Source organism: Equus caballus, chromosome 20, assembly GCF_041296265.1.
Source record: "Equus caballus isolate H_3958 breed thoroughbred chromosome 20, TB-T2T, whole genome shotgun sequence".
Lineage (NCBI taxonomy): Eukaryota > Metazoa > Chordata > Mammalia > Perissodactyla > Equidae > Equus > Equus caballus.
This window is the reverse complement of record NC_091703.1, coordinates 53,782,372-53,849,123: the sequence shown is the minus strand read 5'-3', so window position 1 is coordinate 53,849,123 and position 66,752 is coordinate 53,782,372. Positions and strand designations below refer to the sequence as shown.

Sequence of the window (66,752 nt, the reverse complement as noted above, 5' to 3'; positions counted from 1 at the left end):
GCACTGAGACCTATTGCCAACAGCCAGAGCAGAACTGAGGTCTCTGCCAACAGCCAAGTGAGTGAGCCGTCCTGGAGGTGGACCCCATGACCAGTCGAGCTTTGAGATGACTGCAGCCCCTGCTGATGGCTCGACTGCAACCCTCTGACAGATCCTGACCCAGAACCACCCAGTTCAGTTGCTCCTAGATGCCTGACTCTCAGAAACTGCATAAGCTGAAAGATGTTGGAGGCAAGATGAATCAAATTCAGCACCAATTAAAGTTGTGCTGACTCCTGGCTGCTTCGTCCAAGCAGCTGTGGTTGGCAGAATGTTTCTAATAAGTATCTGCTCTTCAAGAGCATTTTGGATAATTGACAAGTAATGGCTCAAATCGTGACCCAATTCCCGTAGTTCAGAGGAATTAATATCTACGTTCAATTCAGTTTTAGATACATGTGCAAATCTCTCTACGAAAATGGTGGATGGTGTAAGGATTCAATACCAAATGAAAATAATTTTGTCACAAGACATTTATGTGGTTATGTCACAGATTACCCAGGAGCAATATTAAAAGTATATAACCCCTGGTATAGCAAATATAAATTAACACATAAATCAGTACATATATCGACAATTAAAAAGATATTTGCCTTTGTTTTCTAACTCAACTATGTGCAGCATAAAAAGGGATAAAGCTGTAATGCAAACCAGTCATGATTCATTGTGACAGTTTCCAGTCATTTGTGATTTTTATAAACTGTCGTGTGTTCTGGGCTGTTTGGGTTGGCCGTGGGTACCTTCTTGTATGAAGGCCATCAGCTCTGTTGGGGTGGCCCTTTCCTACACCTACGACTCTCAGAACATTCCTTGGTCCCTCTACTGCTCCCTGCTCTTGTCCCATTGAGAGTCAGGAGCTAGAGGGCTCCCACGGTGGCTCGCCCCAGGGTGCTTCCCCATGTTCTGGGTGCCTCAACCCTATCCCCAGCTTTGCACACAGGCATTTCCTTACACTCTCCTCACCACGCTTTCTGAGTTAAGGCGAAGTCATCCTCTTCTTGTATTCACAGCCCGAGGCACAATGAGGGAAATCTTACAAAACTCACTTCACAATAATAAAAGGGGATCATGAATATATGTTATAAACTGGGATGAGGTTAAGAACTTCCGTTCCAGAGCAGGGATATGAGAGTACATTGTTGGAGGGATGTATAAAAATGGTGTGCCCTCCTCATCCATCCCTTGAGGAGTGTAGAACTGGAGAGAGAGCAGGTAAACGCATACAGGGAACTGGGAACATCCTGGGAGGACATCTCGGCACATCTTGGTTGGGCTGAGTTGACGCAACACTGCATAGACATAAAGGACACAAACCATGTGTCCCACGTGTCCGTCTGCCCCACTCCACCCAGCTGTGGGGATGTTCAAGCTATGAAAATGGGCAGTCAGGACTAGGACCCTGGGCTCAGTCTCATAGATTCTGGATTTCCTGGTGGAGCCCCAATTATGGGCTCAGTATGTGGCTGCAGCTAGAAATGACTCTCTCCCAGGCGCTCCTGCACATTGACACGCCAGGGAGAAATGAATAGATATCTCAGGCTGCAGTTTAGATCGCAGGCCTGAGTGACAGGGGGGAGGGAGCCCTCCTTTTCCATCTCTCTGCCGCTACAGGGCATGAGAATGCTGCTGTGTAAGTGGACTAATGGTGGCCAGGCTTTCCACCGAATCTGCCCAGGTCGGAAGATCGATGGGACACAGGAGCTCCAGGTGGCAGAAAGGGCAGCACAGACCAGGGACAGCAGCAGAAGACCAGGGATTTTCCATCGGTCTCAGGGCTATGTGACCCCTTGAATGGAGTCAGCCCCTGGTTGTTGGATTTAACACGGGAAGGAGACTCCTGGGAGGAGAATGTTCTTGCTGCTTTGAGATGGATGCTTGAGTGACTTAAAATGAATATTTAAAGGATGTGATTTTATCCTATTGTATATCAGGCTGGTAAGCAGGTGTATGGCTACACTTCAGTGGCTTCCTATTTTCCTTAGGACAGAATCCACAACCCTTGCCATGGTCTTCAAAGTCCTGAGCACTCTGGGCCCTGTTCTCGGACCTCACCTCCTTGGTGCTCCTCCCAGCCTTATGGCTTAATGCTCCACTCAGACCGAGTGACTCCTCTTTCCTTAAACATACCATGTTCAGTCTCTCTCAAGGCCATCAACCCTGCTGACCTCCTGCTTGGATTCCATCCCTGCTGCCCGACCAAGGTTCCACCCACTTCCCTACCTGCCACTTGTCTCTCCTTCAGGGTTTACAGCAGCCCTGACTCCCGTCCTTGAGAAACTGTGACTGAACCACAGATTCCAGCAAAGGCATCCTGGTTAGGGTTATGCCTAGCACTATCTCATCCCCTTGCATGGTGCTGTAGATTATCTTGCGTCTCCTAAGAAGAAGATATGCTGAAGTCCTGACCCTGGGTACCGATGACTGTGACTTTATTTGCAAATAGGGTCTTTGCAGATGTCGTCAAGGTAAGATAAGGTCATACTATACCAGGGTGGGCCCAAAACCAATTACCGGTATCTTTATAAGAAGACAGAACTTTGGGTAGAGACACACACGGGAAGCACGCCATGTGACAACGGAGGCAGAGATTGGACTTATGCATCTACAAGCCAAGAAATGCCAAGGCTTGCCAGCAAGGATGAGAAACCAGGAAGAGGTAAGGATGAATCCTTCCCTGAGGCTTCAGAGAGAGCGTGGCCCTGCTCAATCTTGAGTTTGCACGAAGAGTCCCCAGAACAGCGAGAAAATCAATTTCCAGTGTTTTAAGCCACTAAATTTGTGGTCATTTGTTACAGCAACCCTAGGAAATTGATGGACAAGGCACACATGATTTTGGATTAGAATGACGTATTTTTTTCTTTCTCTCACTAGAGTGAACCCCATGAGGACAGAGACTCTATCTGTTTTGCTTATCATCGTTTATCTGCTCCCTGGACACTGTATATCACACATTAGATGTAAAGAAAGATTAGTTCCATAAGTGAACAGGAAAAAAAGTTCATTACCTGGTTTTGTAAAAATAAAAAGGGAGAAAAAAGTTTTTAGGTTGTAGGTCAGAAAGACAGCAAGTACAAAAGGAAAAGACAATTTTTGTGTAACTGAGAATATAGGTGAAAATTTCTGCTTCACTCTTTTTGACCAGGTATTTCATGACTGTTATATGACAATTTTTGATTAGATCAAAGAGTCCATGAAACTTTTTCTCGTTCTATTTATTTTTAAGTCCAGGAGACATCCTAGGAGGAAATAATTTCATGTTTGATCAAAACAAATAGATTGCTTTGTAACCAAATTTGCATAGTGGATTTTTGTTAAATTAGCATTTAAACAACGGATTAGATTCTTAGTGTCACAATACTCAGGGTCTACATGTAAGACAAGCACTTCACAGTTGGAAAACTTCAGAAGATCGGTCCTGCCTGTGCTGGGGGCCAGGCCTGCTTTGTCAAAACTTGAAAATCTTCCTTGATTTTTCTACAGATTTCTCATCCACTGGAGGCTTCCTCGCCCCACCAGGCTGCAGAAACTTCTTCACGGTGGGCAGGTTGCTGATTCTGGCTTTCAGGGCCTGCAAGGCACAAGAGCAGAGCCTCAGAGTGGAGCCAAAGACCAAGCCCATCATTAGCACAAGCCAGGGAATCTGAGACCCTCCTAGACGAGGACCACCTGAGTCTCCTCCATCGGCACCAGTATGAGGCTGGGAACGGACACCAGGTGAGACATGAGGATAACAGCAAGAAAATCCAGCTCAATAGAATTTTCTTCCCAATGTTCTTCCCTACACACTCATCCTGTGGATTCATGGCTTTTGGGCAACACAAGAAAAAGTAATGTGTCTGTCCGATATCAGCACAGATAAAGTCTCCAGTCAGGAAAAGCAAAGATTTAGGAAAAGTGGGCAGGACCTGAAGACAGGAAATATAAAAGGTAAACCATGAGGCTGGTAAAACCAATTTGCCCACCGAGGGAGAGAGACGAGGAGAGAGGGGAGACTGTGAGGAGAGAAACACATGGGTGGAAGGAGGAGCAGGAGCCGAGGGGAGGACAGCTGCTCACAGACTCGGGTGTGGAAGGAGAAGGACACTCCTGGGTTGAGGGAATCACAGAGAAAAGAGGACAGAATCCGGAATGGAACGGAGGCCTGGGAGAGAGGAGCTGATGCTGGGTCCCTCTCATTGTAAAAGAGAAATTATTCTTTTGGTGGCAGAATCCACTCAGATTTCTTCAGCCAAAGGAGATTTTGTTCATGCCTCACACCAGGGTCTAGAAGCTAAGTTTAGAGACCAGAGGGCAGGAAAGGCCTGCACAATAGTGGGGACCCTAGAGGCCAAATATTACATTCCAAGATGGGAGGTGTGGGCCTTCCGTCCTGAGGGCTGTGAAAGAGATCACCTTCAGCAGAGGGAAGTTGGCCAGAAGGCTGGGGTCAAGCTCTTCAACAAGGTAGAGAAGTTCCACCAGGTGGATGTCAGCCCTGCTCAGCCTGTTGCCAACCAGGTAGTCTTGTCCGTGGCTCTTTAACACCTGGCGAATTGGAGGAATCGGATCATGAACACAGGCACAGGCAGGCTGGGCCCCCTGCTCCTCCAGCTCTCTCCAGCCCGCTCTCCCTCCTCTGCTGCCCACTGGGCGGATGTGGAGCTCCAGACCTTCTCCACCGGCCCTGAATCACTGACACAGCGGGAGGCGTGGGCTCTGCTGTTCTTCCCTCACTCCTCAGTGAAGCCTAGGATACCATTTCCTTTTCTCCTTCCCACATCACTGGGGCTCCCTACCAGCATCTTCCACTGGGTTAAGGGCTTAGCACCTCTGTGCCTTGATTCTTTCAGTCTCACACCCTACACTGTGCAGCCCTGAAACATCAGGACATGGCTCTTCATCTGTATCTCTCAGTCTCTCTCTCTCTCTCCATTTTTCTTTCTGTTTTCTCCCTTGGGCAAAGACTCCACCTTTATGACATCCTTCCTCAGTCCTGAGCAGACTATTTCAGAGTCTACCTTTCTCCACCTGGCTGCTCTCCTCATTTCCTGGTCTGTCTCTCTGGGACCTGAAATAACCCTGGGTTACCTGGAACTCACCGTCCGCTTACAACATTGGCTCTGACTCCTACCTGCCCTGTGTCTGTCAACAACATTGGTGGAATATGTTCTAATTTGCCTGCTGAAGTGTCTGGCCGTGACTGCTCTGATGTCTGTACTTGCTTTAAAATGCAGCAAAAAATAATGTACTTAATTGGAGGAGAGGAGGATGGGGACACATATGATTAAGCAAACATCATAAAAAAAGGCTAATTTTTTCAATATAGGTGATGGCTATATACGAGTTCATTGTATCTGTATTTCAACTGTTATGTATCTTTGAACTTTTCTTAACAAAATATTGAAGAAAAAATGTGATATTTATGAAAAATATGCAGAGATATGGAAATAGACAAAAAAGGGAAAAAACACACATGGCACCACCAACTAAAGATCATAAGAATTTGGCAAAGACCCTTCCAGAATATGTATGCTCATAGAAGTATGGATAAAAGCAAATAATATAATGAAGCATCAAATGCTGTATTGTAATGTGTTTCTTTCAGTTATGTCATCACAGGGCTCTTTGATCTCAGAGGACAAATGTCCTCAAACTGCAGTGACTGAGGAGCTTGTCACCCTGTGAACGTGCTGAACTCTCAGCGCCACAAGGGCCAGGAGAGTGGACTTCATTGTTAGTGCTACACTGTTCCCGGCGCGAACAGGAGCTGACACACTAGCACTGAGTGCACGCTTGTTGAATGAATGAAAGAATGATTTAATGCTCTATAATGATGGGGATGTCAAGATCAATCCTTTTATTTACATGTAAGGCTCCTGTATCTCTTACAATCAAGTTTTGGTTCCTGATTTCTATTTAGCATGATTTCAGGTAGTTGTGGTCTTGAAATGTCCTCCTTGACCTTCAAAGAGAAACATCCACTAGCACAGGTAGTATGCTAATGATGGAACTTTATATCCTTAGTTTGCATGACTTTTCTCAAAAATCTACTAGCCCTGCTCCCAAATTCATAGATTTGTTTCCCTTAACATCCTTTCATCTCTCTCTTCTTCTTTATCCATGTCCCCCATCTCTGTTTCAATACATCTCGTCCATTCCCTGAAATTCCACCACATTCTCCTGATGGACAGCTGGTCTCATGTCTCCCTACACTTGATACCAGAATATTTTCTTCTTGCTGAGGTAGGTTATCCCTGAGTTAACGTCCATGCCAATATTCCTCTGTTTTTTAGTATGTGGGCCACCAGCACAGCATGGCGCTAACAGAGTGGTGTAGGTCCACACCTGAGAACCAAACCCAGGCCCCTGTGGAGTGCCCTGAACTTAAATGCTAGGCCATGGGAGCTGGCCACAGAATATGTTCTGATGTATTGCTTTCATCGTGTTCCTCTTGGAGTTAAGCCCCTCTATGGTGTTCTGCAAGATCTGTTCCAATCTCTAGTGTGGCTCCCAGAGCTTTGCACAGCCCAAGATCTATGACCCCAAATTTCCGTTGAAGAGAGAATTCTAGATTGAGGCCTAGTAAATTGAAATTTTGCTAGCAATTAGAACTTGGCTAGAACTGCTACAATTCTTCCTCACAGTGCATTGTTATAAAATGCCTTGAGAGTCAGGATGCTCCATTAACTAGGATTCAGGAAGGCTGACTGGGAGTGAAGGTCTTTGTCCCAGGAATGCCCAGTTCTCTTCTTTCTCCTCTGATCTCAGTGCCCCAGGATGCTGAACAGCCAACTCACTTTTTCAAACGCAGGCAAATAACGATTTGTTGTTCTGTCTTTGATCAGCGTAATCTTAGCATCTTTTTCAGCAGGTGGGCTTACGGGTAAAAGCAGGATCATTTCATTCAAATCTGCCACACCTTCTATGTACATATCAATCCTGAAAGACAAAAATGACCAAAGTGTCCAACTTCTTCTGCCGTTGGTTTAATAGTTTAAAAATATAAAGGAATGGGGCACCAGGAGGTGGCAGAGGAATCCACCTGCATTTTCGTAGGCCAGTCATCCACCCATGATTTTTTCTTAACTTTCCCCTTTCACTTTACACCAACCTTTCAAGGTAGATGTATGTCTAAAACTTTTGGTATACGCAAGACAAAACGTAAGGATCAGGAGCATCGGTGACCTGCCCCGAGTCACAGGCATGAGAAACATTGGTGGAATCACTGCAGGTGACCACTGAGACCCTAGCTAGGGTTTGCCAGCTCTGCTGAGTTTGTTCTGTGCACAAACTCAGTGTGATTCACACGGCCAAAGACCTGCAACCTAAGTCACCTCCACAGGGAGTCCTGGCATTGCTGTCTCAGCCATGTCCCTCTGCCTTTTATCCTGTTACACCACCCAGGCCCACGCAATGCCCAATGTTAGCAGCTCCTCCAATGATTTCCATAGAACATGGTTCACAGCCCTCTCCAGGTGCTGCTGCCCAATGCTGACCATGTTTGCATTTCTCAAGAACAAACCTAAAGTATCCCCTGAAATGGTGCAATTCTTCATTCACTTCCCACCAGAGCATAAGCCAGGTGATTTGCTTTGTGTGTTCCAAACGAAGCTTCCTGCGAGAGGTTTTTAAAAATAAAAGCTTTGTTCACGTATAATTCACCTACCTTAATGTCATCCTATTCAAGTGCACAATTTTGTGATTTTTAGCAAAGCCGAAGAATTCTGTACCACCACCACACTCTAATTCCAGACTATTTTTATCTCTCCTGAAGGAGCTGCTGTGCTTTCTCAGGCATTCAACACTCTTCCCTCCCTCCAGCCCTAGGAAACCACTCAACTGCTCTCTGTTTCTGTCGATGTGAATGTTCTGGATGTTTCACGCAAAGGAAATCATGGAATATGTGCTGTTTGTGTCTGGTTCCTTTTGTGACAGAATGTTGTCAAGATCCATCCATGTTGTAGCCTGCATCAGGATGTCATTTCTTTTCATGGAAAAATATTACTCCATTGTGTGGATAGACCACTCTTTGTTCATCCGTTCATCACTTAATGGACAATGGTCTGTTTCCACTTTTGAAGATTATGAACAACACCGTGATGAACGTTTTCTACAGGTCTTAGTGTGTATGGCTTTTCGATTCTCTGGGGTACATACCAAGTAGTGGAATTGCTGTGTCATATGGTAACTCTATGTTTAACTTTTGAGTAACTGCTACAGTTCCTTACACTGTTTTAATTTTAATCATGTGTTCCCATCACAACAAGGAAGAGACTGCCCAGATAAGTTTGTATTGAATAAATCTGCTGCTTCATCCCTGTATCAAAATGCTCAATGTAACCCTAGCATCTTGGGCTCAACGTTTCTAATCCTTGTCAAATGGCCCATTCATATAACTGGGTCATAATTTAGGGTCCTGGTCATCATTCTGGTAAATTCTAGGTTTGAGAATAGGCTCCTTCACTCCCCAGGCTAATCCTCTAGACCCTCAGACACTTTGTCCTCCTCTCTAGCTGTGGGCTGGTGTCCAGCTCCTAAAGTCCTGAGCACCTGGAGTCATGACTTCACCATCCTCCTGGCTTCTTAGTTCATCATGGTTTGCAGACCTCTGTCACTGTGCCCTCTCCAGGGGCCGCATCCTCTTCTATCATCCCACTGGCTTGAGTCCACTGCAGGTTTCCTGTCCCTCATCCTCCGAGGTCTCTGCTGGACTGCACCTCAGTCTACACCACCATAGCCACACAGCTGGTGGTCATGATCCCCCTGACACGGTCACGGTCCCCCAGGGAAGGACCTAAATTGTTCCTATTAATTCTTGACAAAACAGCAGGAAAAATACCGTACAGGGCTCTCTCCTTGATGTCTCTCCCATAGAGGTTGTGTTTGGCGGCGATGTAGTTGAGAATGGCTCTGCTCTGCACCAGCTTCATCCCATCAATTTCCACCATTGGCACCTGCTGGAACATCAAACTCCCATCTTTCAAAAGAAGAACAGGAAAAGTAGAGTGAAATGCTTTATGGATCTCATTCTTTGAAGATGAAAAGCTGTTTGTTGAAAGGACTAGCGATGTAAAATGGAACTGAAATTACTGGGTAACACTTTAACAGAAGAGCAGTTGTTGTGTCCCATTGTCCTTCTTTTGTGTTCAAGCCTCCCTTCACTTTTTAACCTGTTATTTCATTTCTGGTTTTATTCCCCATCCAGATACTTGGTAGGTCCCTGTATTTCTTGTGCTCGATTTCTCTTCATGGATATTTGAGGAAGAAGTTGGGAGAAGCTACAACAGGACCACCAACCGTTTGCCATTTCAGGTGGGACGTTCCGAGAACAAGTCTATGGTGCAGCTGGCATTAAGGCCAGTAGTAAGTGAGATTTCTATGGAGGGTGATTTATTCCACCATTGGATAGTGTTGGTGGGGGCCCCTGTTTTCCCCACCCAGTCCTGCTGGCCTCCCTCTTTCTCTCTCTCCTCACTGACTTACCTGGCATTCCAACTATCTCAACAGCATCTTGTGATCTGAGTCTATAATACGGTTAGGACTTCACGTTTTCCAGTCATCAGGGAGAGAATTCTAGGCAACTGCTGTGCCTGTTTCTCCTCTTTCACTCTACTGCATGTGTTTGCTGTCCTTTCTGGGAGGCTGTGGGATCCTGAGCTGATACAGCTCAGTCATGGTGCAGAAGAGCAGAAGAAAGCAAAGAGAGGGATCCACAGGACACCGGAGATGGTCTCGTAGCAAATACTCAGAGAGTTTCAGCCCTTCCTGGTCCCGAGGGAGTTACCAAAGCTGCTCAGGGAGCCCCACCCCATACATTTGAAGCACTTCTCTCTCTCTCTTTGGCCCCCAACTCCCAGCATACACACACATAGGCATTGCCTGGGGTTAAATCTCAACACGTGACTTCGACTAGATCCTCTCATCAGAGGAATTTAGACACTTGGTCTTACCATTTTTTAGCTTTTCAAAGTCTTCTGGAGTGTCTATAAATGTCTCTTCAAACTGGAAAGCAGAAACAGTAAGTGAGCTCCTGTTCTTTCATTCCACAGCATTATAAAAGTTTTAAACTTGAATGTCCGGCACATAATAAGGAGAAGGAAGATTTCTGAGCTTGTCAGAGTACATAGGGGAGTATGATCAGGGTGACTGGAAATTTAGGTTAGAGCCACCAAGGAAAGAGCATGGGTGGCAGCAGGTAACGACTCATTCTTGAGGTTTCAATTCACCTCCACTTTGTTTCCACCTCTGTGGGCGATCCTGGTCATTGCGGGGAAGTCACGGAGGGAAGGGAATGGGAAGTTCACCTAGTTACGGGGTTTTAATATCTCAGGAAAGCCTGCCTCTCCAGGTGAGATCACGACAGGACCTTGTGTGTCCTCCAGTATAGGGTAACCATGGGGCCATGACCATCCCAGAAGCTGTCACCAGTGACTTCTGCTGTCATTGACATCACTCCATCCCACGAGGCCCCACTTAGTATGAAATGAGTCCTGTTTGCTGCACAGTTTTAACTCTAAGATTCAGAATTTCCTCTCCTGGAAAATTGGGACACCCTAGGTTAGATTCCCAACTTAAGAAAGGAAAAAGAGTTCCCAAACTAGTTTAGAAAAATTGATTTTTAATCAAGAAATCTTGGTTTCTGATATGACTGCCTGCATTTGAGCATCATTTCTTACACGTGCTACCTCTTGACGTTGGACATGTCACCAAATCTCCTCGTGTCTCAGTATCCTCATCTATATATGGGTATAGTTATGGCACCTACGTTATAGGTTGGTGGGAAGATCAAATCAGCAAGGTATGCAAAGGCCTTTAAACAGCACCATGTATACATGAGGTGCTCAATAAACAGAAGTTGTCAGGATTTTCAAAGATGGTTGCTTTCATCATGTTATCCCTTTTTTTTTTTTTAATTTAAAGCCACCTCACATTTGTGAACCTATCCTCCGTCCTTGACCTACACTCAGGACGTAGACCTTGGTGTAGATTCTCCTTCTCCTGAGACAAGTCTCTCTGGTTGGAGGGCAGCCGGCAGCAAGGCCGTCATCTGACCAGAAGGTCTGAGTGCTTGTGGGGTTTCAACACAAATATGAAAATCAGTCAGTATATGATCATGCAGTTTACTTAATCGGCAGAATCGACCAAACCAAAGGTCAAAAGAGACCAATGTCAAGAAAATGGATCTCAGTGTTGATGCGATTTGGTTCCAATCTTGGCTCTGCCTCACGGTAGCTGTGTGATCGGGGCACAGTCACTTAGCATCTCCAGGCCTCAGTTTCCTCCTCCATCAAACACAGGGAGGACATTTTCTTAAATGGAATATGTTGTGTTAAAATACAGATTACAGGACCCATGCCACACACACCAAGTATAACTAGGAGTGCTGTTTGCAGTGGCTGCTATGGTTTAAAGGGTTCTTGATGGTGAAAAGCTTGGGAATCTGGGGAATTCTAACTTGTCCAGTGGAAGCATTTATTGTGGATCCACATGGCTCCACAGAGTCAGACTATAGAGATAGTGAGGTGGGGGTGCAGCAACTCCTAAAGCACCCAGTTCCAGACAAACATAAGGGATGGTGGTTGCTCATCTAGGGAGGGGGGCCAAGGTGGGATTGGTTGGCTGGTGAGATGACGTTTGTGAGGCTAATGGAGACGGATGGGATGGTGAGGACGAGCCTTTGGGCACAGGGAACCTAGAAGCTGTGACTGAGAGCCTCTGGTAAGTCCTGCCGCACCCCTCTTGTCAGTCAAGCTGATGGAGAAGAGGAAGCCTGGGATGCGCTCAGCATCTCCTCTACTTCCCCCTCCTGTGCTGAAGTCATCCTGCCAGGGGCTCTGAACACATCCCTGAACCCCACAGCTGACCCTGGAGGCAGCACAGTAGAGGTTCCTGTCACAGGATGCCACCTCACCTGGATCCCTCCTCTTCTGCTCCCACATGAGGTACAAGATCTCCTGAGCTCGTCAGTGACTCCTCCCCAGGAAAACCCTCCCAGACTTGCTGGTCTGTCTGATCTGGACTAAGAAATGTTTTTCACAGTGACACCTCCAGAGGGCAGCACTCAACAGAGTCCAGGAAGACCTACCAGCTTTCCACTGGGACTGTGGCATTTTGGCACTGTAAATGCTTGGGTGTCCTCCTAGATGCTCCCCCCTCCTTTTAATCACCTCCTTACTTGTGTGCAACCTCAATAGAATGTAAGCTGCCTGAGGACAGGGCCCTTGTTCATCTGTTTCTCTGCACCTGGCGCTTGAAGGTGCTGAACAAAATCACTGCTGAGTGAGTGTATTACTCTTTCACAGGTGGTTACTTACAATTCACTCCTCCCATATTTCTGACTCTATCTTAGATTTTATTATGTTTTACTTAATTTTTCTCATTTTATTGTGGAAATTTCTAGCATGTATAAAAATAAACAGGAAAGTATAATGCTGCTCCGTGTACCCTTCATCCAGTACCATAATAACCAACTCAAGCCAGACTCCTGTCATCTGTATGCCCACGACTCTCCCTCTCTTGTAGTAATTTGAAAAATAGAAACATCATATATTTCATTTTTAAACATTTCAATGTACATTTTCAAAATAAAAGAACTACTTAAACAACAAGCACAGTACATTATCACACCTAAAGCACCAACAATAATTCTTTAATATTATCTACTATTTGTTCATGTTCATGTTTCTAATTATTGAACAAATGTCATAAATGATACTTTACACTTTGTTTCTATCCAAATCCAAATAAATTCCACACATTGTGGTGAGCTTCTTAAATTTACTTTAATTGTTTATGCTGTTTGATGACAAGAAATTGTAATTTTATGTTAGGTCAAATCTGTTCATCTCTTAATCGCTGTATTTTTTTTCAATGCACAACTCTTGACAGATAGTTTAGAGAGAATAGTCTCCTAGCTCACAGGAGCAAGGACTTTGATAGTCACTTCTAGATCCAACTGAAGACGACCGAACTCAGAACCGACCTCAACTCCAGCAGCAGCCAGGAGCCACCGGATAGGCTCCATCCGGCCTCGTCCATTGAAGTAGTGAAGCATGGGCTTCGCTGCCATGATGCTGTCTCCTGGGTTCTCTACACCTGAATCAATGAAGGAATGAATGAATGAAACAACAGAAACAAAACTGCACTTTAAGATCCGTGGTTAACAGCACCAACAATGCTGAGGAAGGGTCTGCCTCCTTCCTGGCAGACTTGGAGAGTCCCTGGAATGCCTTCCTCAGCCCAAATTCTCACCCTCAGGAGCCGAGCCCAAGAAACTGCATCAAACCATTCTCCAGTGTCCACTGGGTAAAATCTGGTGGGCTTAGCAGCCTAATAGGTGAGAGTCTGTGGTAAGGATGTGTGCTTGGTTTTAGGGGGAGGGAGAAGGATTAGAGAACCACTATTCATTGAATATCTCCTCTTAACAATCCTGATGGAATGCTAACTCCTTTGGATATATTATATATACATTTTTTTCCTGAGGAAGATTTATCCTGCGCTACATTAGTTGCCAATCTTCCTCTTTTTTTTGGCTTGATGAAGATTACCCCTGTGCTAACATCTATGCCAATCTTCCTCTGTTTTGTATGTGGGTGGCCACCACAGCATGGCCAAGGAGTGGTGCAGGTCTGCACTCAAGATGCGAACCTGCGAATCCAGAATACTAATGCAGAGCGTGCCGAACTTAACTACTATGCCACGGGGCCAGATCCTGGATACATCACATCTTTAATCTCCTAACAACCCCATGAAATAGTTGTTATTTTATCCATTTGATAGTTAACGAGACCACAGCTTAGACATTAAATGACACATCCACAGTCACACTTCAGCTAGTGTTGGATGTGGAAATCCAGCCCAGGAGTAAAGGGAGGGCAGGGCTGGAACCCACACAGAGGCAGGCCCTGGGAGCCTGTGAGGGCCTTGAACCATAGTGCTTCCCTGACAGCGAGGAGGCAGAGGGAGCAGTGTTAAGGCTTCATTTGTTCCAGAGCTGGAATTGGGGCTCAGACTCACTGAACTGTGGCTCAAAAGATCCTAATCCTTTGCACAGATGCAGGATGCTGATTCCTTGCTTTTCATGGAATTCTACTTTCTACCTCTACTTGGTGCATTTTATAATATATAGAAAGGGAAGTTACTGCATTAACTTTTCAGTATATGGAGTGGACATTTGTTCACTGTCTGTCATACAGTGGATGCTCGCTAATTTGCCTTCATTTAATCCTACAAAAATCACCTGAGGTGGAATCTCTTATTACTCTCACTTCACAGCTGGTGAGATGGAGGTTTCTAGAGTAACTTGCCCAATGTAGGTGGTGGTCCTGGGATTCAAACCCACTTCTACGTGAAACCAAAGTCTAGGACTCATTTTCTGTATTGGGATTTTTCAAAATACACATGATCATCCTTCAGTGGATTGTGAAATCCATCAACTTTTAAAACAAAATACAAGACAGTAGACACTATCCAAGTGCACCATATGCAGACAAGGGGAGCATCATTTCAGGAGTTTTGCATTCAGTCATATGTGTGTTGCATGCGTGGATGTGTGCACACTCATTTGGCCAACAGATGGTAAGAGAGACACTGGTTGTGTCCAGTCAGCAAACTCTGAAAGCCCTTGTTCCATCCCAGGCTGCCTGGGTAGTCGACACAGCAGGGGACCAGAGACTGACACCCAGCGGCTCCAACAGTGGACATGGCTGGTTCTCTCATGGGAGTGAATGCACGTGAAACTGGCAAACAGTTAGCCATTGATGATGAAGTAGCTAGGAACTAAAGGTTTTTTCCTTGTTGCAATTACTGACTCTAGCTTTCAGCTGTTTAACCCACCCATTGTTAACTACGCTGCTTAGGCCATATGCTATCTGACTCCCACTAGGCTCCTATAGATACCATCTTCCTGGAGCCTGGGTCACCATGGTGATTGGTATTTGAGCTATTTTTCAGGAATTAGAACCCTTTTTCCACTCCAGGCTAGCTGAAACCACCAACATATCAACTGGGCCTGCACAGATGTCTGATAGGTGACATTTTGAGGTCAAGAGGCTAAAAACTCCACCCGCAGATCATGCTCACACCGCCATTTTGTGAGCATGGGTCCTGTGAAGAGGCGTGGAGTCTGACTACGCCTGCACAGATCATCAATTGCCTCACCTCTCCTCCCCTCCAATCACCTCTCTCCACACTTCAGACCACCTTGCCCCCATCCCATAAACATCCCTGAATCCCTATTTTTGGGGAAGCAGATTTGAGGCTCATGTTTTCGCTTCCTACATGGCTGCCTTGTCATTAAACTCTCTTTCTGCTGCAAATTCGTCATCTCAGTGTTGGGCTTTCCAGGTGGCAGCAACAATGAACCTGGTGCAGCAACAGAAACATGCAAGACTCGTTACAAGCAGCAGTCCCAAAGCCAGGACTTAGGGAGGAACACCTGCATTTCCTCTGCGAATCTCACGCTCTGTTTAGAAAACATTAAGATTCTTCTTGCAAAATTGTATTGTTGTGGAGTTTGGGACAAAAATATACTTCTCTTTACTCAGTGGATATTTCTCTGAGTAAGTGCGTGTGACTTGAATTTTAGATAACACAATGCTTTCAATATCCAGACCTTTAATGAAGGACTCAAAAGCCTAACCTTTAGAAGTAAAATATCCTTTGGAAACATACTTAATCAACTCGTTTGTCTCGCAATTGGACATAGTGGAGTTTGTATTTTCCTATCAAGGGAAATGGAGGTGCTATGAGGAGCAGAATGAACAGAAGACTAAAGCTGACACTATGGTGGGAGGTGTGTTTGCTGTGGCCTAAAGGTCACAGAGCCAAATCACTCACACCTCACACTCAGCTCCCTTCCCTGTGACTGAGGATCAAGTTATGAAGGGAAAGGAATCTTATCTTAGATAATACGATAATATTTTACTGTAATTCTCTTCCTTAAGGCACCTTGTTCACCTTCCACTAAGAGGTTTCCAAGGCCTGGTCAAGACTGGGGCAAAGGTCAGCATATCCTAAAGCTTTTCTGGTTAACAGAAAATGAGAACTAGATTGAGTCGATGAATTGCGAAAGGTCACACACATATGTTCCTGATTGACACTCACTGTCCAGCAAGCGGGTCTGCCCTCAACAACAACCCAGGAAATAGCTTCTAATGTCCCATTTTAAAAATGAGGAAACTGGAGTCACAGACACACAGCAGCTTCCCTGGGCTCAAGCATTGGTCCTTGGATGTCAGGCCAGGTGATTTCAGGTTTGACTTCCCTGGGTGAGACTGAGGCTCTCTCTAGGCTTCTCTCTGAGACTCCTGTTCCATCACCAACTAGTGGTTGAAGGGAGGACGAGAGGGAAACACGGAATTCGTGAGTTCCTCTCTGTCAGCTGATTTTAGGGGCCTGATAAGAAGAAACATTGATAACTGTGTGCCTTGCTTTACTTTGACTTCCTAAAACACTACTGTGAGTAAGCTGAGGACTAAAATAACTACATTAACCTTAATAGGGGAGAGGGCTTATGTTCCTCAAATGCATATGTGCATGATAATTCCAGGGGTAAACTAAAGGAGTGATGCTGGGGGAGGTCCTGATTACAGCGCTTCTTAGCAGAGAGAAGGGAGGCTGGAGCCAAAGCCCAGCTCCTTTCCTCACAAGGAACAGAGACCCGGCAGGGTGTTTCATGTCTGCACCATAATTTTCTCTTCATAAAATAGAGTTCTCTCTACTTTTGAGGGCTGCAGAGAGTTAAATGAGATAACGTACAGAAAAATTCATGATAGGGATCAGCAAATGCAACTTCCCTCCTGCTCCCAGGTCCTGGGAGATGAGTGAGTTGAACACACCGGGGAGCACAGGTGTCTACTTTCTTCTGTCTGTCTGTCAGTCTGTCTGTCTGTCTATCTGTCTATCTATCTATCTATGTATCTATCTCTTGACAGATAGAACTCCCATAGGAATAAGACTTGATATAGTAAAAAATATATATATATGTCCAGACTTTTTCTCAAATGTCATAAAAAGGCTCTTTGTATTTAGCTCGTGGGGAAAGATTAGTGATCTTCACTCATTGCTTAACCTGGATTGCAGGAAGTTTTTGGGGAAGGTTCCGGGTTCTGGCAGGTCATTAAACACAGCCTTGTGTAGCCCCAAATGCAGCAGATCCCTGGTTCTGCCCCAGAACCCTGCACCCCACGTGCCTCTCTCCCCAGGCCAGCCCCGCTGCCTCTCCCTCCCTGATCCGGGCACTATGGACTCTGTCCTGTGCCCAGGCCCCCTGCGCATGGGTTCCAGCCATTGGAATGCGAGACCCACTGCTTGTCTCTCCAGCTGTTCTCAGCGCTCGGGCGGGTCTCCCTGTCTACACTTGATGAACTGATCACGTCTCTCCACGTCCTCTTGCTTACCTGGAAATGCACTCATTCCACTGATCCTTCTCTAACACTTGCTTCTGGTTTACATGTTGAAGTGTTTCATTCTTTTAAAAAGTTTCCTTCAGAGCCAGCCCTGATGGCCTAGCGGTTAAAGTTGGACACTTAGCTCAGGTGGCTTGAATGCTTTCTTGGTGCGGAACCACACCACTCGTATGTCAGTAGCCATGCTATCTCGCAGACTCACATAGAAGAACTGGAAGGACTTACAATTAGAATATAGATTTATGTGCTGGGGGCTTTGGGGAGAGAAAAAAAGAGAGAGAGAGGAAGATTGGCAACAGATGTTAGCTCAGGGTGAAGCTTTCCCACTAAAAATTAAAAATAAAAAATTTCCTTCAAACTCCCTCAGCCAACACTCCCTGAGCAGTTTTGCATGCTGAGAAATGAGGGCTGGTTGGGGACAAGATCGAGCCTGATCTGGTCCCTGACCTAAAGGGCTTTAAGTCTGGTCAGTAAAGCAGGTTTGTGGACAACTGACAGAGCACAAAGGGCCCAGCAGGGACTTCACTTTGGGTGGTTCCAACCAACAGTCATGAGTCTCACAGCCCAGCAAGTCAGAGCAAGGTGAGGAGGCTGCCAGGGGACACAGCTGAGGGGCTGCTGCGTCTGTGCAGGGCGCTCCCTCCTCCTGGGCAGCATCCAGTCCCAGCTCCCTCCTCTCTACCCACTGGGCTGCCTTCCTCCCCTGCACAGGAGGCCCCGCCTCACCCCTGTCACACTTGCTCTCCAGAGCATCTTGCCTGGTGCTTTTCCTTGTTGCCATTGCTGTACCTTCTCCCATAGGTCCTAGAGCTTTCCCCGTGGGTTCTCTCGTGTTCGGACTGCTCCCGGACTTTCACGTTATCTCCAAGAATCTCTCTCTCTCTCCTGTGTGAGACTCTACCTTTTCCCCCCAATATTAATACTTATAACAGAGTGTGGTTGACTCTTTGTTCTGATCTGAATGACTCTTGCGTTCTAGCTAGGAGGATTCCTGTGCTTTTATAAATTCATTCTATGCCCCTGTGATTATCTAGTTTTGCCATCAAGACTTCCTGAGCTGGGAAGTATGAGAGGTCATGTCATCCAGGGACTATTAACAAGGGGTGATTTTGTCCCTCTGGCTCCGGAGGACACTTGGCAATCTCTGGAGACATTTTTGGTTGTCAAAGCCAGGAGGGAGGGTGCCACATCCATGGGGTCGAGAGCAGAGGTGCCTCTGATGTGGAGTGGGGCGATGCCTCGATGTGCATCTGAATGCTTCTTACCCACCCTCGGTCCTTCTGCATGTTACCCAGCTCATTTGTCACCCACCATGTCATCCTAACAGACACACTGATTGGATATTTAGTTGGAACTACCTTGTGGTGGAGTGTGATTGGCTCCTGCAATGTGTCAGCTCCCTAGGATAAAGGTTTTTTGAAAAGTATATTTTCGAACAATAGAATAATTCTTCTCTATCCTTATGTAACTCTCATTGGACTCTCCAGCTGCCACCAGCACTGGGATGGAACTTGACCTTCATACTGTGTTCTTTCTACACGGACAGAGTGAAAGGAAAATAAAAGGTGAGAGTGGGAGTAGTGTTGATGCAATGAAGATTTCCTATAAGTATAAAATAAACCATCGTTGTAGATGTGTTAATGGTGTAAAGTTTGTAAATGAGAAAATATATATGCTAACACTATTCTTAAGTGCATTCCTTAAAACTAATTTAATGTGCACTTCTATAATAAATAATTTTTCTTTTTTTTGAGGAAGATTAGACCTAAGCTAACATCCACCTCCGATACTCCTCTTTTTGTGGAGGGAGATTGGCCCTGAGCTAACATCCTTGCCCATCTTCCTGTATTTTATATGTGGCATGCCTGCCACCGCATGGCTTGAGAGCGGTGCAAGGTGTGCTCCCAGGATCTGAACCAGCGAACCTCAGGCCACCAAAGCATGCAAACCTAACCACTACGCCACTGGACCAGCCCCTATAATAAATACTTTTTAACTAAGAAGAAAAAAAAGGAAATTGAACAGGACAGCTCCCCATGAGAAAGGATTACCCAGCCCAAAATGTCAATATTCCCAAAATTGGGAAACCCTGCTCCAGCCAATTTTAGAATTTGCCATGAATTGGTTGGACCCCAAAGAGAGAATGAGACCTCCCAGCAAGTTAATTCCAGAAGAGACAGAATTAACATGCTGTTGTGCTGACATCGGGACTAATTTGTTCCTATTATAACTAATATTCAGTCTGAATTTCCACAGAGAGTATTACAGTGTCACAGTTCACAACTGTTGTGTGTCAACTACTTCTGTAGAAAAAGTAACTTCCCCCTAAACACCCACACTCTCTCTTGCACGGGTCATATTTTCAGATTGTTAAATGCTATCACTTTGTTTCTCCTCCTGTCTTTAATTTTTTTCATATGTAAGTTCTCGTGCCCTAGTTTTTGAAATTCTTTATTGTTACTTTTCTGTAAAGATGCATCAAACAGTAATTGCATAAACAACCCTTGAACTCACCCCTAAGCACACCAAGAAGGCACGGTGTGAGTCTAAAAGAGGTTGTTCTTGTGCTCAGGGTACATTTTTGTGGTGACCTAGATGTGAGGATGTGAGGCAGGGTGTGAAAATTCATAAAATCAGCACTCACCTTCTTAAAGTCTGTCTCCCACCTGGCTCAGCAACTCAATGCTAACCCTTCAGTTGTTGACAAGCTGGTTTTGTAATGGAGTAACTCCTCCCTCTGACGCAGGGGGAGTCCAGGAAAGGAAAAGCCCCTCCTACAGAGTTCAGGGCCTGAAGCTCCAAGCTAGTTTAGAAGAAAACTGGCAAGTCATCCTCTTATCACAAAATAATTTGTTAAAATGTTCCGTTTCAAGGTTGACAATGGAAGGATGAAACAAACATTTTCAGGATGTTTGGACTCTCTCTGCCTGTCAGTGGGGCATGGCTTTTTGAAGAAACTTACTGTGAGGTTCTCATGAATTGGGTGCAAGGACGGAGGCAGATGAGAAACCTCTGCCATGAGCAGAGCAGGCGCTGACATCAGCAAGGGGCAAGGGGAGTTCTGGAATGCTTTTATATGGGGTCACAGATAAAACACAGGACAACCGATTAAATGTGAATTTCAGACAAATAGTAAATAATTTTTTAGTCCTAAATGTTGTAGGGGAAAAAATCCAATGTATCGATCCCCTGCTTCAGCAATTGCCAACAATTTTTTTCCTCCATACCCGCTAATGGGCGATATGGTGGGCCCCTGAAAAGATAGGTCCATGTTCCCATACGGGGAACCTGTGAGTGTGACCTTGCTTGGAAAAAGAGTCTTTGCAGAGGGAGGAGTGGTGCCCTGTTGTTCCTTACCCCGTCCTCAGCTGAAGCCCAGGCTACCATTTCCTTTTCCCTACCCACATCACTGAGGCTCCCTACTTGCACCTTCCACTGGGCCAAGGGCTTAGCAGCGCTGTGCCGTGTTTCTTTCAGTCTCACACCCTACACTGTGCAGCCCTGAATCTTCAGGACATGGCTCTTCATTTGTGTCTCTCTGTCTCTCTCTCTCTCCATCTTTCTTTCTCCTCTCGTCCTTGGGCAAACACTCCACCTTCATGACATCCTTCCTCAGTCCTCAGCAGACTATTTCAGAGTCTACTTTTCTCCTTCCGTCTGCTCTCCTCATTTCCTGGTCTATCTCTCTGGGACCTGAAATAACCCCGGGTCACCTCAACTCACCATCCCCTTACAACATTGGCTCTGACTCCTACCCGACCTGTGTCTGTCAACAACATTGGTGGAATATGTTCTAATTTGCCTGCTGAAGTGTCTGGGGCTCACTGCACTGATGTCTGCACCTGCTTTCACGTGCAACAAGAAATAACATGCTTGATGGTAGGAGAGAGGTTGGGGACATATATGATTAAGCAAACATCATAATAATATGTTAATTTTTGAATATAGATGATGGGTAATATGAGTTCATTGTGTATGTATTTCAAGGTTTAATAAACTTTGAATCTTTCATAATAAAATATTGCAGGAAATATACGATGTTTATTAAAAATATTGCAGACATATAAAATGACAGAGAAAAACATGGCACCACCAACTAAAGATTATAACATTGTGGCAAATACCCTTTGACACTACGTATGCATATAGAAGTATGGATAAAACATAAAGAATACAATGAAGCATCAAATACCATATTATAATGTGCATCTTTCATTTATGTCATCACAGGGCTCTTTGATCTCAGAGGACAGATGTCCTCCAACTGCAGTGACTGAGGAGCTTGTCACCATGAGAACGTGCTAAACTCTCAGCACCACAATGGCCAGGAGAGTGGATTTTCTGATTACTATTAAATTCCTCACTCCTTGATCAGGATCTGACACAGTAGCAATGAATGCACATTTGTTGAATGAATGAAAGAATGATTTGATGCTTTATTTTTATGTAAGCCTCCTGTATCTCTTACGATCGTTTTTTGGTTCCTGATTTTTATTTAGCATGATACCAGGTAGACTTGGTCTTGAAATGTTCTGCTTTACCTTCAAAGAGAAACATTAACTAAGTTAGGTACGATGTGTCATGACGGAAATTTATTTCCTCAGTTTGCATGACTTTCCTCAAAAATCTAAGAGCCATGGTCCCCAAATTGTAGATTATTTTCCCTTCACATCATTTCATCTGCCACTTCCTCTCCATCCCTCAGCCCCCATCTCTGCATAGATACATCTCATCCATTCATCCATTCCCTGAAACTCTACAACATTCTCCTGATGGACAGCTGGTCCCATGTCACCCTTCATAATTTGCCAGAATACTTTCTGATGTACTGTTTCATTGCGTTCCTCCTGGAGCACAAGCCCCTGTCTGGTGTTAGCAGGATCTGCTCCCGTCTCTAGGGGGCTCCCAGAGCCTTCCACAGCCCCAGCCTCATGACCGTGAAATTCCAGTGAATACAAAATGCTAGATTGGGCCCTAGTAAATTAAAGTTTTGGTGAAAAATTATAACTTGGGTGAAAATGGCACAATTCTTCCTCACATTGGATTTTATAAAATGCCTTGAGTGTCAGGATGCTCCATTAACAAGGATTCAGGAGGGTTGACTGGGAGTGAAGGTCCTTGTCCCAGGAATGCCCAGTTCTCTTCTTTCTCCTCTAATCTCAGTGCCCCTAACACACTAAACAGCCGATCTGCTTTTTCAAATATGGGGAAATAACGATTTGTTGTGCTCTCTTTGATCTGGGTAATCTTGGCACCTTTCTCATGAGGTGTGATTATGGGCAAAAAGATGAACATTTCGTTCAAATCTGCCATACCTTCTATGTACATATCAATCCTGAAAGATAAAAATGACTAAATTGTCAAAGGTCTCTTGCCTTACGTTTTATAGTTGAAAAATGGAAAAGCATGGAGCATCAGGAGGTGGCAAAGGAATTCACCTCCATTGGGTGCATTTTTATAGTCCAGTCATTCACCTATGAGTTCTCCCTGATTTTCACATTTCATTCTACAACAAGCTTTTCAGGTAGATATATGCTAAAATTTTTGTTATACACATGACCAAACATAAGGACTGAGAGCATGGGTGACCTGCCCCGAGTCACAGGCATGAGAGACATTGGTGGAACCACTGCAAGTGACCTCTGAGACTCTAGCTAGGGTTTGTCAGCTCTGCTGGGTTTGCTCTGTGCACAAACTCAGTGTGATTCACACGGCCAAAGACCTGCCACCTAAGTCACCTCCACAGGGAGTCCCCGGCCCAGCCGTCTCAGCCATGTCCCTCTGCCTCTCACCCTGTTACACCACCCAGACCCACTGAATGCCCAATTCAGCATCTTTCAATGATTTTCCATAGAACATGGTTCCACAGCACTCTCCATGTACTCTTGTCCAACACTGACCATATGTGCATTTCTCGAGGCCAAACCTAAAGTAGCCCCTGAAATTGTGTAATTCTTTATATACTTCCCACCAGTGCATATGCTAGGTTTCTTGTGTGTGTTCCAGACTGGGCTTCCTATAACAGTTTTTTAAAAATAAAAGTTTTCTTGACCTATAATTCTGCTATCACAATGTCATCTTTTTCAAGTGTATAATTTTGTGATCTTTTAGTAAATTCAGAGTTTTGTACCATCACCATGATCTAATAAAATATTTTCATCCTTCAAAATGAAGTGCTGTGTGCATCAGCATTCATTCTACATTCTTCCATCCTTCCCTCTGGCCCCAGGCAACCACTCAACTACTTTCTGTTTCTATGGATAGGAATGTTCCAGACATTTTGTAATACGGAATTATACAATAAGTGCCATTCGTGTCTGCTTTCTTTATGTAACCTAATGTTGTCAAAGTTCATCCACATTGTAGCCTGCGTCAGAGCTTCATTCCTTCCCATGGACAGATAACATTCCACCGCATGGCTGTACCACACTCGGCTCATCCAGTCATCACCTGGGGGACATTTATACTGTTTCCATTTTTTGAAGACTATAAACAACACTTACAAACAATTGCGTACAAGTTTTAGTGTTGATATAATTTCAGTTCTCTTGCGTACACACCTCATTGTGGAATCGCTGAGTCATATGGTAACCCTATGTTTAACCTTTGAATAACTGCCCCAGTTCCTTACCCAGTTTTAATTTTAATCATGTGGCACCATCACAACAGAGAAGAGTCCCCCCGTTATGGTCTTATTGAAATAATCTGCTGCTTCAATCTTGTATCAAAGTGCTCGATGCAACCCTGGCATCTTGGGCTCATCATCTGCTAAGCCTTGTCATATGGCCCGTCCATATCCCTGGGTGAAAGTTAGGTTCATGGTCATCATTCTGGTAAATTCTGGAAGATGAGAATCAGCTTCTTTGGGTCCTTCTCTTCCCCAGCCTTATCCTCTAGACCCTCAGACACTTTGTCCTCATCTCTGGCTGTGGCTGGTGTCCAGTTACTAAAGGCCTGAACACCTGGAGTCATGACTCCACCATCCTCCTGGCTTCTAAGAATTCATCAGGGTTTGCAGACCTCTGTCACTGTGCCCTCTCCGTGGGCCGCATCCTCTTCTATCATCCCACTGGCTTGAGTCCACTGCGGGTTTCCTGTCCCTCATCCTCCGAGGTGTCTGCTGGACTGCACCTCAGTCGACACCACCGAGGCTACACTGCTGGTGGCCATGATGCCCCTGACGTGGACTTGGTCCTTCAAGGAAGGCCCTAAATTATTCCTATTAATTGTTGATGAAAGAGCAGGAAAAATACCGCACAGGGCTCTCTCCTTGGTGTCTCTCCCAGAGAGGTTGTGTTTGGTGGCGTTGTAGTTGAGGATGGGTCTGCTCTGCACCAGCTCCATCCCATCAATTTCCACCACTGGCACCTGCGGGAACATCAAACTCCCATCTTTCGAAGGAAGAAAAGGAAAAGTAGAGAGCAATGTTTTGAGATTCACACTTTCAGGATGAAAAACTGTTTGTTGAAATGACTGAATAGACAAAAGGAAACAAAAAATTATTACCTGGGAATATTTGAAGGAAATGGCTTTTGTTTTTAGCTCCCTGTAATCCTTTTTCTTACCAATCTCTCTTTTACTTTTTAACCTATTATTTTATTTATCTTTTATTTCCCTTTGAGACACATGATATTCTGTGTATTTTTTGTGCTCGATTCCTCTCCATGGATATTTGAGGAAGAAGTTGGGAGAGGCTGCTACAGGACCACCAGCCGTTTGCCATTTCAGTTGGGACGTTCCGAGAACAAGTCTATGGGGGACCCAGCAATAGGCCAGGACTTAGTGAGATTTCTAGGGAGGGTGTTTCGTAAGCTCTTCAAATCTCACCAATGGATACTGTGTGCTGGGGAACCCTGTTTTCCCAGCCACTGCTGCCGGCCGTCACTCTTTCTCTCCCTCCTCACAGGCTCACCTGGCATTCCAAATATGCCAGCACCCTCTTGTTATCTTAATCTATACAGTGTTGGGACATCACCTTGTCAAACCATCAGAAAGAAGAATTCCAGGCAACTGCTGGGCCTGTTTCTCCTCTTTCACTCTATTGCACGTGCTTCACGTCCTTGCTGGGAGGCTGTGGGATCCTGGGCTGGTACAACTCAGTCGTGGTGCAGAAGAGCAGGAGAAAGCAAAGAGAGGGGTCCACAGGCACTGGGGATGGTCCTAGAGCAAATGCTCAGAGAGCTTTAGCCCTTCCTGGCCCTGAGGGAGTTACCAAAGCAGCTCACAAAACCCCACTGTGCACATCTGAGCCACTCCTAACCCTCTGCTTATCTCCCGGTTCCCAGCACACACACAGGCAATGCCTGGGGTTAAAACCTCAAGTTCTAGCTTCTCCTAGATCCTCTCATCAGAGGAATTTACATACTCGGTCTTACCATTTCTTGGCTTTTCAAAGTCTTCTAAAGTTTCCATAAATTTCTCTTCAAACTGGAAAGCAGAAACAGTAAATGAGCTTGTTCTTTCATTCCATAGCATTATAGAAGTTTACACTTTAATGACCCCTGTCTGGACATAATAAGCAAAAGGAAGATTTCTGACCTGGCAGGGCATACAGAAGAGTGTGATCAGGGCAACTGGAAAGTTAGGTTAGAGCCATTGAGGAAAGAGCGTGGGGGACAGCAGGTAACAGCTCATTCTTGAGGTTTCAATTCACCTCCACCCTGTTTCCACCTCTGTGGATGATCCTGGTCATTGGGGAGGGGGATGTCACAGAGGGAAGGGACTGGGAAGTGCCTCTAGTTATGCGGTTTTAATATCTCAGGTAACTCGTTTGTCTTACGTCACCCAAATTCTCACCTTCAGGAGCAGAGCCCTGGAAATTGCACCAAACACTCTGCAGTCTGCACTGGGTGAAATCTGGCCATCTTGGAGGTCTAACAAGTGAGAGTCTGTGGAAAGGATTTGTGAGTGGGTGTCCAGGGAGGGGGACAGATTAGAGAAATAATATTTATTGAAAATCTCCTCCTAACGATCCTGACTGAGTGCTGACCCCTTTGGCTACATTATATCTTTAATCACCTAGCAGCCCCATGCAATAGTTGTCATCATCTCCATTGGTCAGCTAATGGAACCGATGTTCAGTGGTTAAACGACACGCCCACAGTCACACTCAGGTAGTGATGGACGTGGAAATCCAGCCCGGGACTAAAGGGAGGGCAGGGCTGGAACCCCACAGACACAGGCACTGGGAGCCTGTGAGGGCCTTGAACCAGAGGACTTCCCTGATGGCGAGGAGGCAGAAGGAGCAAAGTTAAGGCTACATTTGTTCCAGAGCTGGAATTAGGGCTCAGACTCACTTAGCCCTAGCTCAAAAGATCCTAATTCTTTCCACAGAAGCAGGATGCTGATTCCTTCCTTATTCTTCTCTTTTCTTTTTTTTTTGGAATTCTAGATTCTACCTCTACTTGATGCATTATATAATCTAGAAAAATGATGTTACTGCATTCACTTTACAGTACATGGAGTAGAACTAACATTTGCTCAATCTCTGTCATACAATGGACAAGATCCAAAATTTACCTTCATTTAATCCTACAAAAGTCACCTGAGGTGCAGTCTTTTCTTTTTCTTTTGAGGAATACTGGCCCTGAGCTAACATCCATGCCCATCTTCCTCTACTTTATATGTGGGATGGCTACCGCAGCATGGCTTTCCAAACTGTGCCGTGTCTGCACCCGGGACCCGAACCAGCGAGTCCCGGGCTGCCGAAGCAGAGCGTGCAAATTTAACCGCTGTGCCATCCGGCCAGCCCCAGGGTGCAGTCTTTATTACTCTCATTTTACAGTTTGCGGATATTCAGTTTTCTAGAGGAACTTGCACAATGTAGGTGGTGGATCTGCGATTCATATCCACTTCTTTGTGAAACCAGCAGAGTGAGCTGTTCCCTTTATCTCTCCTCCTTCGAACTACAAGTAAATGGGTATTCGTTGATCAATGAAGGATACCCACACAACACAACAGGACCCCTGAGAGACCCACTCAGCTGAGCATCTGAAACTCTGTAATTAGGACCATCCCCAACGTCACTCCTTTACTTTACTCCTGGAATTATCATGCACACATGCATTTGAGGAACATAAGCCCTCTCCCCTATTAAGGTTAAATGTAGTTACGCTGCTCCTGAGCTTACTTACAGTAGAGTTTTGGGAAGGCAAAGTAAAGCAAGGCATGCGTTTATCCATGTTTATTCTTATCAGACCCCTAAAATCAGCTGACAGAGAGGAAGTCACGAATTCCGTGTTTCCCTCTCTCCCTCCCCTCAGCCACTAGTTGGTGATGGATTCCGAATGGGAAAACCAAACAGGAGTCTCAGAGAGAAGCCTAGACACAGCCTGAGTCTCACCTGGGGAGTGAACCCTGAAATCAGGTGGCCTGACATCCGAGGACAAATGCTTTAGCCCAGGGAAGCTGCTGTGTGTCTGTGAACTCCAGTTTCCTCATCTTTAAAATGGGACATTAGAAGCTATTTCCTGGGTTGTTGTCGAGGGTAGACACAGGTGCTGGACAGTGAGTGTGAATCAGGAGCATACGTGTGTGACATTTGGCAATTCATTGAAACTCTCTAGTTCTCATTTTCTGTTGACCAGCAAGGCTTTAGGATATGCTGACCTTTGCCCGAGTCTTGACCAGGCCTTTGGAAACCTCCTAGTGGGGGGTGAGGAAAGTTGCCTTAAGGAAGAGAGTTATCATAAAATATCATCTAACATAAGATTCCTTTCCCTTCATAACTTGATCCTCAGTCACAGGGAAGGGAGCTGAGTGTGAGGTGTGAGTCACTTGGTTCTGGGAAACTTAGGCCACAGCAAACACACCTCCCACCATAGTGCCAGCTTTAGTCTCCTGTTCATTCTGCTCCTCATAGCACCTCCACTTCCCATGATAGGAAAGTACAAACTCCAATATCTCCAATTACGAGACAGACGAGTTCATTAAGTATGTTTCCAAAGGATATTTTACTTCTGAAGGTTAGGCTTTTGAGTCCTTCATTAAAGGTCTGAATATTGAAAATCTAAAATTCAAGTCACACACACTTGCCAGAGAAATATCCACTGAGTAAAGAGAAGTATATTTTTGTCCCAAACTCCACAACAATACAATTTTGCAAGAAGAATCTTAATGTTTTCTAAACAGAGCGTGAGATTTGCAGAGAAAATGCAGGTGTTCCTCCCTAAGTCCTGGCTTTGGGACTGCTGCTTGTAACGAGTCCTGCGTGTTTCTGTTGCCGCACCAGGTTCATTGTTGCTGCCACCTGGAAAGCCCAACACTGAGATGACGAATTTGCAGCAGAAAGAGAGTTCAATGACAAGGCAGCCATGTAGGAAGCGAAAACATGAGCCTCAAATCTGCTTCCCCAAAAATAGGGATTCAGGGATGTTTATGGGATGGGGGCAAGGTGGTCTGAAGTGTGGAGAGAGGTGATTGGAGGGGAGGAGAGGTGAGGCAATGATGATCTGTGCAAGCGTAGTCAGACTCCACGCCTCTTCACAGGACCCATGCTCGCAAAATGGCGGTGTGAGCATGATCTGAGGGTGGAGTTTTTAGCCTCTTGACCTCAAAATGTCACCTATCAGACATCTGTGCAGGCCTGGTTCATAAGTTGGTAGTCTCAACCGGCCTGGAGTGGAAAAAGGGTTCTAAATCCTGAAAAATAGCTCAAATGCCAATCACCATGGTGACCCAGGCTCCAGGAAGATGGTATCTATAGGAGCCTAGTGGGAGTCAGATAGCATAAGGCCTAAGCAGCGTAGTTAACAATGGGTGGGTTAAACAGCTGAAAGCTAGAATCAGCAATTGCGAAAAGGAAAAACCTTTAGTTCCTAGCTACTTCATCATCAATGGCTAACTGTTTGCCAGTTTCACTTGCATTCACTCCCATGAGAGAACCAGCCATGTCTGCTGTTGGAGCCGCTGAGCTTCAGTCTCTGGTCCCCTGCTGTGTCGCCTACCCACGCAGCCTGGGATGGAACAAGGGCTTTCAGAGTTTGCTGACGGGACACAACCTGTGTCTCTCTTACCATCTGTTGGCCAAATGAGTGTGCACACATCCACGCATGCAACACACTTATGACTGGAGCTAACACTCTTGAAATGATGCTCCACTTGTCTCCATATAGTGCACTTGGATAGTGTCTACAGTCTCGTATTTCGTTTTAAGAGTTAGTGAATTTCACGATCCACTGAAGGATGGTCACGCGTATTTTGAAAAATCCCAATACAGAAAATGAGTCCTAGACTTTGGTTTCACGTAGAAGTGGGTTTGAATCCCAGGACCACCACCTACCTTGGGCAAGTTACTCTAGAAACCTCCATCACCCCAGCTGTGAAGTGAGAGTAATAAGAGATTCCACCTCAGGAGATTTTTGTAGGATTAAATGAAGGCAAATTTGTGAGCATCCACTGTATGACAGACAGTGAACAAATGTTGGTTCCATTCCACATATTGAAAAGTTAATGCAGTAACTTCCCTTTTTATAGATTATAAAGTGCACTAGGTAGATGTAGAATGTAGAATTCCATAAAAAGCAAGAAATCAGCATCCTGCGTCTGTGCAAAGGATTAGGATCTTTTGAGCTACAGTTCAGCGACTCTGAGCCCTAATTCCAGCTCTGGAACATATGTTGCATTAACTCTGCTCCCTCTGCCTCCTCGCTGTCAGGGAAGTCCTCTGGTTCAAGGTCCTCACAGGCTCCCGGGGCCTGCGTCTGTGTGGGTTCCAGCCCTGCCCACCCTTTAGTCCTGGGATGGATTTCCACATTCCTCACCTGCTGGAGTGTGACTGTGGATGTGTCATTTAACCTCTGAGCCTTGGTCCCATTAACTGAAAAATGGGGATAATAATAACCATTTCATGGGGCTGTTAGGAGCTTAAAGTTATAATGTAGCCAGGATCTGACCCCATGGCATAGTAGTTAAGTTTGGCAGGCTCTGCTTCAGCAGTCTGGGTTCGCAGGTTTGCACCACTCCTCAGCCATGCTGTGGTGGGCACCCACATACAAAATATCAGAAGATTGGCACAGATGTTTGTGCAGGGGAAATCTTCATCAAGGTTAAAAAAGCCGAGGATTGGCAACAGGTGTAAGCTCATGGTAAATCTTCCTCAGCAAAAAAAAAAATATATATATGTATAATTTATACAAAGGGGTTAGCGTTTGGTCAGGATTGTTAAGAGGAGACGTTCAATAAATATTAGTTCTCTAATCCTTCTCCCTCCCCCTAAAACACGCTCACATATTTACTACAGACACCTATTAGGCTGCTAAGCCCACCAAATTTTACCCAGTGGATACTGGAGAATGGTTTGATGCAGTTTCCTGAACTCGGCTCCTGAGGGTGAGAACTTGGGCCAAGGAAGGCATTCCAGGGACTCTCCAAGTCGGCCAGGAAGGAGGCAGACCCTTCCTCAGCATTGTTGGTGCTGCTAACCACGGATCTTAAAGTGCAGTTTTGTTTCTGTTGTTTCCTTCGTTCATTCAGGTGTAGAGAACCCAGGAGACAGCATCATGGTGGGGAAGCCCAGGCTGCACTACTTCAACGCACGAGGCCGGATGGAGCTGATCATGTGGCTCCTGGCTGCCGCCCGAGTCAAGGTCCCTTCTGAGTTTGGTCATTTTAAGTCGCATCTAAGATTATCAAAGTCCTTTCTCACATGAGCTAGGAGACTATTCTTACTCAGTGATCTGTCAAGAGTTTTCCATTAAAAAAAAATTCTATTCTTCAGAGATGATCATTAATGACCTAATACATCATCAAAATTTCTTATCACCAAAGAGCACAAACAATTAAAATAAAGTTAAGAAACTGACCACAATGTGTGGACCTTATTTGGATTTGGATTTAAACAAAGTGTAAAATATCATTTATGTCATTTATGCAGTAATTAGAAACATGAACATTATGGCATCTTAGACAAAATTAAAGAGTTATTGTTAAAGTTTTAGGTGTGATAGTGTACTGTGGTTATTTTTAAAATAATTCTAATGTTTTAGTGATACACATGACGTATTTAAAGAGGACAAATATGATATTTCTGATTTGTTTCAAATTATTACAGGAGACAGAGTGTGGTGGGCATATGGATGACACAACACTGGCTTGAGTTGATAATTATTGAAGCTGGGTGAATGGTACAAGGAGGAGCTTCGTACTTTTATATTTATTTTGGTACTTGTGGGAAATTTCCATAATAAAAGGACAAAACTATATAATATCGGACTATAATATGATTAAAGTTCAGACATAACCACAAATGTGGGGAGGAGGAGAGGATTGCAAGAAACCTCCTGTGAAAGATGCGATACATTCACTCAGCAGTGAGTTTGTCAAGCACCTTTAAGTGCCAGCTCCTGTGCTAGGTCCTGGGGATATATGGATGAACAAGACAGACACCGGCCCTGTCCTGAGGCAGCTTATATTCTATGAGGTTGCACACAAGTAAGGAGGTGATTAAAAGGAGGAGGAGGGGGTAGCATCTAGGAGGACACTCAAGCATTTACGGTGTTGAAATGCCATAGTCCCAGAGGAAAGGTGGCAGGTTTCTCTGGGACTCTGCTGAGTGCTGCCCTCTAGAGGTGGCACTGAGAACACTCTTCGCAATCCAGGTCAGATGGATCAGCAACTTTGAGAGGGTTTTCCTGGAGAGGAGTCATGGACAGACTCAGGACATCTTGTCCCTCCGGTGAGAGCAGAAGAGAAGGGTTCCAGGTGAGGTCGTGTCCTGTGACAGGAGCTTCTACTGTGCTCCCTTCAGCCTCATAACAACATGTTTACTGAAGCCTTGGGATTATACTTTCTTGATTGCTTCACAGATGCATGGGACTTTAGCTGGTCCTCTCTCGATTTCATAAAGAAAGAAGAAAACAAAACATCCAAATAGATCCAAATAGTGCCCTTTCAGGTCGTTGTCTCTCTATAAATCAATAACCTGTTTTCCCTGTAGCTCAGCATCAGCTGTGGGGTTGAGGGATGTGTTGAGAGCCCCTAGGCAGGATGAGTTCAGCACAGGAGGGTGAAGTAGGGGAGATGCTGAGCGCATCCCAGGCTGCCTCTTCTCCATCAGCTTGACTGAAGAGGGGATGGGGCAGGACTTACCAAAGACTCTTGGTCAGGGCTTCTGGGTTCTCTGTGCCCAAAGGCTGGTCCTCACCATCCCATCCGTCTCCATTAGCCTCACAAACACCATCTCACCAGCCAACCCATCCCACCTCGACCGCCCTCCCTTGATGACCAGCCACCATCCCTTATGTTTGTGTGGAACTGGGTGCTTTAGGAGTTGCTGCGCCCCCACCTCACTATCTCTAGAGTCTGACCCTGTGGAGCCATGTGGATCTACAATAAATGCTTCCACTGGACAAGTTAGAATTCCCCAGATTCCCAAGCTTTTCACCATGAAGAACCCTTTAAACCATAGCAGCCACTGCAAACAGCACTACTAGTTATACTTGGTGTGTGTGGCCCGGGTCCTGTAATCTGTATTTTAACACAACATATTACTTTTAAGAAAATGTCCTCCCTGCATTTGATAGAGGAGGAAACTGAGGCCTGGAGATGCTAAGTGCCTGTGCCCCGATCACACAGCTACCATGAGGCAGACGCAAGACTGGAACCAAATCGCATCAACGCTGAGACCCATTTTCTTGGCGTCGGTCTCTTCTGACTTTAGATTTGATCGATTCTGCCGATTAAGTAAACCGCATGATCATATAGTTACTGATTCTCATATTTGTGTTGAAACCCCACAAGCACTCAGAGCCTCTGGTCAGATGACGGCCTTGCTGCCGGCTGCCCTCCAACCAGAGAGACTTGCCTCAGGAGAAGGAGAATCTACACCAAGGTCTACGTCCTGAATGTAGGTCAAGGATGGAGCATAGGTTCCCCAGTGTAAGGTGGTTTTACATTTGAAAAAAAAGGATGGTAAGTTGAAACAGCAACCATCTTTGAAAATCCTGATAACTTATGTTTGTTGAGCATCTAGTGTATACATGGTGCTGTTTAAACGCCTTTGCATACCTTGCTGATTTAACCTTCACACCAACCTATAACGTAGGCACCATAACTATACTCATTATATAGATGAGGATACTGAGACATGAGGAGATTCAGTGACGTGTCCAACGTCAAGAGGCAGCACATGTAAGAAATGATGTTCAAATCCAGGCAGTCATATCAGAAACCAAGGTTTCTTGATTAAAAAACAATATTTTCAACTAGTTTGGGAACTCTTTCTCCTTTCTTCAATTGGGAATCTAACCTAGGCTGTCCCAGTTTTCCAGGAGAGGAAATTCTGAATCTTAGAGGTAAAGCTGTGCAGCAACCAGGACTCATTTTGTACTAAGCGGAGCCTCCCGGGATGCAGCGATGTCAATGACAGCAGAAGTCACCGGTGGCAGCATCTAAGATAATCACTGTCCCCTGGTGTACCCTATGCTGGGGGACATAAAAGGTCCTGTCCTGATCTCTAGTGCAGAGGGAGTCTTTCCTGAGATACTAAAAGCCCATAACTAGAGGAACTTCCCAGTCCCCTCCCTCCGTGACATCCCTCTCCTCAATGACCAGGATCATCCACAGAGGTGGAAACAGAGTGGAGGAGAATTGAAACTGCAAGAATGAGCCGTTACCTGCTGCCACCCGTGCTCTTTCCTTGGTGGCTCTAATCTAAATTTCCAGTTTCCCTGATCACACTCCCCTGTGTGCCCTGCCGAGCTCAGAAATCTCCTTTCTGCTTATTATGTGCCAGAGAGGGGCCATTCAAGTTTAAAACTTTTATTATGCTGTGGAATGAAAGAACAGGAACTCACTGACTGTTTCTGCTTTCCAGTTTGAAGAGAAATTTATAGACACTCCAGAGGACTTGGAAAAGCTGAAAAATGGTGAGACCAAGTACCTAAGTTCCTCTGATGAGAGGATCTAGTTGAAGTTATGTGTTGAGGATTTAACTGCAGGCAATGCCTATGTGTGTGTACGCTGGGAGCTGGGTGCCAAGAAGAGGGAGAGAAGTGTTTCAAATGTATGGGGTGGGGCTCCCTGAGCAGCTTTGGTAACTCCCTCAGGACCAGGAAGGGATGAAACTCTCTGAGTATTTGCTACAGGGCCATCCCTGGTGTCCTGTGGATCCCTCTCTTTGCTTTCTCCTGCTTTTCTGCACCACGACTGAGCTGTACCAGCTCAGGATCCCACAGCCTCCTAGCAAGGACATCAAACACATTTAAGAGCATGAAAGAGGAGAAACAGGCCCAGTGGTTGCCTTGAGTTATTCTCTCTGACGGGTTGGACACAGTGATGAACTAGCAGTGTTATAAACTCAAATATCAAGATGGTATCAAGATATCAAGATGGTGTTGAGATAGTTGGAACACCAGGTAAGTCAGTGAGAAGGGAGAGAAAGAGCAAGACCAGGAGAACTGGTTGGGGAAAACTGGGCCCCCCACCACACACTATCCAATGGTGGAATTTGAAGAGCATACAAATCACCCTCCGTAGAAATCTCCCTTACTACTGGCCTAATGCCGGCAGCACCGTAGACTTGTTCTCGGAACTTCCCAACTGAAATGGCAAACGGCTGGTGGTCCTGTTGCAGCTTCTCCCAACTTCTTCCTCAAATATCCATGACGAGAATTCAATAAAAAAAAATACAGGGACTTACCATATATCTGGATGGGAAATAAAAAGATAAATGAAATACTAGGTTAAAAAGCAAAAGGCAGAGTTATAAGAAAAAGTTATCACAGGATGCAAAAACAAAATGCTATTTCCTTGGAAATGTTCCCAGGGAATAATTTCTTGTTTCTTTATATATTTTCAGTCATTTGAACAGCTTTTCATCCCAACGTTATGATCCATAAAACATTTTGCTTTACTTTTCCTTTTCTTCTTTCAGGAGATGGCGGTTTGATGTTCCAGCAGGTGCCAGTGGTGGAAATTGATGGGATGGAGCTGGTGCAGAGCAGAGCCATTCTCAACTACATCGCCGCCAAACACAACCTCTATGGGAAAGACATCAAGGAGAGAGCCCTGTGCGGTATTTTCCCTGCTCTTTCATCAACAATTAATAGGAACAATTTAGGCCCTTCCCTGAAGGACCAAGATCATGTCGGGGGATCATGACCACCAGCAGTGTGGCCTCGGTGGTGTAGACTGAGGTGCAGTACAGCGAGACCTCAGAGGATGAGGGACAGGAAACCTGCAGTGGACTCAAGCCAGTGGGATGATAGAAGAGGATGCGGCCCACGGAGAGGGCACACTGACAGAGGTCTGCAAACCCTGATGAATTAAGAAGGCAGGAGGATGGTGGAGTCATGACTCCAGGTGTTCAGGCCTTTACGAGCTGGACACCAGCCACAGCCAGAGAGGATGCACAAAGTGTCTGAGGATCTAGACAATAAGGCTGGGGAAGGGAAGAATCCAAAGAAGCTAATGCTCATCTTCCAGAATTTAGCAGAATGATGACCATGACCTAACTTTCACCCAGGGATATGGACGGGCCATATGATAAGGGTTAGCAGATGATGAGCCCAAGATGCCAGGGTTGCATCGAGCACTTTGATACAAGATTGAAGCAGCAGATTATTTCAATAAGACTCTAACGGGGCAACTCCTCCCTGTTGTGATGGCGCCACGTGATTAAAATTAAAACCATGTGCAGAACTGGGACAGTTATTCAAAGGTTAAACATAGAGTTACCATATGACTCAGCGATTCCACTACGAGGTATGTACACAAGAGAACTGAAATTATATCAACAGTAAAACTTGCACACAATTGTTCATAAGTGTTGTTTATAGTCTTCAAAAAATGGAAACAGTATAAAGGTCCCCAAAGTGATGACTGGATGAGCCGAGTGTGGTACAGCCATGCAGTGGAATGTTATCTGTCCATGGGAAGGAATGAAGCTCTGACGCAGGCTACAATGTGGATGAACTTTGATAACATTAGGTTACATAAAGAAACCAGACACGAATGGCACTTATTGTATAATTCTGTATTACAAAATGTCTGGAACATTCTTATCCATAGAAACAGAAAGTAGTTGAGTGGTTGCCTGGGGCCAGAGGGAAGGAGGGAAGAATGTAGAATGAATGCTGACCCACATGGAAGTTCATTTTGAAGGGATGAAAATATTTTGTTATCAGAGCATGGTGATGGTACAAAGTTCTGTGAATTTACTAAAAATTATCGCAAAATTGTACACTTGAAAAAGATGACATTGTGGCAGCAGAATTATAGATCAAGAAAAGTTTTGTTTTTAAAAAACTGTGATAGGAAACCTGATCTGGAACACACACAAGAAACCTGGCATATGCACTGTTGGGAAGTGTATAAACAGTTACCCAGTTTCAGGGGACACTTTAGGTTTGGCCTCGAGAAATGCAAACATGGTCAGCGTTGGACAAGAGTACATGGAAAGGGCTTGGAACCATGTTCCACATGATTTTTCATTTCATGGAAAATCATTGAAAGATGCTAATATTGGACATTATGTGAGCCTGGGTGGTGCAACAGGATGAGAAAGAGAGGGACATGGCTGAGACAGCTGTGCCAGGGACTCCCTGTGGAGGTGACTTAGGTGGCAGGTCTTTGGCCGTGTGAATCACACTGAGTTTGTGCACAGAACAAACCCAGCAGAGCTGGCAAACCCTAGCTACGGTCTCAGAGGTTACTTGCAGTGTTTCCACCAATGTCTCTCATGCCGGCAACTTGGGGCAGGTCACCGATGCTCTGTCCTTATGTTTGGTCATGTGTATAACAAAATTTTAGACATACATCTATCTCAAGAGCTTGTTCCAGAATGAAATGTGAAAATCAAGAAAAATTCATAGGGGAATAAATGGCCTATAAAAATGCACCCAATGGAGGCGAATTCCTTTGCCACATCCTGATGCTCCATTCTTTTCCATTTTTCAACTATAAAACCTAAGGCAAGAGACCTTTGACAATTTGGTCACTTTTATCTTTCAGGATTGATATGTACGTAGAAGGTATGGCAGATTTCAATGAAGTGTTTGTGATATTGCTCTCAATCCCACCTGATGAGTAAGGTCCCAAGATTACCCAGATCAAAGGGAGCACAACAAATCGTTATTTCCCCGCATTTGAAAAAGTGAGTTGGCTGTTTAGTGTGTTGGGGGCGCTGAGATTAGAGGAGAAAGGAAAAGAGAACTGGCCATTCCTGGGACAAGGACCTTCACTCCCAGTCAGCCTTCCTGAATCCTAGTTAATGGAGAATTCTGACACTCAAGGCATTTTATAAAATCCAATGTGAGGAAGAATTGTGTCAGTTTGACCCAAGTTATAATTTTTCACCAAAACTTTACATTACTAGGGCCCAATCTAGCATTTTGTATTCACTGGAATTTCATGGTCATGAGGCTGGGGCTGTGGAAGGCTCTGGGAGCCCCCTAGAGACGGGAGCAGATCCTGCTAACACCAGACAGGGGCTTTTGCTCCAGGAGGAACACAATGAAACAGTACATCAGAAAGTATTCTGGCAAATTATGAAGGGTGACATGGGACCAGCTGTCCATCAGGAGAATGTTGTAGAGTTTCAGGGAATGCCTGAATGGATGATATGTATCTAAGCAGAGATGGGGGCTCAGGGATGGAGAGGAAGCGACAGATGAAATGATATGAAGGGAAAATAATCTACAATTTGGGGGAACACGGCTCTTAGATTTTTGAGGAAAGTCATGCAAACTAAGGAAATAAATTTCCATCATGACACATAGCACCTACCTTCCCTAATGTTTCTCTTTGAAGGTAAAGCAGAACATTTCAAGATCAAATCTATCTGGTATCATGCTAAATAAAAATATGAAACCAAAAAATGATCGTAAGAGATACAGGAGGCTTACATACAAATAAAGCATCAAATCATTCTTTCATTCGTTCAGCAAATGTGCATTCATTGCTACTGTGTCAGATCCTGTTCAAGGAGCGAGGAATTTAATAGTAATCAGAAAATCCGCTCTCCCGGCCCTTGTGGTGCTGAGAGTTTAGCACGTTCACATGGTGACAAGCTCCTCAGCCACTGCAGTTGGAGGACATCTGTCCTCTGAGATCAAAGAGCCCTGTGATGACATAAGTTACATTGCACATTACAATATGCACATTACAATATGGTATTTGATACATCAATATATTCTTCATTTTGTATCCATACTTCTGTAAACATATGTTGCCTCAAAGGGTATTTGCCACAATGTTATGATCTTTAGTTGGTGGTGCCATGTTTTTTCTCTGTCATTTTCATATGTCTGCAATATTTTTTTTTTTATTAATGTTATGGTAGATTACATGTCTGCAATATTTTTAATGGACATCAAATATTTCCTGCAATATATTTATGGAAAATTCAAAGTTTATTAAACCTTGAAATACATGTACAATGAACTCATATTACCCATCGTGCATATTCAAAAATTAACCTATTATTATGATATTTGCTTAATCATATATGTCCCCATCCTTCTCTCTTCCAATCAAGAATGTTATTTTTTGCTGCATTTTAAAGCAAGTACAGACATCAGCACAGTCATGCCTAGACACTTCAGCAGGCAAATTAGAACATATTCCACGAATGTTATTGACAGACACAGGTTTGGTAGGAGTCAGAGCCATTATTGTAAGGGGAGGGTGAGTTCAAGGTGACCCGGGGTTATTTCAGGTCCCAGAGAGACAGACCAGGAAATGAGGAGAGCAGACGAGAAGAGAAACGTAGACTCTGAAATAGTCTGCTCAGGACTGAGGAAGGCTGTCATAAAGGTGGAGTCTTTGCCCAAGGGAGAGAGGAGAAAGAAAAGTGTGGAGAGAGAGAGAAACAGAGAGAGACAGACGAAGAGCCATGTCCTGAAGTTTCAGGGCTGCACAGTGTAGGGTGTGGGGCAGTGAGAAACATGGCACAGAGGTGCTAAGCCCTTGGCCCAGTGGAAGATGCTAGTAGGGAGCCCAAGTGATATGGGAAGGGGAAAAGAAATGGTAACCTGGGCTTCACTAAGGAGTGAGGGAAGAACAGAAGAGCCCCACTCCTCCGTCTGTTTCTGTGATTCAGGGCCGGTGGAGAAGGTGTGAAGCTCCACATCCGCCCAGTGAGGCAGCAAAGGAGGGAGAGCGGGCTGGAGAGAGCTGGGAGGAGCAGGGGGCCCAGCCTGCCTGTGCCTGTGTTCATGATCCGATTCCTCCAATTCGCCAGGTGTTAAAGAGCCACGGACAAGACTACCTGGTTGGCAACAGGCTGAGCAGGGCTGACATTCACCTGGTTGAACTTATCTACCTTGTTGAAGAGCTTGACCCCAACCTTCTGGCCAACTTTCCTCTGCTGAAGGTGATCCCTTTCACAGCCCTCAGGATGGAAGGAATCTAAGATTTGGCCTCTTGTTCCCCCATTATTGTCTAGACCTTTGCTGCCCTCTGGTCTCCAAATTAGCTCCTAGGCACTGGTCTGAGGTATGAGAAGAATCTCCTTATGCTGAGGAAACTTGAGTGGATTATGCCCCAAGAAGAATAATTTGTCTTTACAATGAGAGGTACCCAGCATCAGCACGTCTCTCCCAGGCCTCCGTTCCATTCCGGATTCTGTCCTCTTTTCTCTGTGATTCCCTCGACCCAGGAGTGTCCTTCTCCTTCCACACCTGAGTCTGTGAGCAGCTGTCCTCCCCTCGGCTCCTGCTCCTCCTTCCACACATTGTATTTCTCTCCACACAGTCTGCCCTCTCTCCCCGTGTCTCTCTGTCGATGGGCAAATTGGTTTTGACTGGCCTCATGGTTTACCTTTTATATTTCCTGTCTTCAGGTCCTGCCCACTTTTCCTGTATCTTTGCCTTTCCTCACTGGAGACTTTATGTGTGCTGATGTTGCACAGACACATTACTCTTCCTTGTGTTGCAAAGAGCCATGAATCCACAGGATTAGTGTGTGTGGAAGAAGACAGGGAAGAAAATGCACTTGAGCTGGATTTTCTTCTCTTATCCTCATGGCTCACGGGGTGTCTGTTCCCAGCCTCAGGCTGGTGCCGATGGAGGAGACTCAGGTGGTCCTCGTCTAGGAGGGTCTCTGGTTTCCTGGCTTGTGCTGACGAGTTTGGTCTTTGGCTCCACTCTGAGGTTGTGCTCTTGTGCCTTGCAGGCCCTGAAAGCCAGAATCAGCAACCTCCCCACCGTGAAGAAGTTTCTGCAGCCTGGCAGCCCGAGGAAGCCTCCAATGGATAAGAAATGTTATGAAAAAGGAATGAAGATTTTCCATGTAAAACAAAGAGCCCAGGCCCCCAGCACAGGAAGGACTGATCTTCTGAAGTTTTCCAACAGTGGCACTCTTGATCTACATGTAGACCCTGACTATTGTGAGACTAATTAACTAATCCATTGTTTAAATGCTAATTTAAAAAAAATCCATTATGTTGATTTAGTTGCAAAGCAATCTATTTGTTTTGATCAAATATGAAATTATTATTTCCTGCTAGGATGTTTCCTGGGCTTAAAAGTAAATATAACGAGAAAAAGTTTCATGGACTCTTGGATCTAATAAAAAAATTGTCATATAACAGCCATGATATACCTCGTCAAAAACAGTGAAGCAGAAATTCTCATCTACATTCTCAGTTCCACAAAACTTGTCTTTTCCTTTAGTACTTGCTGTTTTTATGACCCACAACCTAAAAACTTTTTTCTCTCTTTTTATTTTCGGAAAACCACTTTTCGTCACATAATCAACATTTTTTTTGTGTTCAATTATGGAACTAATATTTCTTTACATCTAATATGTGATATACAGTGTCCCAGGAGCCGGAGAAATGATGACAAGCAAAACAGATAGAGTCTCTGTCCTCATGGGGTTCACTCTAGTGAAAGAAAGAAAAAAATACAACATCCTAATCCAAAATCATGCGTACCTTGTTCATCAATTTCCTAGGGTTGCTGTAACAAATGACCACAAATTTAGTGGCTTAAAATACTAGAAATTGATTTTCTTGCCTTTCTGGGGGCTCTTGGTGTGAACTCAAGCTTGAGCAGGGCCACGCTCTCTCTGAAGCCTCAGGGAAGGATCCATCCTTACCTCTTCCTGGGTCCTCATCCTTGCTGGCAAGCCTTGGCATTTCTTGGCTTATAGATGCATAAGTCCAATCTCTGCCTCCGTTGTCACATGGCGTGCTTCCCGTGTGTGTGTCTCTACCCAAAGTTCCTTCTTCTTATAAAGATACCGGTAATTGGGTTTGGGCCCACCCTGGTACAGTATGACCTCATCTTACCTTGACGACATCTGGAAAGACCCTATTTGCAAATAAAGTCACAGTCATTGGTACCAAGGGTCAGCACTTAAGCATATCTTCTTTTTTAGGAGAGGCAAGTTAACCTACAGCACCATGCGAGGGGATGAGATAGTGCTAGGTATAACCCTAACCAGGATGCTTTTGCTGGAATTTGTGGTTCAGTCACAGTTTCTCAAGGAGGGGAGTCAGGGCTGCTGTGAGCCCTGAAGGAACACAACTGGCAGGTAGGGAAGTGGGTGGAACCTTGATGGGGCAGCAGGGATGGAATCCAGGCAGGAGGTCAGCAGGGTCGATGGCCTAGAGAGAGAGACTGAATGTGGTGTGTTTGAGGAAAGAGGAGTCAGTGGGTCTGAGTGGAGAATTGAGCCATAAGGTAGGGCCGAGCACCGAGGCAGTGAGGTCAGAGAACAGGGCCCAGAGTCCTCAGGACATTGAAGACCATGGCAAGGAGTGTGGATTCTGTCCTAAGGAAAATAGGAAGCCACTGAAGTGTAGCCATACACCTGCTTTACCAGCCTGATATACAACAGGATAAAATCACATCTCTTAAATATTCATTTTAAGTCACTCAAGCATCCATCTGAGAGGAGCAAGAAGATTCTTCTCCCAGGAGTCTCCTTCACATGTTAAATCCAACAACCGGGGGCTGACTCCATTCAAGGGATCACTTAGCCCTGAGACTGATGGAAAATCCCCGTCCTCTGCTGCCATCCCTGGTCTTTGCTGCCCTTTCTGCCACCTGGAGCTCCTGTGTCCCATCGACCTTCTGACCTGGGCGGATTCGGTGGAAAGCCTGGCCACCATTAGCCCACTTGCGCAGCAGCATCCTCATGCCCTGTAGCGGCAGAGGGATGGAAGAGGAGGGCTCCCTCCCTCCTGTCACTCAGGCCTGCGATCTAAACTGCAGCCTGAGATATCTATTCATTTCTCCCTGGCGTGTCACTGTGCAGGAGCACCTGGGAGAGAGTCATTTCTAGCTCCAGCCACATACTGAGCCCATAATTGGGGCTCCACCAGGAAATCCAGAATCTATGAGACAGAGCCCAGGATCCTAGTCCTGACTGCCCATTTTCATAGCTTGAACATCCCCATAGCTGGGTGGGGTGGGGCAGACGGAGATGTGGGACACATGGTTTGTGTTCTTTATGTCCATGCAGTGTTGGTTCAACTCAGCCCAACCAAGATGTGCCGAGCTGTCCTCCCAGGACGTTCCCAGTTCCCTGTACGAGTTTACCTGCTCTCTCTCCAGTTCTACACTCCTCAAGGGATGGATGAGGAGGGCACACCATTTTTATACATCCCTCCAACAATATACTCTCATATCCCTGCTCTGGAACAGAAGTTCTTAACCTCATCCCAGTTTATAACAAATATTCATAATCCCCTTTTATTATTCTGAAGTGAGTCTTGTAAGATTTCCCTCATTGTGGCTGCTGCTGTGAATACAAGAAGAAGGTATCACCATTACTCAGAAAGTGTGGTGAGGAGAGTGTAAGGAAATGCCTGTGTGCAAAGCTGGGAATAGTGTTAAGGCACCCAGAACATGGGGAAGCACCCTGGGGCGAGCCACCGTGGGAGGCCTCTAGCTCCCAACTCTCAACAGGACAAGGGCAGAAAGCAGTAGTGGGACTGGGGAATGCACTGAGAGTCATAGGTGCAGGAAAGGGCCACCCCAACAGAGCTGATGGCCTTCATACAAGAAGGTACCCACGGCCAACTCAAACAGCCCAGAACACACGGACAGTTTATAAAAATAACAAATGACTGGAAATTGTCACAATGACTTGTGACCGGTTTGCATTACAGCTTTATCCCTTTTTATGCTACACATAGTTTAGTTACAAAACAAAGGCAAATGTATTTTAATTTTTGAGATATATACTTATTTATGTATTAATTTATATTTGCTGTACCAGATGTTAAATACTTTTAATATTGCTCCTGGGTAATCTGTGACATAACCACATAAATATTTTGTGCCAAAATTATTTCCATTTGGTATTGAATCCTTACACCATCCATCATTTTCATGGGGAGATTTATACATGTATATAAAACTGAATTGAAAGTAGATATTAATTCCTCTGAACTGGGGGAATTTGGTAACGATTTGAGCCATTACTTGTCAGTTATCGAAAATGCTCTTGAAGAGCAGATATGTATTAGAAACATTCTGCCAACCAGAGCTGCTTGGACGAAGCAGCCAGGAGTCAGCACAACTTTAATCGGTGCTGAATTTGATTCATCTTGCCTCCAACATCTTTCAGCTTATGCAGTTTCTGAGGGTCAGGCATCTAGGAGCAACTGAGCTGGGTGGTTCTGGGTCAGAATCTCTCAGAGGGTTGCAGTCGAGCCATCAGCAGGGGCTGCAGTCATCTCAAAGCTTGACTTGGCATAGGGTCCACCTCCAGGACGGCTCACTCACTTGGCTGTTGGCAGAGGCCTCAGTTCCACTCTGGCTGTTGGCAATAGGTCTCAGTGCCTTGTCACATCTGCTTCATCACAGGGCTGCTTGAGTGTTCTCATGACAGAGCAGCGAACCTCCCCAGAGCAAGTGATCCAAGAGAGCGAGACAGAAGCAGCATTGGAAGGCAGACTTCTGATGATAGTGTCACACTGAGGAGATCACATAGGACGAGAAAGCAGTTGGAGAGGAGAAGGAAAGTGGAGAGGGAGCCAGACAAGGAAGCTGAGGAGGAGGCGTCAGGAAAGTCGGGAGAGACGGGAAAGTGCAGCATCAGGAAGGAGAGGAGCATGAGGACAGAAGAGTGATCCTTGAATTTGGTAACTGCTGCTGCTGCCCTTGGTGACAGCAGTTGCGGTGGAGCGGTGGGACAGAGCTTGACTAGAGGGGCCTGAGGAGAAACGGGAGGTGAGAAGCAGAGTGTCCAGCTACTCACGGTCCTCTTGAAAAGTATGGCTTCAAAACACCGCAGATGAGTGAGACAGTAGACTTCATCTGAGCTCTAGAAAAGGAAGGAAATGTTAAGCAGGTTGTGCTCAGTTTCATTTGCAATAAAGAAGACCTTCCCAGGGAGGTCCCGCTGCTCCAGAAAGGGCACCATCTTGTGCTCAGCCAGGGCGTAACTGCTTCTCAATCTAACTCCCTGGAGCAGGTTGGGCCTCTTCAGTTCAGAGCAAAGCATGCCGAGACAGGGAAAATACTTTTTCTTGTAAACCTTAAATCCACGTTGGAGTAAATTGCCAAACGAACAACTGAAAACTGTTGAGTGAGAGGCTGAGGCGGAAAGTTCTCCACACTTCCCCTTAACACCTTCCAGTTTATTCCAAGTCTTCTTCTTACACTCTCATCTCTTTACCTCCATCTGTCAGTCTCACTTTTTGGCTTCTTTATTTATTGCCCATTTCTGTGACATAGATGGAGGGATGTATCGACGAGCCAAGAGGTGCTGGTAGCTGGTAGAAGCCAGGAGAGAGGCATGGAACAGATGCTCCCTTGGAGGCTCCAGAGTGAACCAACCTTATCTGCCCTTGATTTGAGACCTTTGGCCTCCAGAACTGTGTGAAAATAAATTTCTGTGGTTTAGGCCACCCGGGTTGTGGTCATTTGTTACAGTGGCCACGGGAAACTCATACAACCACTTTGCAATAAACAGGAATGAGTACATTCAACAACATCGATGAATCTCAAAATAATTATGCTGAGTGGAAGAAGCCAGACAAAAAAGAGCACTTCGTGTATGGTTGTATTCATATGAAATTCTAGAAAATGCAAACTAAGTCATAGAAACAAGAAGCAGATCGGTGGGATGGGAGGGGCAGAAGGAAGGCCTTCCAACAGGGCTTGAGGACACAGCACGTTCACTATATTGATTGTGGTGGGGCTTCCACTGGTGTATACATATGTCAAAATGCATCCAGTTGTATTAAATTGTCTGCACTTTGTTACATGTCTATTATACCCCAAGTACAGTAATAAAACTAATAGAGGTGAATAAACTCCACAACTTCATCTCGTAGATAGTCTTTTGGCACAGCTCCTCTGCCCGCCATGCTGTTTTGCCTGCCTCTCTCTCCTTCGCCATGTCTCCTAATAATTACAAACAGACTTAGGTCTCTCCTGTCCTAACTCCCTCAGTCACCTTCATCCTCACCCTTCAAAAACCCAACAAAGCCTCCAAACAAACCCAAACAGTCTTTCTTTATCCCCGGCTGGTTTTCTCTCTCGCTATTTCCTTCCCTCTTTCCTGTCACTTCCAAAACTCAGTAGTCCACACTGAGGCTCCTGTCCTTCTCTCCAAAGTCCTGAACTTTTGTTTCTTAACCAGTTAACAACTTGCCATGTTCATCCTATTAGTTCAAAGGTCTTTGCTCAGTTCCATCTTCTCTGACCTCTTACTGCAAATCCAAGCCCAGCCTCCTTTTCCATCAGCAACTTTCTGCCAGAGCTCCGCACCTCCACCAAACTCCCTGCTTGTGCTGTGCAGTGGCTCCCTTTTTTCACTTTGGTGATTGATATACTTGTCTTGCCAGCATGTGGTCACACTCACCCCACTCAATCCCGCTTCATTTCAAAAGGTGAGAATATTCACAAAGTGAATAACAAACTGTCAGTGACAGCCCTCCCTCCTCCAGAGCCCAGGCCTGTGAAGAATGCTCTGAAAAGCTTCCAGAATCTGACACTGGGCGGTGAATGCACCGCTTGGCAGGGCACATGGCTGAGCCTCAAGAGTGGCGTGATCGCTCTCCCCCTCTCTGGCCTCCCCTCCTTCTTACACTGAACTGCTCTCCCCACCACCCTCTCAGGCTAGCAGTGTCTTCTCCGTCATGAAGCCTTCACTGTGAACTCAACAGACACTGGGCCTTCCCACAAGGGGTCCTTCTAGAAATGATGCTTTTTTCTGTTCTGTTCCCGTGTCCTCAGGTCATAGTTTCCTCGCCCTAACCCTGGGGAGGATGTGGAAGAGGGTGGTGGTGGTCAGCAGTCTTGGAGAGCATCTCCTACATGGCAGGACGGTGGCTGCTGGGCATTGTGGGTGGAGGCTGGGCCCCCGCACCTGAGTTGGGGATGCACTGAAGCTGATTCAGTTCTGTTATTATACCATCCTGACCCCTTGATTCTACCTCAAGACCTAGCCATATTTTTTCTGAGGTTGCCCTAAATACTAGTTGTTTTAGTACTGTTTGAGAAAACAAGGAAGGAAGAGTCAAGCCTGGAAACTTGGCAGCCATCTTAACCTCAATACATGGAATCTTCCTCTCCAGTGTAGATGAGTCACTGGGTCCACAGAGGTTGGGATTTGTCTAGGGTCACACAGCGCTCAATGGTAATGTCAGCCTAGAGGCCAGGTCTCCTGAATCGCAGGCCAGAGCCTTTCCTATTTATTCGTTGATTCAGGAACTACTTTTTGAGTTCTAATATATGAAGTTTAGCCCTAGATGCAGAGATAGCGTCCTGAACAAGAGGAACAAAGGCCTTTGACCACTAGGAATTTACATTTTAGTCGGAGCACAAAGACCAGAAAGAAGAAAATAAACAAATCTCACAATCATAGCCTGTGATAGGGACGTGAAGAAACGTAAACAGGGACTCTAACAGAGTAGATGGGGGAGGGGAGGAGGGCTCTACTTTATGTTTTAATTTTTTCCTGGTTTATTGAGGTATAATTGAGAAATAAAATTGTAAGTTATTTAAAGCGTACAACACAATGTTTGATATACATTTACATTGTGAAAGGATGGCCTCCAGCGAGTTAATTAACACATCCATCACCTCATGTATTTATTTATTTATTTTGATGAGGACATTTCAGTTCTACTCTCTTGGCTCGTTTCAATTACATAACTCAGTTTTGTCAACCAGAGTCACTGTGTTATACGTTAGATCCTCAGACCTTGTTTATCTTATAGCTGAAAGTCTGGCCCTTTTTCCAACAACAGCTCCCATTTGGATGGTGAGGGAAGGCGACTCTGGAGAGGTGACATATAAGATGAAATGTAAAAAGTGAGAAGAGGGGCCAGCCTGGTGGTGCAGCGGTGAAGTTCACACATTGCGCTTCAGCCCCCCGGGGTTCGCCGGTTCAGATCCCGGGTGTGGACCCATGCACCACTTGTCAAGCCATGCTTTGGCAGGCATCCCACATATAAAGTAGAGGAAGATGGGCCCGCATGTTAGCTCAGGGCCAGTCTTCCTCATCAAAAAGAGAAGGATTGGCAGCAGATGCCAGCTTCCTAAAAAAAGAAAGTGGGAAGAAACCAGGTGGGCAAGGAGATGGGCAAGAGGGTTCCAGACAAAGGACCCAGCATTTTCGAAGCCTTTAAGTAGGAATGCACTCAGGGTCTTTATGTACCCCAAGTCAGAGGAGGCCTGGCTGGAGAGTAGGGGGGAATGGTATGGCCTGCAAAAGGGGTGGCAGATGGACACTCCTTCATGCCCTGTCAAGGAATTTGCATCTTAGTCTAAATGAAATGAGCATCCCATGTCTGGCTCTCTCCCACAAGATATTGCCCGGATGATACAGTATTTGGGAGGTGAAGTTTCACTGTATAGCTATTTGAAAACATAACTTGAACTAAAGAAGAAAAGCTCATCTGCTTCTGCACCAGAAAAGGATGAAGATAAAACGGAAAACCAGTCACAGTGTGTGGATTTACCAGACTAAATTAAATCACCTTTCTGGAGTTTTGTGGATAAGCATGTTGGAGAAATTTGCAAAATTGATAAAATAGGTGAATTACAATGTCCTGACATAGACAGGACAGGGGCCTGTCTTTAACACGGATGACTTTAACTGAGACCACTATTTGCCAGAAGTGACCCACTGAGGAGGCGTGGGGGACTGGAATGGGCCACCCCAAGATATGTCTCTTTGGCAGGAGGATTATTTGGGGCTGGTTACTTTAAAAACTGCAGACATGAGAGAAATTTTGAAAAGTAGAAGTTACCCTTTGTAAGAGACATTTACATTTTCAAGGGAAATCTCAATCTGTAAAGGTGTCTCCCTCTCTGTAGCAGGAAGAAGCGGGCAAGGACTTCAATCTGCATAATAAGCTTTTTCTCATTTACTGTGCTTTTCTGGTAATCTCCCGTAACTGACTCCCCCCAGCCCCAGCATCCTCCTTTGTAGCTGAAGATGGTATTTAACATGAGAACCTCTGCCATTTTGGCATGTTACTCAGTTTTCCTGTGTGTCTCCCATGTGTACATGGAATGCAGCTTTGTTTAATTTAATTTTCTCCTGTTATTCTGTCTCATTTGAGTTTAATTCATAGCCTGGCCAGAAGGACCTAGAGTGCGTAGAGGAAATGTCTTCCACCTCTACAGAGGTGAGTGTGGATTAAAAGGTTTTATCAGAACTATTTAAATATTCTCAGGGAGCTTCCTACCTAAAGTCACCAAATTATTTCAAAAGCAGCTCTGTAATGGTGGCATAATTTCCTCTAATATTGTGTTTTATAAGTTAATATTTTTATGCTAAGCTTCTTGAAACGAAGCTTCCAGTACCAGAATGTACTTGTGCACTCACACGTATGCTCCCAGCACACACACATATGTGAAGAGACAGGGACTAAATGCCCAAGGGCTGAATTGCACTTAATTGAGAAGTTCCATGTTTTAAGATTGTTTGACAATTTTAAAACATTGGAGTAAGATATATATTTGACATTGGGATTTCTTAAGGAAAGAATTGATTCTGCTTAAATTCCTTTTCTAACATAGTTTAAATGCATTTGTTTGCTTTCCTAGCTCTCATCTGATTATCTTACAAAGCCTCATTTTCCACTGTGAGTAACAATTTAGCTCCCAGTTACCAAGCAACCCTCCTGCAAGGAGACTGAGGCACAGACTTTCCAAATCAGACAGACGTGTGCCGGGACAGCACCTTTATGGGAGCAGGCAAACCTCTTTTTATGTCACAAGCAGCATAAAGATTTTCCATAACCCAGAAAACATGTATGAATAGCCAAGGACACAGGAAAATATACTGTGTGCTAGGTTACTGGATGGACTTTCATAGAGGAAAAATCCTCATTCTTTCTCTTAAATTACCCAAGAATCCACATTACTAAGACCCACTTTCAGAGGACAAAGCAGAATGGAGACATGATGCTAAGATGATTGGAAGTAAATTTCCAGAAGGCTGGGCTGAGGATTAAAAAAAAAAAAAAGACATGCAGTTACTGGTCTATTTAATTCCTTTTATTCTCACAAACCCTAAACAATGGATCGTTTCCTTTAATTTTTTTTACTTGACAGGTGAGGCAGGCTCCAAAGCTGTGAAATTATCTGCTGAGCACATTTGTCGCCTGCTCAAGTTCTTCTGGCCAGAATGAAATAGATGCACACTAATTGCTTCCAGTGCGTCCTCGTCTGCAACTAGGTGGGGAGAGCTGTCATCAACGTTCTTAGAGTCCATTGAGTCATCTTTTTATGATTTCCCTTGACTCAAGTAAAAGATAGATACAGAAGGAAAGAGCAAGCTGTAAAAAGTTGGTGGGAGATGATATTTGGTTACTTTTGTTACTCAGAGTTCTGTTTGGTGTCATTAGTCTGAGGAAGTCGGTACTCTCTCTTCAGCAGACAAGTTCAGTTGTAAAAATACAGCAATTATTCTTGAATGTGTTTACTATGTGTTTAATACTTGAGTCACAGACATTAAAAATATTTCTAATTTTTTCTAAGTTCACAACAAAGTTTTAACTTTAATGAAAGCCAAAATTACAACGTGAATGGTTTAAAGTGAATTAACTATATTGATTCAATTATGTTTGAATACTGGATTGGGGATTTACTATTATACATGACATATATGGACAATCTCAAACTACATCTAACTGAATTAGAAAAAGAAGAACAAACAAAGCCCAAAGTCAACAGAGGGAGAGAAATAATAAAAAAATCAGAGCAGAAATAAATGTGATTGAAACAAGGAAGGCAATAGAACGGATCAATGAAACAAAGACCTGCTTCTTTGTGAAGATAAACAAAATTGACAAAGCCCTAGCCAGAGTTACAAAGAAAAAAAGAGCAAAAGCTCAGATAAATAAAATTAGAAATGAAAGAGGAGAAATTACAACAGATACCACAGAAATACAAACAATTATAAGAGAATATTGCGAAAAGCTATATGCCAACAAAAGTGACAATCTAGAAGAAACAGATAAATTCTTAGACTCTTACAACCTCCCAAAGCCGAATCAAGAAGAAATAGATAATCTGAATAGACCAATCACAAGAAATGAGATTGAAACAGCAATCAAAAACATCCCCCAAAATTAAAGCCCAGGACCAGATGGCTTCCCGGGAGAATTCTACCAAACTTTCAAAGAGCATTTAATACCTATCCTTCCGAGGCTATTCCAAAAAATTGGGGAAGATGGAATGCTGCCTAACACATTCTACAAGGACAGCATCACTTTGATACCAAAGCCTGACAAGAACCACACAAAAAAGGAAAACTACAGGCCAATACTGCTGCTGAACATCAATGCAAAAACCCTCAGCAAAATATTGGCAACTCAAATATAGCAATACATCAAGAAGATCATACATCATGACCAAGTGGGATTTATACCAGGGACACAGGGATGGTTCAACATCTGCAAATCAATCCATGTGATACAACACATTAACAAAATGAGGAATAAAACCACACGATCATCTCAATAGACTCAGAGAAAACATTTGACAAGATCCAACAGCCATTTATGATAGAAACTCTTTAAAAAACGGGGGTAGAAGGAAATTACCTCAACATAATAAAGGCCGTATATGACAAACCCACAGCCAACATCATACTCAATGGAGGAAAATTGAACGCCATCCCTCTGAGAATAGGAACAAGACAAGGGTGCCCACTATCACCACTCTTATTCAACATAGTACTGGAGGTTTTGGTGACAGCAAGTAGGCAAGAGAAAGGAATAAAAGGAATCCAAATAGGAAACAAACACGTGAAACACTCGCTGTTTTCAGACAACGTGATCTTATGTATAGAAAACCCTAAAGAATCCATTGGAAAATTATTAGAAATAGTCAAAAACTACAGTAAAGTTGCCGGATACAAAATCAACTTACAAAAATCCATTGTGTTTCTATACTCCAATAACAAACTTACAGAAAGAGAACTCAAGAATACAATTGCATTTACAATCCCAACAAAAAGAATAAACTATCTGGGAAGACACTTCACCAAGGAGGTAAAGGACTTACACCATGAAAACTATAAGACGCTATTGAAAGAACTAGCTGATGACATCAAGAGATGGAAAAAGATTCCACACATGTGGATCGGAAGAACAAACATAGTTAACATGCGCATACTACCCAAAGCAATCTACAGATTCAATGCAATTCCAATCAGAATCCCAGTGACATTCTTCATGGAAATAGAACAAAGATTCCTAAAATTCATATGTGGCAACCAAAGACCCCGAATTGCTAAAGCAATCTTGAGAAAAAAGAACAAAGGTGGAGGCATCACAATCCCTGACTTCAAAATGTACTACAAAGCTACAGTAATCAAAACAGTATGGTACTGGTACAAAGAGAGACACACAGATCAATAAAACAGAACTGAAAGCTCAGAAATAAATCCGTACATCTACAGCCAATCTTCAACAAAGGTGCCAAGAACATACAATGGAGAAAAGACCATCTCTTAAATGCAGTTGGGAAATCTGGACAACCACTTGCAAAAGAATGAAAGTAGACCATTATCTCACACCATACACAAAAATAAACTCAAAATGGATCAAAGACTTGAAGATAAGTCCTGAAACCATAAAACTTGCAGAGGAAAATATGCATAGTACACCGTGTGACATTGAACTTAAAAGGATGTTTTCGAATACCATGTCCTCTCAGACAAGTGAAACAAAAGAAAAAACAAACAAGTGGGACTTCATCAGACTAAAGAGCTTCTGCAAGGTAAAAGAGACTATGATCAAAACAAAAAGACAACCCACCAACTGGGAGAAAAAATTTGCAAATCATATGTCTGACAAGGGGTTAATCTCTATAATGTATAAAGAACTCGCAAACTGAATAACATAAAAACAAACAGCCGGATCAAAAAATGGGAGGAGGATATGAACATTTTTCCACAGAAGGTAAACAGATGGCCAATAAGCACATGAAAAGATGTTCACCATCACTAAAAATCAGGGAATCGCAAATCAAAACTACACTAAGATACCACCTTACTCTTGTTAAAATGGCTATAATCACTAAGACTAAAATGAACAAATGTTGGAGAGGGTGTGGAGAAAAGAGAACCCTCATACACTGCTGGTGGGAATGCAAACTTGTGCAGCCACTGTGGGAAACAGGATTGAGATTCCTGAAAAACTAAATATAGAAATACCGTATGACCCAGCTATGCCACTACTGGGTATCTACCCAAACAATTTGAAATCAACAATCCAAACTGACCTGTGTAGCCCTAGGTTCATTGCAGCATTATTCGCAATAGCCAAGACATGGAAGCAATCCAAATGCCCATCGACCGATGATTGGATAAAGAAGATGTGGTAAATATATACAATGGAATACTACTCAGCCACGAGAAAAGACAAAATTGTCCCATTTGCAACAACATGGATGGACCTAGAAGGTATTATGTTAAGTGAAATAAGCCAGACTGAGAAAGAGAAACACCGTATGACTTCACTCATATGTGGAATATAAACAAACATGTGGACAAGGAAAACAGTCCAGTGGTTACCAGGAGAAGGCGGGTGGGGAGTGGGCGCAGGGGGGGAAAGAGAGCACTTATGAGGGACGGACAAGAAATAATGTACAACTGAAACTTCACAATGATGTAAACTATTATGAACTCAATAAAAAAATGAATTAACCATATTGATTCATTCATATTTAAATACTGGACTGGGGATTTACCATTATACATGACATATATGGATATTTTATTTTAAATACAGAGATATGAACACAATATCCAGAGTACATTTCTGAATAAATTAGCAACCTGTTTTCCATGTTTGAAATCTTACTTTTGAGTTTATTTGAATCCCTGGCTGGTCTTTTTGGTTAATTATTTAATTGAGGTAAAGTTTAATACAAACTACGGTACCTTAACTTTGATTTGTACTTTTCTATAAACATATGTTCTTCAAATTGTAGTGGAACTATGAGACACCTTTTCAGAGGTGACCCACCTACAAACTAGCTTCACTCTCTTTTAGGGGATAAGCACCCAATAGATTACAAAGTCGAGACTTTCGGACTTGAAATATTAACCCACACACCTAATTTAGACACTCACATTCAGGATGCAGTTTGTCTTTTAAGAAATATTCAAACATTTCCAGTCTTGCAATTCAGGATGAATCCTATCCATGCCACCTTTCTGGGATTCTAAAACTTTGACATCTGTCTCTCAGAGCTTTAGAAGTTATTGTGAAGAACAGACCTCTGAAAACAAAACAAGATGTGTTTCCGCTACTCCCTGTAATGTAAATGCATCTGTTGTACAGTTCATTTTCTTTTGACAATTAATATTTTCTGATTGTTGAGATTGAGTCTAAGCAATGTCCACTCTGAAAAGGGAACTGTATGTTATCTGTGGCAATTGGGATGAATTTGTACACAGATCCAAGTGTGCAAGACTTTGTATTTCTATAACTGAGCTTAATTTCTCTTTAGAGCCCAATCCACCAGGGGCACAAACTAAATCTCAGACAGTTCTGATCTCCACCCCAACACACACCCCCTATTTCTCTAGGATTGTGTCCAAGTTCCATAGGCTTCAGCATCCCCAGGCACCAGGAGGAGGGCCATCCTGTTCTTACCAGACATCTGTCCACACAGCAGACTCCCAAGACACCCTCAATCCCATCCAGTCTCCGGGTGGTCACGTTGCAGATCACTGCTGTGCCCTTTGTTAACGCCACAAGGTCTTCTGCGTTTGGAACTGTGCATTGGAAACGGCTGGCTCTTCTCTTACCTTCCTGGGCCATGGACAACTCTGAGGCTCCCTCAAGCCCACCTGTCTAGACACAACTCAGACCTTTCTAGGCAATGCTTTTGAGTCATTCTTAGATTACCAGAAGTGAGGCAAAAGTTTCTTAGGTTCTCAGATACTCCAAACCATGTGGGGATTCTGGCATTTCTTACCCTGCCTCCTCCAGCATTTGGGCCGATGTGACAAAAGAGAGTGGCTACCTTTCATGGATACTTCAGTGTCTAACTTCTCTTCCATCCTCTCCAACTCTCTTCCTCCACCTCAGTTCAGGAGGGCAATTGGGCTCATCCCCAGTTCTTCTAAAGCACTTGTTTGTGGTACGCATTGGGTTAAAGATGGTGGCAACTTCTTGGGTCTTTCTCCAAAGGAGATGAGGCATAATACCCCTCCCCTTGGATATGGGGCAGCCTCAGTGACTCACTCAAAATCTATAGAATATGGTGACAATAATACTGTGAGACTTTTAAAGCTGAATCAAAAGCAGTCTTGAAGCTTCTGCTCTGTTCTCAGAACACTCACTCTCCAGATGCTTCCTCTCAGAATCCAGCCACCATGCTGTGAGAAGCCCAAACAACATGGAGAAGGCATGAGTAGGTACCTTAGTTCAGAGTCCAGCTGAGCTCTTAGCCAACAGCTGCATCAACTGCCAGCTGCACGGAGGAGCCATCCTGGACACTCATCCCAGTCAAGCTTCTGGATGAGCCAACATCTGACTGAGACTGGATGAAAGAGCCATATAAAGAACAGTTCAGCTGAGCCCTTCCCAATTCCCCAACACGAAATAGTGGGCAACATGAAATGATTGTTTTAAGCTGCTAAGTTTTGGGGTAATTAGTAATGCAGCAACAGATAATCAGAATATGGCGTATATTTTATTCTCTTTTAAACTTGAAATCCAGGCTTTTGCAATGCCAAAGTCACTGCACCTTTGTTTTTCTGCCTTTCACAAACTCATAATACACTGAAAAGGTGACAAATACAAGGAAATATGGAGAATAGAATGCAGATACTGTGTACGGAATTTTACATATTTCAAAACATTATCCCACCCCAACCATATGACAAGTTATAAAGGAGTGAGGTGTTTTTGTGTCTCTTACAAGGAGGGATGGATATCAATTCTTGAAAGAGGGAAACAGTAATTGAAGGAATGATTTGAAAAACAATACAATTTTCATATGTTAGCTCAGGGCTTGGAGACGCTGGGCCTATAACAGGTGGGGAGGGGGCAGAGGAATCGGCCCGAAGGTGTGCACACCCACTTTTGTGGACAACTGTTTAGGGAACAGGTACTTAGACATAAAGGGAGACCCTGCAGAAGGTAACTCAGTGATTCAGTTGATGAGTGAAGGGGATCTGCTCATTTCTCACATGGAGGTGCCAGCAGATAGCATGACGAACAACACACTTTCCAGATCAGAGGAAAGGGTGATTCGTCAGGTTTCCCCAATGCAAGCCAACAAGATACTGAAAGAACATTCCTCGGCACTCTCTTTCACTCTCTGCACTTCCCTCCATCTCCACTGGCTTTGTTCTGATCTCTTTACCAATTACCCTCCTCTGTTCCTCACTCTCTGTGACAAAATCTGACTGTTCACAGTCCCTGAGGTGTATTTTCACTCTAGTCACACAGAGCTGCCTCAGTCTCAATAGCAAATTTCTAGGATGGAGACTGATGGGGTTTCATCTGAGTCAGGTGACTCTGTGGGCTTCACCAGTTCACTCATGCCTGGGGGTGGGGTTCTGAGGCACAACCCTGGTTGGCAGGAGGTGGGGGAGGTGGGGCAGTTCTTGGAGAAGGGGCCTCTCTGTGAGCACAGCAGGTGCCCCAAGGTGTCTACTTGTTAAAGTGTCATCTATACAAGAAATGCTCAATAAATCATAGCTGTTAGAAGAAAAGAACCGGGTAACATTTGTTATCATTCTTGGTTTACATTACTTACCAGAAAAGTTCCTCGACCTCAAAGACATCCGCTGGGCAAAAATGTAAAATGTCTTCCTCAGTGCCCCACACTGCCACATGCCTTCACTCTGAGTTGGGGTCTTTACTGAGAACATCATCAAGGCTGATCCATCCTCTTTAATGCTCAAAAAACACAATCGACTGGGCCAGCAGCATCATAAAGAGAGGTAATCACTTTGGCACATCAATATCCCTGTGGAGGGAAGTCTTTGTCCTAAATCATAAGAGTAACTGCCAGTTACTGGATGCTCACTCTCTGCCTGTCGCTTGCTAAGCCCATTGAGAACATCACTGTTCACATTAACACTATGGGGTGAGATCATTCCTATTTCCCACATGGAGAAAGTGAAGTTCGAAGGGTAATAACTTCTTAGCAAATAAAGGCCAAGGCTGGGATTCAAACCCTGTGTGTCTGTTGACCTTCATAACACACTTGCCTGGAAGCAAGTGTCCCTGCCTGGCCACAGCCCTCCCGCAGCCACAAGGCTTCGTGCCTCACAGCCCTCTTCCTCAGCTGACCCAAGGGACCACCTCGGTCCACCCCATCTGTCTTTCTCTCAGTCTCTGTGGAGGGCCCCCATGCCCATCCCTCCCTGAGAAATAAACGACTTGGAACTATGCCCCTTCCCTCTATGTTATAGTGGTTCCCACAGGAATTTCATGTTCCACATAATCCCAAACTTCCCCTTCTTACAGGTGATGGGTCCCTAAGCAGCAGGCTCCAGACCCCAGCTGAGCTGATCAGCATCTTGTCCTGTGTTTCTGGATTTTGGGTCTAAAGATTTAAGCAGTCCTCTCTGAGTTGCTGTAGTTCTAAAATGGAAAACTGAGGAGCTGCCAAGGGTCACGTTTGCCACTGTGTGATAGGAAATGAACCCAGTGGAGCAGAGAAGAGATAGGGAGAGATGGGGTTCCAGCCGCTGGTCCCTGTTTTTATGATACACTTATGTGACCTCAGACTGTTATCGAGCAGGCCACTAGACTATCACCTTCATGAGAGCGGGGATCAGTCCGGCCTTGCTCAGGATTGTGCCTCTAGTGTGTAGCATGGTGCCTGGTATGTAGTAGCAGACAACAAATAGCTGTTGGAAGAGTGAATGACACATTCCGATGGCACCTTCTATTAATGTCTTCTTTTCTCCTCTGAAGAGCTGTGACTCAGGAAGTTTGGTCAACTCTATTATCCAAATAGTCCTGGTTATTGTCCATCTATTCATCCAGAGATCCACGCAGCCGCTCACCCACCATCCCACCACAGAGACCCTCCTGGGAGCCAGGCACTTCTAGGAATCCCCAAAGACCATGGTCATTGAGGACTTCCACTCTAGGTCGGGGGACAGGCCTCTCAAATGTAATCAGTATTCTCCAGGCCATCCAGCATGGGGGGACAATTGGTTGGCAACAGCTCTAGCCCTACAGTATTTCTCTGGCTCAACCCTCATCTCACAGTTTTCCCACGGATTTGTCCCTCCCACTGAGAGGCTTCTCAAAAGCTCAGACTCTGGTCCTGCGTAGCTGCACACAACTCCACGCACTCCTTCTACACAGGGAAGAGCAGATCCCAGCTCTGTGCTCCATCAGATGGCTTGGCTGCTCCGCCTGGCCCCGCCCAACAGACATGGGCCCCAACCTCAGGTGATGTCTAGACCGTCTGTCAGAACCATCTTCAGCCATGTCTTCCTCGATACTCTGGGCTTGGCAGCCTCTCCTTTGCCTGTTCTTTGGATCCCGGGAGAGCCCAGACAACTCTCATCTCTTTCCTGTGAACTTCCTCCCAATCTCCTACCTGCCCCACCACTGTCTCTGCAGCTATCTCACTGCTACAACGAGGCTTCCTGTTCTTTTTAGTTTCTTCCCTCCTCCAGGGTCTGCTTCCCTTCCCTCCTCCCACAGATATGGACCACTTACCATCACTCATCATGCACTGAGAGCTAAACACATTACACACTTTCTCTCATTTGAAACTCTCCCACACCCATGAGATTTGGTGTTACCATCCCCATCTTACAGATGAAGAAAGTGGGGCTCAGAGAGGTGATTTGTGCAAGGTCCAACCTATCCAAGAAAAACTAATTTTTTCATTGCACTGCCTCTGTAAGGTCCGCAGAAGCATGAAGGTTTACAGATTCAGTTCGGGCAGTGTCACTACCCGGACAGTGTCGACAGGGCTTGGGACCACTCACTGGGAATTCAGGAGGCTCGTTGGGGCTGAGCATTCATCCCACACGTTCATCCCTGAAGCTGGAATGAAACAGGTTCCAAATCTCACGATTCAAAAGCTTCCCAGGATCTTAAAGCTTTAATCCATTATGAATAAGATCAGTTTTTGCTGAGCGATTAAAAGCGTTTTTATGATGGAAAATTTCATACATTTATGAAAATAGAAGAAGAGTGTAATGACCCCCATATACCCATTATCCAGCTGCAGCCATTAGCAACCAAAGATCACTCACTTGGGTCTGTACCCCTACCCTCTGCCCCTCAGCGCTGGGTTCATCTGAAGCAAATCCCAATACCATATCTTTTCATCCATGAATACTTTGACATCAGTCTGTACAAGATAAGGATTCTTTTTGGAAAAATTCCATATCATTATCACACCCAAAAAATTAACAGCAATTCCCTTCTATCAAATGTTCAGTGCTGGTTCAAATTCTCCCAATCGTATAACTAGTTTTAAAGTAATTGTTGTTATTATTTGTGTTATTTATAACACATTAAATATAACAAATTAAATATAAATACAGTAAATAATATTATTTATGTTAGAATCAGAATTCAAAAAAGGCCTACACATCTCGATTGTTTAAAGAATCTCTTAATCTCTCTTACCCGTAGGTTCCCCCTGCCTCTTCGATTTTCATGCAATTTTTAAACCTTCTGGATATGGAAACATGAGAGTAGACAGTTCTCTGAAAGGTCTTAGTCGCTTGAGCTGAGAACAGTTCTTCCTGGGAACCTCAAAATACAGATTCTGATCTGGGAGGTCTGGGGTGGAGCCCGACATGCCACATTTCTGACAACTTTCCCGGGGATCCATACATTGCTGGTCTGGGAATAGCAAGTCTGTCAAATTCCACACTCCAAATTTTGCTATGTTGTTAATTGCATCTCGGAAGTGATCCTGATTCCTGTATTTTCCATAAGTTGGTACCTAGAGGCTTGATTGGATTCCAGGGCAAATATTTCAGCATGAATTCTCCATATGCACCCTTTTATTGCATCACAACAGAAGGACCCTCACGTCTGGCTGTCCCACTGTGAGTGATGTTAGATGTTTAGGGTGTCAGCCTGACCTTCCATTATAGATCCCTGTTAGTAGCTTTAACAGCTATTGATCTCCTCATCGTCCAGATCAGTGGTTCTCAAAGCTGGCTGCACATTAGAATCACCTGGAGAGATTTTAAAACGCATTGATGCCAGAGTCCTATTCCAAATCAATTACACCAGAATCTCTGCGTGAGGCCCAAGTAGTGTGCGTGTGTGTGTGTGTATGTGTGTGTGTGTGTTTGTATGAGCATGCACTCATGCAACTGTGCCCTGCAAATATTTTAAGCCCTTCACTAGATTCTAATAGGCACCATATATGGTTGGAAAACCGTTGGCCTAGATAATGGGTTTTTTATTCTGGTGTCTAAAATAGTGATATCTCAGTCTATCCTTTTTTATTCATCGATTTTGCTGAGCTCTCAGTGTGAAGAAGTTTGAGGTGATATGCTGCAAAATCATGATGATATACTCGCTTAGAAAGGGAGCCAGGAAAAAAAAAAAGGGAGGCCAGCCTGTGGCCGAGTGGTTAAGTTCGCACACTCCAGTTCAGCAGCCCATGGTTTCCCCGGTTCAGATCCTGGGCACGGATGTGGCACCGCTCATTAGGCCACGCTGGGGTGGTGTCCCACATGCCACAACTAGAAGGACCCACAACTAAAAAAATATACAACTATGTACTGGGGGAAGTTGGGGAGAAAAAGCAAAGAAAAAAAAAGCTCCTGCTTATACCCTGAGGACGCTCACTCCTTCTGCTCCTAAAGCCACCCCACCTCTCCCCACGCCCCCCTCACTTTCAGGCGCCCCATCTTCGGCACTCAAGGTGCCTCCAATTGTCCAAGCCTGTCACCCACCAAGTCTATGCCTCAGACTCTATAAGCTCCATTGAGGGGTGGAGATGCACTTTTCATTTCTATACTATTTTAGCTTCTTCAAAATGATCACAGGGTGTGTTTCTAAAAAAGACATTTTCATTTTCAGAGAAGAAAGAGAGTAAGAAACAATCCACCCTGCCTAACTCTGTACTTTCGCTTTAAATCCCAATGAGCCATCGAGAATCCTCTTGAATGATATCTCTGGGTGGCAGAGGATGCCAGATTAAACAATGGAGAGTAATTTGGAAAGTGAAAAGTTTCAGCCTCCCCTAATCCCACCACTTCCTCCAGTCTAGGCTTGTCCTGGCAGGAGGAGGGCTCAGGATCTGTACAGATCAGAAGGAAAAAGATTCGAATGATGAAAACTTGCCACCTGCCATGGGAAGAAAAGCTGGTCAGAGTTTTACACTCAAATTCCTTCTACCTGTCTGGCTTCCTCACTCTCACCCCCTTTCTATCTATTTTTTAAATATGTCAGTTATTTAATTAAGTTTGTAGAACACCAAGGTGTGAAGATAAACTCCATTTGTGAGAAAGAACACAGATGCATGCAGCCTTGGAACCAAGGAATCGCTTTGATTTAGGCAGGAGTTGAGAGCCCACAGCTTTCTGGTCAACCTCATGCTGGTCTGGTCAACCTAAGCTTGGATGCTCTCTCTCTCCTTCTCTCTCCCTCTCCCTCTCTCTCTCTCTTCCTCTCTCTCTCTCTCTCTCTCTCTCTCTCTCTCTCTGTGTCTCTCTGTGCAGAAGACTTGTAATCAGTCTCTCTGTTAACTGTCAGGAGTCCTAAGTGTGGTGGAGAAGCTCAGGTTTCACTCCTTCAATGGAAGAGGCCCAATGGAAATGACCTGGTGGCTCTTGGCCGCAGCAGGAGTAGACGTAAGATGCTGGATTCATTCATATTATTTCTATCTCAAAGTCATCGAGCACTTGCTTAGGGAGCAGTTGGAGAAAACTGTTTATATGATTTCCAAACAAACAACAGTTTTGACAAGCTGTTCTTTAAATGTTGTTCTGTGAGTAAATTAGTCAGTTCTTTCAAATAAGTGCCCAAATACTGTGGTCACTGGTTGTTGATACTTAGCTCATCCAAGTGATGCAAATAATGATTAACGAAGAAAGGAAGAAGGAAGGGAGGGAGGAAGGGAGCAAGGAAGGAAGGAAGGGAGGGAGGAAGGGAGGGAGGGACTCATTTCATCACACAGCTTCTTTTCATTTCATTCTTCTAAGCCAAATATTACATTCATTTCATTACATTTGTCTGAAGAATATTAAGAAACAGGTAATTTCCTTTAAATGTATAGAACAGACTCATAGGTACTGACGTAAGAACATACCATTCTCTACCAAAAATACAACCATCCTACACTTTAAGAAATTTTTAAAATTCTGTTCTCAACATACTCGAACATTTAGTTATGGAGGTTTATAAAGACCTTTCAAAAATCAATAGTTGTGTCTGCATACACATTAATGGTGAATTTAAAGCAGTTAGCCTCCTCTGTAACCCCCACACACAATCTTTTTTAGTCACTGCTAAACGCTCTCTTAGACCCAAAGGTGACAGAGCAGGGAGCTTTCCTCAAACCTGGGGCAGCTGCACTGAAGTTTCATGTGACAACAGCGAGGAGACCTGGGGACCTGGGACTGGTCAGGACACCCTGCCTCCGTCCCAGCCTGGACAGAGGCTCCGCTGCACTTCTTCTTGAGAAACGTGGACGCCTTATGAATGCAGCTCAGACATGAGTTACTTTGTAAATATTTTGTGAAATATTCCATTTTACATAATCCGGTGATCCAGAGGTTTGAAGAAATTGTAGGGGAAGATAAAATGTTTTATACTAGAATCTGAAGAACCCTGTGAAACTCTTGCCACAAAAAAGGCCATTTATATTAAAATTAATTAATGAAGCAAAATATATGTATGAAAATTCATCATCATTTTTTCTAAAATCACTTTGTTCTGAATAATTTAAAATTTGAAATTAAAATTTTGAAAATGTGTGGAAAAAAGTGCAAAGAATATATAATAAACATGATTCCACTACCTGGAAGGAGCAACTATTAATATTTTACCATATTTGCCTTTAGTCTTTAAAAAAATCACAGGTAATATATTCATACAAAATAAAACACTCACGGATCAAGCTACAATTCAGTAGGACTGTCACCCCCACCTTCACTTAATAAGCTCTGTCCAGTCGGTCCAGCCTTTATATTTTCAGGTTCACGTGTGTGCTCATCAACCATTCACTTGTGTGCCATTTGAAATAATTTATATAAATGGTTCCTTTTGTGTGTCATTCTCTATTTCCCTCCCACAATCAATATCATCTTTTTGAGATCCACCCACATTGAGATGGAGAGAGAAGAGAAGGCAGATGATGAGACAGAGAGAGAATTTGGTTCGTTCCTTTAGAATTGCTTTCTAAATCTCAATTTGTATATATTGTTGCTTTAAGTTAGATCAGAATAAAATATAAACACACAGGAGACGATGTGAACCCAAAGCCTACGCAGGTCATTTAGAGAGAATAGTCTCCTTACTCATGTGAGAAAGGATTTCGATAGTCAGTTTTAGATCCAATGTAAGAGGCCTGGACTCGGAACCGACATCTAGCCCAGAGGCAGCCAGGAGCCACCAGATCGGCCCCATCAGCCCTCCTTCATTGAACTAGTGCAGCCTGGTCTTCCCTGCCGTGATGCAGTCGGCGGGGTTCTCTAGCCTGAATGAATGAATGAATGAACAAATGATGGGTGCATGAATCAATAAAACCACAGAAGCAAAACTGCACTTCATGGCCGACTAGCACCAAAAATGCTGAAAGAAGATGTGCCTCCTTCATGGCAGAGTTGGGAGAGTCCCTGAAATGTTCCTTGGACTAAATTCTCAACCTCAAGAGCCAGGCAAAGGAAATTGCAGCAAACCACTCTGCAGTCTCCACTGGGTGAAGTCTGGTGTCTTGGCAGCCTAACAGGTGAGAGTCTGTGGTAAGGACGCATGCGAGGGTGTTGGGGGAGGGGGAAGGATTAGAGAACAAATATTTATTGAAAACCTCCTCCTGACGATCCTGACTGAGTGCTGACCTCTTTGGCTGAGTTATATCTTTAATCTTCATAAGAGCCCCATGAAATAGTTGTCATCATCTCCATTTTTCAGTTAATGAGACCATGGCTTAGAGGTTAAATGACACATCCACAGTCACACTCCAGCAGGTGAGGAACGTGGAAATCCAGCCCAGGACTAAAGGGAGGGCAGGGCTGGAACCCACACAGACGCAGGTCCTGGGAGCCTGTGAGGGCCTTGAACCAGAGGACTTCCCTGACAGCGAGGAGACAGAGGGAGCAGAGTTAAGGCTACATTTGTTCCAGAGCTGGAATTAGGGCTCAGAGTCGGTTAGCTGTAGTTCCAAAGATCCTAATCCTTTGCACAGACACTGGCTGCTGATTCCTTCTTCTTATGGAATTCTACATTCTACCTCTACTTATAATCTCGAAAAAGGGATGTTACTGCATTAACTTTACGGTACATGGAGTGGAACTAACATTTGGTCACTGTGTGTCATACAATGGATATTCACAAATAAATCTTCATTTAATCCTACAGAAATCAGCTGAGGTGGACACTGTTATTACTCTCATTTTACAGCTCGGGAGATGGAGGATTCTAGAGTCACTTGCCCAATGTAGGTGGTGGTCCTGGGATTCAAACCCACTTCTATCTGAAACCAACGTCTAAGACTCGTTTTCTGTAGTAGTGCTTTTCAAAATATGCATGAAAATCCTTTAGAGGATTGTGAAATCCACTAATATTTAAAATGAGATAGAAGACAATAGACACTGTCCAAGTGCACCATATGGAGACAAGGTGAGGATCATTTCAGGAGTGTTAGCTTCAGTCATAAGTGTGTTGCACGCGTGGATGTGTGCACACTCATTTGGTCATTGTGATGGTAGGAGAGACACTGGTTGTGTCCAGTCAGCAAACTCTGAAAGCCCTTGTTCCATCCCAGGCTGCGTGGGTAGCCGACAGAGCAGGGGACCAGAGACTGACGCCCAGCGGCTCCAACAGCAGACATGGCTGGTTCTCTCGTGGGTGTGAGCAGAAGCACACAGGACTCGTTACAAGCGGGAGTCGCAAAGCCAGGACTTAGGGAGGCACAGTTGCATTTTCTCTCAAAATCCCAGGCTCTGTTTAGAAAACATTAAGATTCTCCTTGCAAAATTGTATTGTTGTGGAGTTTGGGACAAAAATATGCTTCTCTTTACCCAGTGAAGTTATCTCTGAGTAAGTGTGTGTGACTTGAATTTGGTATCAAAATGTTTTCAATATTCACATCTTTAATGACGTCTCAATAGTCTAACCTTCAGGAAGTAAAAACTCCTTTGGAAACATAATCAACTCATCTGTCTTGTAATTGGAGGTATTAGAGTTAGTGGTTCCTATCATGGGAAATGGAGGTGCTATGAGGAGCAGGAGACTAAAGCTGGCACTATGGTGGGAGGTGTGTTTGCTGTGGCCTAAGTTTCCCAGAGCCAAATGACTCACACCTCACACTCAGTTCCCTTCCCTGTGACTGAGGATCAAGTTACAAAGGGAAGGGAACTCTTACCTTAGATAATATTTTATCATAATTCTCTTCCTTAAGGCAACTTTCCCCACCTCCCATTAGGAGGTTTCCAGAGCCCCCCCCCCCCCCCCCCCCCCCCCCGTCAAGACTGGGGCAAAGGTCATCATATCATAAAACTTTGCCTGGTCAACAGCAAATGAGAACTAGAGAGATTCCACGATGTGCCCAATTCACACACATATGTTCCTGACTCACACTCACTGTCCAGCACCTGTGTCTACCCTCGACAACAACCCAGGCCTTAGCTTCCAATGTCCTACTTTAAAGATGAGAAAATGAGTTCACGGACACACAGCAGCTTCCCTGGGCTCAAACATTTGTCCTCGGATTTCAGGCCATGTGATTTCACATTTCACACCCCAGGTGAGACTGAGGCTCTCTCTAGGCTTCTCTCTGAGACTCCTGTTTTGTATTTCCCAGTCGGAATCCACCACCAACTAATGGTTGAGGGGAGGAAGAGAGGGAAACAGAATTCATGAGTTCCTCTCTGTCAGCTGATTTTGGGGGCCTGACAAGAAGAAACATGGATAAATGTGTGCCTTCCTTTACTTTGACTTCCTAAAACTCTACTGTGACTACGCTGAGGACCAGTATAACTACATTTAACCTTAATAAGGGAGAGGGCTTACGTTCCTCAAATGCATATGCGCATGACAATTCCAGGGGTAAACCAAAGAAGTGACGCTGGGCAGGGGGGTCCTGATTACAGCATTTCTTAGCAGAGAGAAGGGAGACTGGAGCCAAAGCCCAGCTCCTTTCCTCACAAGGAACAGTGACCCCGGCAGGGTGTTTCATCTCTGCACCGCAATTATCTCTTCATAAAATAGTCGTCTCAACTTTTGAGGGCTGCAGAGAAAGTTAAATGAGATAATGTACAGAAAAGTTCATCTAGGGATCAGCAAATGCAACTTCCCTCCTGCTCCCAGGTCCTGAGAGATGAGTGAGTCGGAAAACACCAGATAGGACATGTGTTTGCTTTCTCTGTCTGTGTATCAATCTGTCTGTCTATTTATCTATCGATCTCTCTCTGTCTGTCTATGTATGTATGTATGTACGTATGTATCTATTTATCTATCTATATATCTCTCCATCTGTCTGTGTGTCTATGTCTGTCAGTCTTTCTATCTATCTCTTGACCCTAGAGATCCAATAGGAATAAGATTAGATATAGTATATCTATATCTAATCCAGACTTTTTCTCAAATATCATTTAAAGGGTCTTTGTATTTAGCTCATGCAGAATATTAGTGATCCTCACTGATTACTTCACCCGGATTGTAGGATGTTTTTGGCGAAGATTCGGGTCTCTGGCACGTCATTAACCACAACCCTGTGTAGCCCCGAATGCAGCAGATCCCTCGTTCTGCCCCTGGGCCCTGCACCCCACGTG

The 66,752-nt window shown here is 44.5% G+C and overlaps 2 protein-coding genes across 3 annotated transcripts; one reads left to right on the top strand and one right to left on the bottom strand.

Moving 5' to 3' along the window:
* Positions 1–3,236: 3,236 nt before the first annotated feature.
* LOC100271875 (glutathionine S-transferase alpha 3) lies at positions 3,237–20,255 on the bottom strand. 2 transcript variants are annotated; one of them, XM_003363724.5, is made up of 7 exons: positions 20,071–20,255; positions 13,001–13,113; positions 9,969–10,020; positions 8,863–8,995; positions 6,816–6,957; positions 4,432–4,563; positions 3,237–3,607 (listed from the first exon to the last, which is right to left on the bottom strand). In XM_003363724.5, the coding sequence occupies exons 2-7, from the start codon at positions 13,085–13,087 to the stop codon at positions 3,485–3,487; spliced, it is 669 nt and encodes a 222-aa protein (XP_003363772.2). In that variant the 5' UTR covers positions 13,088–13,113; positions 20,071–20,255; the 3' UTR covers positions 3,237–3,484. The 2 variants fall into 2 exon arrangements, with proteins under 2 accessions (XP_003363772.2, XP_070101775.1); XM_070245674.1 differs by lacking the exons at positions 8,863–8,995; positions 9,969–10,020.
* A 10,670-nt stretch (positions 20,256–30,925) lies between these two features.
* Positions 30,926–42,520, top strand: LOC100069298 (glutathione S-transferase A1). Its single transcript, XM_005614948.3, is given in 7 exon segments — positions 30,926–31,012; positions 34,240–34,291; positions 35,302–35,434; positions 37,377–37,518; positions 39,607–39,738; positions 40,539–40,655; positions 42,341–42,520. Coding segments are annotated over 7 exon segments (843 nt in total).
* The last annotated feature ends 24,232 nt before the right edge of the window (positions 42,521–66,752 follow it).

Coding starts and splice junctions, on each gene's coding strand:
- LOC100271875 (XM_003363724.5), bottom strand. CDS start 13,087: ATGGCAGCGAAGCCCATGCTTCACTACTTCAATGGACGAGGCCGGATG. Junction 10,021..13,000: donor TGGCTGCTGCTGGAGTTGAG/GTCGGTTCTGAG, acceptor TCTGCTTTCCAG/TTTGAAGAGACATTTATAGA. Junction 3,608..4,431: donor CCAACTTCCCTCTGCTGAAG/GTGATCTCTTTC, acceptor TGTGCCTTGCAG/GCCCTGAAAGCCAGAATCAG.